The sequence below is a fragment of the Gossypium hirsutum genome, chromosome A12 (genome assembly GCF_007990345.1).
Source record: "Gossypium hirsutum isolate 1008001.06 chromosome A12, Gossypium_hirsutum_v2.1, whole genome shotgun sequence".
Taxonomy (NCBI): domain Eukaryota; kingdom Viridiplantae; phylum Streptophyta; class Magnoliopsida; order Malvales; family Malvaceae; genus Gossypium; species Gossypium hirsutum.
Window position 1 is genome coordinate 3624746 of NC_053435.1, and position 72089 is coordinate 3696834.

At 32.5% G+C, this 72089-nt stretch overlaps 6 protein-coding genes, 1 long non-coding RNA gene and 1 pseudogene across 10 annotated transcripts; 2 read left to right on the forward strand and 6 right to left on the reverse strand.

Annotated features, from left to right (window-relative positions):
* Positions 1-16529: 16529 nt before the first annotated feature.
* LOC107931817 (uncharacterized) lies at positions 16530-19510 on the reverse strand. Of its 2 annotated transcripts, XM_016863775.2 has the most exons (4): positions 19137-19510; positions 17726-18154; positions 17210-17407; positions 16530-16948 (listed from the first exon to the last, which is right to left on the reverse strand). In XM_016863775.2, exons 1-4 carry the CDS (start codon positions 19245-19247, stop codon positions 16931-16933), a joined length of 756 nt encoding a protein of 251 aa, XP_016719264.1. In that variant the 5' UTR covers positions 19248-19510; the 3' UTR covers positions 16530-16930. The 2 variants fall into 2 exon arrangements, with proteins under 2 accessions (XP_016719264.1, XP_016719255.1); XM_016863766.2 differs by lacking the exon at positions 16530-16948 and having other exon boundaries at positions 17164-17407.
* Positions 19511-20745: 1235 nt separating this feature from the next.
* Positions 20746-22287, reverse strand: LOC107931811 (methylesterase 3). The gene is made up of 3 exons (XM_016863751.2): positions 21706-22287; positions 21495-21626; positions 20746-21139 (listed from the first exon to the last, which is right to left on the reverse strand). The coding sequence occupies exons 1-3, from the start codon at positions 22144-22146 to the stop codon at positions 20861-20863; spliced, it is 852 nt and encodes a 283-aa protein (XP_016719240.1). The 5' UTR covers positions 22147-22287; the 3' UTR covers positions 20746-20860.
* Positions 22288-26905: 4618 nt separating this feature from the next.
* On the reverse strand, positions 26906-28846 carry LOC107931799 (salicylic acid-binding protein 2). Its single transcript, XM_016863741.2, has 3 exons — positions 28295-28846; positions 28084-28215; positions 26906-27324 (listed from the first exon to the last, which is right to left on the reverse strand). The coding sequence occupies exons 1-3, from the start codon at positions 28733-28735 to the stop codon at positions 27046-27048; spliced, it is 852 nt and encodes a 283-aa protein (XP_016719230.2). The 5' UTR covers positions 28736-28846; the 3' UTR covers positions 26906-27045.
* A 4806-nt stretch (positions 28847-33652) lies between these two features.
* Positions 33653-39219, reverse strand: LOC107931781 (uncharacterized). 3 transcript variants are annotated; one of them, XM_016863722.2, is made up of 11 exons: positions 38759-39219; positions 37250-37447; positions 36967-37064; positions 36224-36308; positions 35943-36146; positions 35618-35874; positions 34988-35078; positions 34663-34879; positions 34391-34565; positions 33981-34006; positions 33653-33889 (listed from the first exon to the last, which is right to left on the reverse strand). In XM_016863722.2, exons 1-11 carry the CDS (start codon positions 38975-38977, stop codon positions 33738-33740), a joined length of 1722 nt encoding a protein of 573 aa, XP_016719211.2. In that variant the 5' UTR covers positions 38978-39219; the 3' UTR covers positions 33653-33737. The 3 variants fall into 3 exon arrangements, with proteins under 3 accessions (XP_016719211.2, XP_016719203.2, XP_040938441.1); XM_016863714.2 differs by having other exon boundaries at positions 33975-34006; XM_041082507.1 differs by lacking the exon at positions 33981-34006.
* Positions 39220-40749: 1530 nt separating this feature from the next.
* On the reverse strand, positions 40750-42714 carry LOC107931764 (pollen-specific leucine-rich repeat extensin-like protein 3). The gene has a single exon (XM_016863698.2). The coding sequence runs from the start codon at positions 42660-42662 to the stop codon at positions 40935-40937; it is 1728 nt and encodes a 575-aa protein (XP_016719187.2). The 5' UTR covers positions 42663-42714; the 3' UTR covers positions 40750-40934.
* Positions 42715-43158: 444 nt separating this feature from the next.
* Positions 43159-44759, reverse strand: LOC107931754 (CCG-binding protein 1). Its single transcript, XM_016863687.2, has 3 exons — positions 44366-44759; positions 44211-44284; positions 43159-43693 (listed from the first exon to the last, which is right to left on the reverse strand). The coding sequence occupies exons 1-3, from the start codon at positions 44595-44597 to the stop codon at positions 43373-43375; spliced, it is 627 nt and encodes a 208-aa protein (XP_016719176.1). The 5' UTR covers positions 44598-44759; the 3' UTR covers positions 43159-43372.
* A 2421-nt stretch (positions 44760-47180) lies between these two features.
* On the forward strand, positions 47181-58146 carry LOC107939490 (uncharacterized). The gene is made up of 3 exons (XR_001695131.2): positions 47181-47192; positions 57442-57450; positions 57819-58146. It is a non-coding gene; the product is annotated as an uncharacterized lncRNA (long non-coding RNA).
* Positions 58147-61685: 3539 nt separating this feature from the next.
* Positions 61686-69290, forward strand: LOC107931743 (uncharacterized; annotated as a pseudogene).
* Positions 69291-72089: the final 2799 nt, after the last annotated feature.

Consider the following 72089-nt stretch of genomic DNA (forward strand, 5'->3'; position numbering starts at 1 on the left):
AAAAGAGATATTCTAGAATGAGATGCAAAGGTTTTCTCAAACGATGAAAGATGATGTTTTACCAGTATCCTACTTTTAGAGATTGAACTGTCTATATATTTTCAGTTCTTTAGAAGACAAAGGGGGAGGGGGAGGGGGACAGGTACCGGGACAGGAAGAATTTTATTTAATATTAATATAACATTTAAATTTATTATTATATTTTTTAAAAATATTTGTATTTTTATATATATTTTTTAAATTTTTTGAATTAGGATTAAATTGAGATAATTTGTAAATTTTGAGGGTTAATTTTTTTAAAATTATGACTAAATTGATATAATATGTAAAAGTTGAGGGCTAAATTTGTTATTATACTAAATTTTTAATTGTCACGTCAGCTTGCCATTTGTATTTTTAACGGAAGTGACCAAAATGACCGAACTATGTAACGCAGGTGGTTAAATTGTTTAATGAATCACAACCTACCATTATACATCTTATTCTTTAAGTCTTCTTAGGTAGGTCTATGAGGTGACTTGATGGAACATGGACACAAGATACATGAGTCACAGGTGACAATGATGTTGTCAAGTAATGTAACACTCCTAACCCATCTCCATTGTCGGATTAGAATTATGGAGTATTACGACACTTAACAAATCAGATGGCAACAAAAAACCATTCAAATATTAATTTAAATATAAATATTCAAAACAAATCGTCATTCATAGTATATATACAAATACTGGCATTATATCAAGCTTACAGAACCTAAACATCAATTTGGAAACAATTAGGGACTAATTCGAATTAAAATAAAAAAATGTAGAAACATCGAAAACAGGGATCACACAGCCATGTATAGAGCCCATGTCGTGTGGCTCAAGAACATGGTCATATGGCCAAACCGTATACAATTCAAAAATAGGGTCACACGGCCATGTCACCAGGTCGTGTGCAATTCAAAATAGGGTCACATGATCGTATAACAACATGTGACCATGTGGGGCAAACCTACACCAAAATTAAATAGGCCACATGGCTATGTGGTGTGGTCATGTGTGGCACACGGTAATGTGACAGCCCGTGTCCTAGGCCGTGCGCACCTAAAATGGCTTCTAAGTGATCAAGTAGCAAGGATAGTCAAATTGTATACCAAAATGATTAGTATTTTTCATACTTTTAAATGATCAAGGTAAGTATAGTATTTCCATTTGAACTTATTAAGCATTTGTATGCTTACTCTAGTTGTTTCTCTACTTGTAGAACATTACCTTACGAAACTTGCCAAGTCAACTTAACGTGAAGTATACACTATCAAAATACGGTAGATTATATTCATTTTGAGTCCAAATATTAGGACATGAATATAAGGGCACCTTAGTGAGCAAATGGTCATTTTGAGCTAATATTTATGTGGTAATTGTAATGATGGTTGAACTTGTATGTTTAACATGGCATATAACCTAATTGATGCATGATTTGGTCAAGTTTGATGTTATTAAGAATGATGATCTTAAACTTGTGTGGTTTGGCATGTTAAAGGTTACAAAAAAGCTAGTTGGAAAGCTAAGTGATAAATGGTTTGAGAATGGAATATTTCAATGTTAAGCATGAAATGTAAGTTTGTGCATGCCTTGTTTGATTCATGCTAGGGTTATTTAAGTGCTTGGCTCTTAAATTGCATAACGGTATGTTTGAATTATAAAATATAATAATTTGGTATAGCTAGTAGTTAAAAAAATGAATTTGTTTAAATGGTGAACAATTGTTTTTGTGCTATATTAAAGGGTTGGTTCAAATAATCATACCCTTGAATTGGGTTAGTTTGATATGAGATAATGGTATTTGGCTTGTGGAAGTTGAATGAAAGCATTTAGGTATTAGTTTGAAAGCATATGAATAGGTTGTGATTTTTACTTGTAAAAAATAGAATGACGATAATGGCAAGAAAAGAGAGAAAAATAGAACTCACAGATTTTGCATGGAAACCTTTTCGGGAAAAAAACCACTGTAGAGGAGAAGAAAATTAATTATGTTGAATTCGAATGACTACAAGGAGTATAGACTGCGTCTATTTATAGGTTTAGAAAACCTTATTCAAATCAACATTTAATAGAAATAATGTAGTAAAGTTGAAACACCTTATTCAAATCAATATCAAATAGAAGAACTAAACTTTTATACGAATTCTTCTTATGCAGCCTGTACCGTACCCCAAGGGCCTTCGGTTGCGACCCCAATCCAATATCTTATTAGGGATCCACGATGGGTTGCGGCCTTCGCCCTTGTGGATCCCCTTATCTTGCCACTTGCATTTTATTTTAATAAGAATTTGGGTCACAACTCTAACATTACCAAAACAATGCAACATCGCGACACAATTTAGTAGTAAGTGACATTCGACGTTGAAATACTTGAAGTCACGACGTAACTCACTGACTAGCAATGTCGAAAAGTGGAAGTTATGATGTCACAACATTGGCTTGAGATTTTAAAAACCTTACAATTTGGTCCTAATTCGGCTTTGGGTTAGTAAAGGGGCTTTTGTAAGCTCGTATGGGACCTGAGAATGATCTTGTAGCATAGTATGAATGTGTATAATACTTAAATGCATGCTTATATGTTTGTACAATGTAAAATTGATAGTAGTTACTCCAACAACAAATGTAGCATCCTATATCTCGGACCCGACGATTGAGTCGGGCAAGGGGTGTTACTGTTGGTTTAGATATAGTGCATAATATTTGAGTAGTGGGTAATTTGAATATGCATAATAGTATCAGTAATGAGGATCGTAGGGATTGTAAGGGTCATAAGGGCAATTTGCATACCATTTGTGAAGGTGTTGATGTTAGCCTTGACTTATCTGGGATGAAGGTTATTTGTTTGGTTCTTTTGCTCTCGACTCGAAGAGATATCAGAGTTGGGTTGATCTATGGAGGTTTATGCTCACCGCATCATCGTTGATGTATTGAAGTGTGTATGAAGGTTGTGGACAGTTTACTCTGTGGGCTAAGAGTAGTTTATGTTTACGATGGAAACCATTTGGTGTGTTTAAGCTTCAGGGTAGGTAGAGACTAAGAGAATTGTCCTTCGATAATTTCTTTTAAGGGTGTTTAAGAGAAGCTCTCCCTTAATACCTTAATAAACCACGTCTCCTCCAGTGATCCATGGATTTCCACTAGATGTCTTGTTCTTTAAATCTCCTTAGGTAGGTCTATGATGTCACCTAATAAAACATGATCATAGAATATAAGAGTGACAAGTGACAATAATCCTGCCGAGAGAGATATCCTACTTGGTGAAGTATATTGGGTGATGAGGCATACTTGGTGTTGAAGGCCAATTTTGGCCCAAATACAACCCAATATCTAACCCAAACCCGCATGGCCCACTACAACCCATTCCAACCTAATACCCACCCCAATTTCATCAGCCCAACATCATCAAAGCCCAATCACATTCAGCTAAACCCAATTACCCATTTGCCCATTTTTAAACCCTAAACCCGGGAGCCCAATTAACCTACCCCAAACCAATTTACAACCAGACCCAAACCCATCAGACCCACTAACCTAAACCTAGCCCACTTACAACCCCAAACCCAAACAGAAACCCTAATCAACCAAACCCCCCACTTGCCCTCTACTTGCGCCGCACGCCCCTCAACCTTGGCCACTACGCCCCCAAGCGTCTAACACTGCTCCACCTTGTCGGCCACCACGCCCCGCGCATGCTGAGCCATCACACACTCCACCGTCCATGCCCATGCCCTGCAAACAAGCAAAACAAAAACAAGAATAGAAAATAATAATAAAGTATGTAAAAATTAGGCTATATAAAGCCATCCAAACAACAAATGTAGGGTTCTGGATTCGGCAGTTGGAAAAACATAAGAAATAAGAAAATATTTCAAGTCCAAAGCAATAATAGCAATTGCATCAGTATTTTAGATACAAAAATAGCATCCAAGCAAAGAGAACATCACAGATCAAAAATCAGAAGTTAAAGGAACCAAGAAGGTGATTCTTTTTTTTTATTTCTATTTCGTTTAAAAAAAAACCTGTTTTAGTCTACCATACATATTAAAATACAGTAAAATAATAAAATAAAATAAAAATAATAAACAAAAACAAAAAATAGAATTTTTTACCTTTCCGGCCACCGCGCGTGGTGGCTGGCGCCGGCGCCGGCGACGGTCCGGCGATCGGACCGACGCCCTCCCCTTTGGCCGGAAATCGCTCCGGGCCCCCCCTCTTCCTCTTTTCTCTCCTTTTTTTTTCTTTCTTCCCCTTACAAATGAATTTTTTTTCTAAATTTAGGCCTATTTATAGCCCTCCAAAACGACGTCGTTTTGGGGGCTATACTTGAGCCCCAAAACGACGTCGTTTAAGCCTAACCCGACTCGATCCGACCCGCTCCGGACAAGGATCCGCGCGTTTTTTCTCTAAGGGGTTATTTGCGCAATAAGTCCTTCCGCATTTTTGATGTTTTAAATCAGGTTTATATGTATTTATGAATTGGCCCTGAACTTTGTCGCGCTTCTCCATTTAGTCCCTGGCCAAGCGCAGCGTTTTAAAGGCTTGAGGAAAATTACTTTTTTGGCCCCCACTGTTTGCAAGCGCATTCAAATAAATCCTCTGGTTTATCTTTTATTTTAAAATTTGCCCAAAACTTTGTTTTTAATTCGAATTTAGTCCTTTTTGTCATTCTTGCTCTCAAATTAAATTTTTAATATTAGTTTTATTTAACATTAATATTATGTTTACTATTATTATTATTTTTAAATATTAGTGTACTTTGTATGTATATATTATTATTATGTATATTTTTAATACGTATATATATTTATGAGGTATTATTACTAGTTGTTTATAGCATTATTACTCTTTAATATATTATGCATATATTCTAATACTATATTATATATATACATTTTTATTTTATATATATATACATACTTTTAATATTATATTCCACATGCATATTCTTAACATCATATTATTATATATATCATGTACAAATTTTTTAATACTTTATTACATATATATTCTTATATATTATATGTATATTTTAGTACCATGCTTTATATATCTATGTCTTATTTCATAACATACTATGTATATATTGTTTATATTCATTATTAATATTAGTACATATATTTCATTACACGTACATATATACTTTTTATTAGTATTATTTTTGTATATCGTATTATTCATTATTATGCATGTATATATATAGATATTTTTAGTACTTATTATAATATTTTTCTTATTATTTATATATGTTCTTTTAAAATATCATAGTATTCATGTATTTTATTATATATGTATATTGTATATGTTCATTTTAAATATATTATGTATATATATATATTTCTTATATACGCTATGTACATACATCTTTCAACATTTATTATTATGTATATACTTTAACATTACTAGTTATATATTTTTCATTTCATATATATAGTTCAAATAATATATATATATAATATATTTCTAACATTATTACTACTTATATATAGGTGTGTACAAAAATATATCACGTATATACTCTTAATATCATTTTTTATATATATGTATATTCATTGTTTTCTCGTATTTGATACTATTATTACATTTCATCTTGCATGCATTGTTATTGTTTTCTTATATTACTGTCATACTCGTTATTTGCTTCAATGTATTTCTGGTTCCTTTATTTATTTTCATTTCACATCAATTTGTTTAGCATTATTTCGAAAATCTTATTCTTGTTTTTTAATAAGTGAGGCAATGTATCGATTTAACATTAGGCCGTAAGTTTCATCGCTATGTTGGATGGAATTTTTAGGCTCGTATTTAAACGGTATATCCTTCTAAAAAAAACCAAAAAAAAACTAAGGTTTCTTGTCTTTTCAATTGAATCATGACTAAATATTAAATTGAACTAGCATTTTTGAAAATTAAGACAACACATGTTTAAAAGATACCAATTTTGGGCGTCGCGATGGTGCTAATACCTTCCTCGCGCGTAACTGACTCCCGAGCCCTACTTTGCCTCTGATTTTAACGTAGACCTAAACTCGGCCTTCTTTGGTTTTAAAAATAAATTTATTAGGTGTCCGATCACACCTATAAAAAGGATCGGTGGCGACTCCCCTCTTTATTTCCGTTTTTCAGTTTATGTTTTAAAAAAATCTAACTTCAATTTTCAAGTTTTCAAGTTTTTAATAAATTGCTATAATTAGCGACCAAGGGAAACTAAAATTTTTTACGTGGCTACACTTGAGAGCTGAGTTCCTCTTCATTTTCCCTCAGTCATAAGGCAGCTGACTTGGTGAGCCACGCGAGGTTCAATATAGGCGTATGGTTTATAAGAGGGAGCCAATCAAATTCAATTAAAATAATAACAAATATATTTTCAATAATGTTCTTCCACTGAGGTGGAAAGAATATATTGAAAAATAGGGTTCCTAAGTGCCAAAATGATAGGAGAACAGTGTGTTTGAGACGTATGATTAGATTTGAGTCTGAGATGGACGAATGGCACTCCATTCTCAAACACAATGCCATGCTTTGCTCCTCCTTTTTAAACATGCTTACTACACTAATTACTATACCATACAACTGTCACAAAATCATTTTAAACAATAATGACTTAAGTAGAAAACTGAGTTATAATTAGAAAATATCTTTAATTTTGTTTTTAATTATAACTTATATTTTTTAATCCCAAGAATGCATAACTATCATTAAAACTTGATCCATCTGCCATTGATTTTCTTTTCTTTTCCCCATTAACTAGTCATGAGAAATGGAGTCTTATTTAGGTCTAATTGGGTAATAGTAATCTTAAGAGTGAGCAAAATTCGATTCGATTCGAAAAATTTGATAAAAAATTTAAATTTTGAATTAAATAGTTCGAGTTATTTGAGTTAATGAAGTTATTTGGATCAACTTAAATAAAAATAAAATTTTTCGGTTTAACTCGAATATGAATTACACAATTTGAGTTATCCGAAAATCCGAATAAGAAAAGATAAAACTACGTCGTTTTGATAAATGTTTACTCATTAAGTTAAAAACTAAATCATTATATTGTTCATGTAGTTAAATAATCTTGTACTTCGTCTATTAGTTAAATAATCGGTCCATCTAAATGCAACATTAAGTATAAATAATAGGATTTGTTAACTCGACTCGATTTGACTCGAAATTTTTTGACTCGATTCGAAAAAAATTCAAATTGAGTTCGGTTGCTAAAATAGGATTTGTCAACTCGACTAACTCGAAAATTTTTTACTCAATTCTCGATATCGAATACTCCCCCCTAAATCATTTTGCAAGTTTAAATTTTGTAATAAGAAAATTAAATTAAAGATGTGTTTATAAGTCTGGTGGACATTAATGTTTACGTTTATTAAAAAAAAAGTGTTTATATTTTTTTTTTGAAAAATGAATCAAGAGTTTACATGGTCTGATTTTCCTCTACATTGAATTGCTAATAATTGAGCGTAAATTATACAAATAGTTATCCAACTATATTAATGTTGTTGTTTTTGTTGTCTAATTTTAAATTATTTTTTTTAAATTTAGGTATTAAAGTTTGAATTCGTTCATATTTTGATTATATGTACGGAAGTCTTTTTCTAATTGGTACAATAACACATTTAGTCCTCAATACTTACTTATTCTATCAGCTTGATATTAATTCTAAATAATTCAATAAATTTAACCCTTCACATTTACAAACCCTATCAATTTGATCTTCAAATTTTCTAATCAAGGCTTTCAACTTTTAAAACAAAGGTATTCCACATCTATTAATTATTTTATTTAAGGTTGAAATTATCCAATTCGATACATAACCCTATTTGTTTATATTTTTAAGAAGTTAGAGTTAGAAATTAACTAAATACCATTAAAAATAATAGAAAATACAAATTTTAAAACCATAATATTAAATAAAATTATATAAATAATTTAATATTTGTAAAAAAATGATTTTTCACTTTAACAAGCATAACTTTAGTTTTTAATTAATTTGGTAAATAATTTGATACTAAATCAGATTGTTAATTATATATATTGCTTATTATGGATTTAGAAAAAAAATAGAATCCCCGTGTGTTGGTCTGATGGTTAGGGTGTTCACTACCTTAGGTGTGGCCTAAGTTTGAGTTGCATTAGTCGCGTTGTTATTAGTGCTTTGCCCTCTTCTTGTACAAAAAAAAATAGATAGAACACATAATTACTGACAATTGGAATTTTCAAAGTCATAGTTTTTAACTCTAGATTTAATTTCCAATTTCAAGAATCAACTTGGAGGACTAATTCTATGCTCCTTGAAGGAAATATCATACAACTAACAACAAGAGTAAATTTAAAGTGTTTTTTTTTTTAATTTTTTTTCATTTTCTTTAGCCAAAACTTTATCAATCAAAGAGTTATAAAATATTACATTTTAAAAAAATAATGAAAAAAAATAAAGTTATACACATTCATTATTAATGTATTTACAATAAATTATATATATTAAAATTATTTTGATTTATAACAAAATTTAATAAAAAGTTAGAATAAAATTAATATGACAAATTTAGTGGGACCAAATATTTTATGAGTAAAATTGGATGTGAGGTGTATGAATAGGCTACTCAAAAGGTAGATGTAGAACATCATATTTATTAAGTTCCAGGAAAGGTTACAATCATAGAAATAGTAATAAATTTATTCTTCAATCTAAATGAATATTTGAGTGGTCAAAGCAGAATATGATTCCAATGCAAGTCATGATATCTAATTAAATGTTTCATTATTTTTATAATTTCCATTAATAGGATTTAATACTATGATATTTTATATTTATAATTACAGTAATTAAATTTTCAATTAATGATTGTAGTTATGAATTATATCTGTTTTTTTTTTACTAATGACACTATCTAATTGAAGTACTTATTTATATTTTGGGTAAATTATTCTTTTTACTCTTCGCCTTTTATTTTTTGAAGTTACTACATGCATTTTATTTTGGGTAAAATTTTCATTAAATTTTTTCATATGTCAAATATAAAGTTGATTTTAAATTGATTATCTATTTATTTTAAGATTTTACTTAATTTAATTAAAATTTAATTTTATAATATTAAAATGAATGAGTATTAAATTATTATGCTTAAAATATAATTTTTTTTAAAAAACACACGTATTGATAACATGTATTAAATTAAATTTATTTTTTTCAAATATAATAAGAGTTAATTACATTCATTCATTAAAGTAGAGTAAAGATAATTACAAAATTACAAAAAGTTGAATATTAATAATTTTAACATTAAAAATTAAATTTAAAAAATATAAAACAAATAATCTATAAAAATATTAATAATATTATTTAAATTATAATATATTAATATTATTATTCAGGACATGATATTTTTTTATATTATTTAAATATTAAATATTTTTAAAAATATTTTGTAATTACATCACATTTTTAATTTATTAATGATTTTTTGAAGAAATTATTTAAAAATTTTAAATAAAAAATATTATAAATTTAATATACACAATCAACCCTGTGCATCGCATGTGAATACAAACTAGTTAGCTTATTATGTATGATTTATGTCTTGTTTACATTTATTTGAGTTTTTATTTAGTTTATACTTTATTTTTATAGGATTTTGATATTTAATTAAGTATTTTGAGGCTTGAATTAGGATTATGGGAACTTAAGGTTGGAGTTTAAAGACTGTTAAAAAACTAAAACGAGGGGAACGGGGCACGGTAGAAAATGAGCGACTTTACCAAGTCGGGTGCCCTTGCCCCAACCCAGTGTAGAACTTGATTTTTGTCAACCATCCCCAACCTACAGTACATTCTCTTTAAGCTCACTAAACAAACAAAGGGTCATGACGTACGTCTCATAACTATATGTGCTTAAGTCTTCCACATTTTGGGTCTTTTACACTTCGGTTTTAACTTGTTTAAGAGTGAAATTACTCATGTTTTAGTGTTAAGTTGATGTTTTAATGTTTAGGGTATAATATAGTTTAGAAATGCATTTCTTTTTAGAATTTAAATAAGTAGGGGTTCTTAGAATTAATTTGGATGTAGGAGGTATTGAAGGAGCCCAGACTTCGGGGCCAATGTCGTGATGTAGTTTGATTTTGGTGAAGCAAGGATGCAAACTCCAAGTTGGACGTTGCAACGTGATAGAAGTGATGTCGGACCGTCAATTTTAAAAGGAAGCCAAGTCGGATAAATTACATGTTTAACGCTGCAACGTTGGAGGGCATGTTGAACCTTCGAGGCTACATCATGATGTTGAGGAGGCTAAGTCGTGACGTTTTGCAGGTAACTGCTGTGAACTTGATGGTTACTTAATGGTAACTTATGGAATTTTGCAGTAACGCCACAACATAGCTAAGCTTAAGTCACAACGTAGTGAACAAGTTAGAACTTTAATGAGGGGTTATTTCATCTTTTCCCCGCTCTGAAGCTTTTAGTATAAATAGTTTTGTTTTAAAAAAGTTGAGGGAGTTAGACTATTTCTTTTCCAAGCTAGGGACTTTTCTTTTAAACTCCTGCACAGAATTTGAACTTTTCCTTTGTAATTTTCTTTTTCTATCTTGTACTTTCTGATTCTTGATTAGATTTCTAGCTTGTTTTCTTTTATATTTGAATTGTAAACTCTCAAAAGTGATGGAATCTTCAAGTCTTTGCATGGATTTTGCTTCGGCTAGTTGAAACTGGAAGTTTTGGAAACGTATCATCTTTGAATTGAGTATTTCTTCTCCTTTAATTTTAATTTCTGTTTTGATTGTATAAACATGTTGAATGCTCTCGAGGTTTTAGGCTTGTAAGATCTTGGGCTCGTATGTGCTCAATTTGTAAGGTCATCCTCCAGGGGGTTGACTCGTGAGTTCATAGCCACACAAGGTATAAGTATATCAATTTCCACTTAGTTAAAAGGGAGGTTATAAAGTGAGCTCTCCTAAGACATTGAGCTTCTGGTATCTATCATTTGGGGTGGTGAAGATTTATTTGAATATAGCAATGTGACTTGTACTGTTGCAAGGTACTTGATGTTTTTAGGTATATTATACTTATACTTTGCGTGCTTGTGACATCGCGAATTAACTCATTTTTACGAAGGAGGACTGACTTGCAAATTGAGGTACTTGTGAGCTCAAGCCATCTGAACCACATACTTAATATGGATAAGACATAAGCCATTCACACGACACATATATTCGTTCCCTTAACATGATAGCCTAAACAACAACCTACAAAAACAATACATCAATGGATCAACTAACTTGCATAGAATCTAGAACCAATACTAAGCTAGTACCTTGGTAACTATTAGAGAACCCTCATAAAGGCTTTCGGGCAAATTTTTTTTAATCGGATCAATGATCAATTCGTTTAGACTTGTCCAGTCGATTTAAAGAAAATAAATTATTAAAAATATAAAAAAGTAAAATTCAATTCAATTAATCCGTACTAATTCACGAGTCAATAAATTTTATACCTCTCATCAAACCAATGAACAGTTTGAATTTTTGTCCAACCACTTTGATTCAAACAACATTGCTTTCCAGCAGAGACCAAGACTCTAAACTCTTATCTTCTTTTAACTAGACTTTCAACCTTCTCCCCTCTTCTCTAATCCTTTAACATCTGCATTCCAATCATCTTAATCTTTCCACGACTCTCCGTCCAATAAGTTAACTGTCACTATCTCTTCCTTATATCAACAATATATATTGAAGACTATACGTGTTGAACTTAATTTTTTTTTGGAACAATTTTAAGAAGTCGAGTGTATGATGTTAAGTTGGTATAGTCAAAATCTAGCTAGGCAACAATTGTGCTTATCCACGACAATTAAAAGCAAAGATAGAATCTTTTACTGTAATGAAAATGGTGGGTGTGTCTGCAAATTTTTCCACGAGATTCACTGAATTAATCCATTTCCTTTCACTCTCAAGAAAGTTAGAAAAAAAAATCCTACAAAATTGAATCCGAAGAACAATTTAAGATACCTTGTTTAAGAAGTTTTTTTTTTTTTTGGAAAAAGACTTAAATTCCTTATAAAAAATCCTTTCCTCTCAAAAGCATCTTTCACGTGAATGACAACAAGTTCCATTGTTTCATGGCATTTTTGTGACCCTTCTTCAGTAGGGTATCTTTTGTCCCCATTATTATCATTATTTTTTTTTGTTATTCTCCCACTTTAAAAAAAAAATTTCTTTTCCCCTTTGTCAAGATGGAATCTTTTCAAATAATGAAAAGATGTTGCAAAGACTGAACAACTTCTAGCCTTCTTTCTAAGCCTGGTTTTGTCATTTAGGGTTTTGGTGTCTTTGTCTAGTTTAAAAGGCGTTGTTGTGTGGCATTATTGGTTCTTCCTTTCTCCTTCATAGAATCCACTCACACACTATTACATCTGACATAATCATGTTTAAATATGTTTTATAAAATTTTCATACATTCTATTATTTAGATAGTATAATATCATATTTTTTACTTCTTCTTAGTAGGTGAATATTTTGCCCTCACCCCCCAAACATTCATTTTTATACTAGTAACCAAACCAGGTATTATGTATATACCAATTGAGTTTTAGTTTGATTAGTATCAACATTATTACTAATGTAGGAGCTTGTGGATTCGAGTGTGTTGAAATACATCAATTCTCCTATTTTAAGGACTAAAGAAGGATTATACTTAATTTTAAACATTGTAAAAAAAAACACATTTCATAATTATTTTAGTTATTTTTTTATTATATAATATTGTTTTCAAAATTATCAATTTATACTCAAGTTTTATGTTTATTAAAGCATCAATGTTTTAACCGAAGAGGATTCAATATAATTATAAAAAAATCTTTTAAAAACATAAAGAAAATCAAACATAATCTAATCCAACATATACTTATATTATATGTTGACACCTAAATTAAAATTTAGATAATAAAAAAAACCTAAACTAGCCATACATTTCCTAAGTAGTAAAATGATTAAGAGCAACAACAGTTGGTGATTAATGTTTTTCCCTTTGTGATCCACCAATCCATCACACAGACTGGACCACACTTCAATTTGAATCTCTTCCCCAAAAAAACTTAAATTTGGCTCTTCTTTTTCATGCCATCATTGTTAATTTCAGATAAACTTTGCCCATTTTAATCCCATAACATTATAAACAAGATTTACGCATCATCAGCCATATATTCACTGTTGGTATTTTAGTCATATATATTGCATATGGAAACTAATTTAGAATCAATGAGGAATGAGGAAGTGAATAGGCCCAAAACAAAGCTCGCCCCTACATAGAGTGCGTGGCAGATGATGGATGGAATCGGTTCGCCGCATTCTTTTTTAAACATTTCCACGGTGATGGCCCCCATTCTCCGCCATATTCTGTTCATTCTCCATCAAAAATTACAGACCGGGAATTTTCTACCAAATTAGAGGTTTTTATCAAAATAATAAAATAATTTCGAAAATGGTAGGGCTTCAAGATTAAATACAAATATAATGAGTTGTATACGATGTTCCATACATGTCAAGCAAGTAATTGTTACCTGAGTATTTCTTTCAAGTTGATACTTGAGTTTTTTTTATCTCAATTAATTACTTGAGTTTGACTTCAATGTTCAATTTTATACATGAGTTTTTAATGTCCCAATTTAGTGCTTATTTCTTTTACTAGAGCATACATATCAAACATTCATTAGGTCTTATGATATCATTTGGTGTGAACACCAAATTGAAAATTGAAGTCAAACACCCTACTTTTTTATTTTCCATGCGAAGAAGCTACTATAATACTAGAAAATGTAGTTTTAATGATCAGTCTTCAAATTAACAATCAATTGTTAACCACATACAATGCAATTTACCTGTTGCCATTATGTCATCAATTGTTCAATGTTATTCCGAACGAAGAAAACAAATTTAATGGGAATAAGGTGAAATTCACATAGTTGTTAACACTAAAATCAACCCGATGATAATGAAATTGTCAAGTAGAGCTTAGATGTTATACGTTATAGGAATGACGTTGTTGCTAGAGAACTCTAGCAACAAAGGTTCATTGCATGTATCCAAGTTTATTGTCAAATTTTCATTTGGCCAATACATTCAACTAGGGGCAGCAACTCTAGCATTCCTCTACAAGGCACTTTGCAGGGCCACTTGACATAATATCGGCAAAATAAATAATGGTTGTCTGCTTTTGCGAACATGAGAGTGGATATATATCTCAATTCCTTACTATTTGAAGGTAAAAATATAACTCTACTTAATAATTTTTTTTATGTATTAAATTATAAATATTTAACATTTCCCTTACATTTAATATTTAAATTTATTTAAATAATTTTTTAGTCACTTGAATCATGCCAATTATCTGACATACCATAACAGGGTGTAATGAGAAATCAATTGATTATACTAAAAAGGGTATATTATTAATATATTTGTGTTTATCCAATATAATTAATTGATTTTGCGACACAAGTCGAGATAAAATAGTTTTAAGGCAAAGAGTAGTACTGAGCAAAATAAAGAGAGAATCAACACATGATATTTATTAAGGCTGTTTAAATTCACCAATCCTACGTCTATGGCACATCATTCAAAGAATGATTTTACTCTACAATTTATTCGGTACAACTATTGACTTAAGCCTAAACTACCCTTCCACAATGAATAATTGTAACTCCAAAGTCAAACCCAAATTCTAACAAATTACAGTTCGATTTTTCTACATCTGCGGGGTCTTACCTAGAGAGATAATCAATTATCTGCGGGGTCTTAACCAAGTAATACACTTTAAAATTTTTACTCACTGCACTTAAAAGAAACGATCTTCAATGAACAAGAATAAGTGTTCTCAGTTGAGTACATTACATATACAAGTCTTTTCAGTTTATAAAGAATTGAGACTTGCTAACATACTATATTAATTACAATTAATCTTCCCATCAAACAAGCAAGATATTAAGTATAAAGAATATGCTCAATCAACTTAGGATAAGTGTTGAATCTCCAAGATATACTTCCAAATTTCACTCGATTCAATCTGATCCGCCAAACTTAGAAAGTCAATTAACTTTATCCAAATCCAAATCAATCTTCAAGGTATATTGCTAATGTATAGTTTAAATATCAAGTATGGTTGTTTGTCGTCCAATCAGCTAAAATAAAAACCAAAGACTTTTGTTATCAAAATTTATTAACTTAATCATGACAAGTTTTTGAACAGATCAATTGGTATTGATACATAACACTAATCAAAAACTGTCTCAACAATTCACCTTGTTTGTCCCTAAAAAACCTGAACAAAAAATAAATAATAAAACCGGCTTTCTAGATGCCCACATCTCATCTTTCCACTTTCTACTGCGTCTAAGAAAACATCGAGCGGTGCCCTCCGATGCGGACTATGTAAAGAAGGTAAACCCCGCACTCCCAACACCTTTTTCCCCCCCTCTTAAACCATAATGGCCCCCCAAGTCCTACCCAACCTAAAGGAGACAAAAAAGTAAACTTAAAACTCAAACCAAGAAATATGGTGAGGGTAAAACATAGGGGGAAAAGCCACAGGTATAGGCTATCATGAGGGATAATAGCGGAAAGTTTTTTAATCAACTTCCTCAAATATGCTGCTTCCATTTCTAGGACATGTTAATAAAGTAACAATTACCAGTTGACAACACTAATTTCATCATCAACCAGAATTGTCCACTTCTTATGGGCTTAAAAGAGAACTCACTGTTTTATTTTGATGAAATGAGTTTGTTAGAAGCTTCGGGATAGCAAAGCCATTGAAGGAGTCCAACTATTGTTCCTTGAGCCTAATAAAATATAAATTATGAAGCATCACAATTACAGTATCTTACTTTCTTATCTGCCACAGTTGTATGCATTTAGTGACGCATAGTTAAGAGGCTGAAAGAGAATCTTGTCATCCTTTTGAAACAATTGGAAATGATTCAAAAGAACGATGTCAAGATGAGGAGCAAAAATCCCGTGAAATACATTTATCATGTTGCCCAGGCTCAATTTCAGATTTTCAAAGAGTAGGGAAGAAATCAAACACAGTGCTGATAAGCCGATGGTTTTTCTAACTTCAAAATCATCATCAGAAAAGTAGGTATACATGTATGTATGGTATTCAATGCTAAGATTTTCAGCAGACCCTGTATTACACCAGCATAATATAAAGCCACTAATAGATAAGGCAAAACAATTAATGTCCTTAAGCTCCAACTTCCTAGAATAAGTACTCTTCAGAATCTAGACCATTCTCATGTTAAACCTGTTGTTAGTAGTCAATGATAGGTGATAATAACATAGAATGAGACATGCTCATATCATGTTTCAGACATCATAAAGTTGAAATTTAGTTTCATTGGATTAGAGGAATTAGTTGAAGAAATCAACACATCTGTAACATTTACAATTAGATCAACACATCTTTTATCCAATATTATCCCAACCTCACATGCAACATGATAGCGAAAACAAGTTTCAGAATACCAGCTGCTCGTATAGATAGAAGGGTCAAAGGTTCGCTTTCAAAAGAAAATTTACCAACTTTGCATTTATCACAAAATACTGAAAGCGTAATTTATGTATTTAAAAATTTTCACTACTGCCACTGTATGCAAGCTTTTAGCCACTGTTTGGACCAAATCCTCGTGATATTCTGTCCAGAAAAGAAGACTACACAGCCGCAAGTTCCCCAGTTTCTCTCCCAAAACTCAAGGTTAAATGAAACAAGACACGCACACAGAAAAAATAAAAGATTGGGGCATTTTTGGTGCTGAAAGTTTCAAGCTGAAAATCCCAAGCACCAGCCGGTTAGGTTTGTCGAAGCCTTCTCCAGTTCTGATATATTTTCCCAAGCAGCTTGTCCTGGCCGGTTTCTCAGACACAAAATGCAATCTGTTATAAGACGGGAGGCATTAGCTATGCTAAGAAGTGCATGTATGACTTCAGTAATTAGACATCATTACTCATAGTAATGGAAAATTATTAAAAAGAAAGGGCGTCTATGATAATAACCAACTTGACATAGATTATCATTACTAACAGCTAAAGACAACTGCACCAATTACCGATCATTTTCTATGTTACACACACTACCCAAAAACCTTTACCTCTTGAGATTACTGCTTATTCAATTTCAGAATCTCTGACATTTACCAGACTATTTGGCAACTCAGCTCCTGATATTTTGGATCTGCGATACCACAAAAACATAAACCATAGAGTCCTGAATAATGCTCCATTTGCAATGTGAGGAATGAAAATCCGCCCCCAGTATGGGTAATATGGGCCTGGCAGTTTGACCAATGTGAAGAATATTGCTATTGCAATCAGGTGCCATGGAACTTCTGCATCCTGAAAAACAAGCCAAAAGATTGACAGAATGTTATGTGCCAACATTTTATCCCACATGTACTGTGTCAATAACAACAATATTTGACATTTTGAATAATTCTACTAAGGGAAACAATAATAAACATGTCCAGGCATTCTCTTTGTGATAGATTCTGACTCAAAAGTTACAAGAAACACTAAGGAACAATGACATAAATAAGGCATTCTCATAGTGACTGTAAACAATTTCATAAATATTGACAAGGCATTTCAATAGTCTGCTCAACCAGCATGTTTAAGTTTCCAACATCCTTTATTCATGAGTAACAAAATACATACCTTGAGAAGAAGAGAAAGTTCCAAGGCAGTTTCTTTCAGAAACCCGGCGAGTACAAAGCCAAGGAGTAGGGGAACAGGGATGATGGTCAACTTCCTTTGATGCGCACAGTAGGACATCTCACTGAGGGATGAAACTGCCAGTACGGGTACACTTAGATATTTGACCACTGCTAGTGTAAGATCAAGTATGAGTTGAACAAAGTTCTCCAAAGCTCTGTTCCAAGGAAATCTCTTCACAGGTTGAGGAGAACTGTCCCACAGTCTTCTTGCCTTCTCTTTTATATTGTCAAAATTTACTTTTTCAGGATCACCAGACTCGCCTGTGGCCATATTTATAGCAGAACAGATACTTGGCTTAGTATTCAGAATCACTTGGTTTTGTTTCATGCTCAAACCACATTTGTGTGCTTCAAGATACTGAGTTGAATCCTGATACAACAAAGTAAGCACATAAAAAAGTATGATAAATAATCTTGTCTTTAAAGTAAAGTGAAAATAAGCAAAAGTAAATTAGTAAGCAACCATTGAACTTTAACAAAAAAACATCATTATTCCATGTGTCAAAATTAAATTGATAAAGTTGAATCCAGCATGAAGATTATTGGCCAAAGATAATCTTGTCCAGGAGAGATAGGATACAAGAATTAAAGCAGACATTCAAATGGGCAGTTTATTTTTAAAAGAACAGTACCTGCTTCTTACTATAGATTGTAGAACCAAAATTTTAAGCAAAGTCACCAAACAAATCCAGTAAAAAGAAATTCATATACCAATAAGTAATCATACCTCAAAGCAGAAACAAAAACATAGCACTATCACAAGGAAAATTTAAAGTGATAGGCGAAACAATTCAAGAACTGGAATACTTCTGTTATTTGAACAAAATAAAACATGTGCAAATGCAATAAACATATAACTTCCCATGCTCCTTTTGACAAACAAAGAACCCTAAAACAACCTATCAATTTAAAAGCTGTTAGCATCCGGTACCTTCATACTTTACAATGAACATAGTTAGGTAAGACACAACTCGCCCGGCCAAAGCTCAATACAAGCGGAATAACTTGAAGCACTAGCTAGAGCCATAGCTATTTTGGCAAGTATTACGACTAGTCGATATACAAAGTAATATGGGAATAAAGCTAGCTAGTTGAGCGAATGAACGTGAAGCAGCTGTAGAATATTGGATACAAGAAGACGCGTGATTTCACAAGTAAATGATGATGCATTCAATAAGATTATGCAATTCAAGAACCATTTCTAATATCTAATTTTACCCTAGACTGAGAAAGACACAGGACAAAAGCTCACAAAAAAAAAGGTCAACCCAATTAAAAGCAGGTATAAAACCCAATACTCAGTATGGAATTAATTGGTAACCAACCCAAAAGGAGAAAGAGAAAAGCTTTACCTTGAGCTTATGAAGAAAAGGGGAATGAATTTTTAGATAGGTTTTAGGGAAGCCATGGAAATGGGTAGAAGCAGATAACAAGTGAGAAGAACATGCAGCGATTGTTGCCATTTTCGATAATCACAAAGACCCTTTCTAGAGATTAATGAGTAAATGTTTTGCAGAGGGGAAATTTTTTTATGAAGGGCACAAAATCGCCATTGTTGCAGATATAGTGGGAGAATGGGTGTGGGAGGGATAAGATTGTATCTTTTGATAGTTGGGGCTTTGGGACTCTTCTCTTTACTTGGAGCTTATAGAGGAGAAAGAAACGTTCGTGTAGATGGAGGGTTTATAGGTAGAGCCAGGCTATGCTACTAGCGTGACTATTTTACGCATGGGTGAATCTATCTTTGAACGGTTTATGATATGCAAGTTCAAAAGCTGTGTTACTCAAAGCGGAACTGTATTCTATTTTATTTAATATATAATTATTTTAATTTTTTATTATGTAAATATTAAAAATATGAGTAAACTATACTTTAAAATAAGGTTTGTTTGGTCTTTCTAAATTTTTTCTCAATTTGATTATTCTAATTTAAATAATTATCCGAATCAATAATTATCGCTAAAAATTATGTTAATTCACTAACAAATTGCTGACATAACACATGAGCTCATAGGGTGATTGACAGGTGAATTTTTTTTTTTACAAAGTTAAGGACCTCTATAATTAACCCAAAATACTTTTTTTTTTTACTTTTGATTTCTATAATATGCTACAAGTCCTTCTACTATTTGAATAATTGAAATTTAGTTTCTATATTTTTACTTCTAAGGAATTTAGTCTCTCTACTTTTCATATTTCCAAATTTAGATCCAACTACTAATGTTGTTAAATTTTTTTATTAAATTTGTTGGTGTGGCATTTTGAAATTAAAGAAAAATAGAGTGAACAAAGTATGGCAAACAGTATTTTAAAGTGATCGTGGGTGTAGTTTACCCATTTTATATTTAAAATGATGAAAATAATTTAAAAGTTGTTGAAAATTATTGTTTTTTTTAATATTTACGAAAAAAAGTTAAAATTTTGTCAAATAATATTTAAAAATCATAAAACAAAACTCATTTTATCAAAATAAATTTAAAAATTCAAAACAAAAAAATAATATGAAAAAATCGAAAATCAAACCGAGTTAAACCGGATTATAATGAAAAGTTTAAGAAATTCAAAAGAAACTCGATCGAACCGAACTAATATCACCCTTGCGACTTTGAATGGGACATGATTTAAGTTTTTAAAAAAATATTTTTATAAAATAATAGTAGTATTTTAGGGGAACTTATATATTGATGTTGCTTTTTAAAAAAAAAATTAAAGATAACATTGAAAATTAATTACAAACCTATGTTGGTTTGCAATCCCACTAAATCACTTGTTGAATAAGTGATTAATTAAAAAGATGTGTTCATTCAAGAACCTAAATCGGCTACTACTAGTTAACTTATTAATCACGTCACAGTGTACGAATGTCGAGTAAAGAATTAGTAAAAAATATTATAAATTAAAGTGACTTGACTGCAAATGTGAAAGGTCAGTTGTACTATTTTAAATGTTACAATAGAACAGTTTAAGTATTTTATTGATTGAACCAATGACATTAAAATCTTATAATAAAAATATTATAAATAGATTATATCTTTTTAGCGTTGACTGTATTATCAGAGTCTCAAATTGAATGACTTTAGTATTTAGCTAAGCATAATAGCAGATTAGAAAGTTGGAAAGGCTTGGACATCATCACCATATGATCGGACCCTTTGACCACTTCAAATTCATGGGGTGGGTTTTCCCGAATCATCCACCCTACAAAATCCTTCTTGGAGACCAAATCCTTTTCTGAAATTATAAAAACCCGATTAACCGACCCGTATTTCTTCTGAGAGAGTACTATTTCTCTTGACATGTCTTCTGCACTATACAACTGTATTGGTCTCATCAACATACTTGCCAATGCAGAATCCTGCAATTAATTTTTTTTGTACATTTTTTAGATTCTACAAGTAGATTTAAGGTGTGACAAGTATTTTATATAATACAGAATTCTATTGAATTTATGTTCATTACAATGTCATTTTCTTAGTTACATGACTATCAAATTAGTTTCGTAATCTCACACCAACAAATTTAATAAAAAAATATAATTTTTTATTATTTTCTAATTTTTTACATATTTTTATTTTTATTTTCTATTTTTTAAAAAATTATTATCTCTAAATTCTAAAATTTTAAATAGCATATGAATTTTTACCCCAATTACAAACTCAGACCGAATAGACCGGACCAATGAAGCCGAAGCAGTAATGTGAGTATCGTACCTCAGGTGGGCTGAGCTGGTAGACTTTAGAAGAGAGGAACATTGGACCAAAAGTGAAGGTGGTTGGAGGGCTGCTAGGCCCATCATTATATGTATAATGGTTGTCCATTTGGGAATCTTGATCACGTAATGCCTTTCAACAAAAACAAATTCGTTTCTTTTCAATCATTTATTCAATAATAAAATGAATCATTGCATCATTGCATGCGTACCTTCTGAATGAGAATGGAAACGTTGAGTATTGGACCAGGCATGGAGGCTGTCACAAAAACTGCTACAGAGATTTTTTCCGGAAACATTTCCATTGCTTGAGAGATGGCCAAACCGCCTAAACTGTGACCAACAAGCACCACTTTTTCTTCATTGGGTAACGATGCCATGAATTCCCTCAAGGGCTTTATGTAATCAGAGATCGATCTCAGAGTGTTGACTTGCTGTGGATCAACCCCTGACCCACCCAGGTCTAAGGCGGTAACATTGTGGCCACCTGATTTTAGCAGTGGCACCACCTTGTACCATGACCAAGCGCCATGGCAAGACCCATGAACCAGCACAAAGTGCTTTGGTGGCTCCGATGATGTTCCCGGCACCTTGGATAGAAGGTGGCAAATTAAAAGTGAAACTAAGAGCATGAGCTTCCAAATCTGATACATGTTTTTAGGTTGGGTGTTGGGTATTATCTGGTTATGGACAAAGCTCTTCACTTGAAACTTTGGTTGAATGAAATATTATAAATCTTTCAGTTGGAACAACAAATTTACTAGAAAAAATAGTATATTAATATGGGTGGGTATATAAATAATTTGTGTCATTTATTTTTTTTCCCCACTGCCTCATGACACTGGATAATGACATTTTCAATGACGTGCACGGGACCAAAACAACGATATCAAGGATGGGTTTCTCTCTTTGGATTTGGCGGTTGACTCCAAACCAGAGAAATACATTCCAGATCGGGGTGTAATTAAACAGGAAATTCAATGAATTGTTTGTGAATTATTTGTATAATGTTCATTTATTAAGTTAAATAAGTATAAACAAAATTTTTATATTCATTTAATAAATGAACGAACACGAATTGAGGTGTGTTCGGTTCGTTTATATTCACAAACAAGCTCGTTTATTGGCTCATTTATAAGTTCATTTATTAACTACTTTATAAGTTCGTTTATTGACTCGTTCATTTATTAATGATATTTTCTTATAAAAATTCTATTAGTATATATTAATAAAATTATCTTAAAACTCGTTTATTGTTCTATTAATATATATTAATAAAATTATCTTGGTTTGTATTGTTTTTATTTATAATAAAATTATTAATATTTATATTTGACTATTTTATATCTAAACAATATATGTGTATGTATTTATTGTTTGTTTGTTTGTTTATTATTTATTAACACTGTTCGTGAACATGTTCAAATAAATTAAATAAACATATTCGTGAACAATAAATAAACGAACATGAACAGAAATAATTTTAAATAAACGAATATGAAAAAAATTTAAAATTCTTAACGAACACAAATTGAGCATGAACAAGTTTAAAAATAAACAAACAAGCATGGACAAATGTTTGTTCTGATTTACAGCCCTAATTCCGAAAATCACTTTGGTGGGGAAAACTATATATGTTAGACGAGGGCTAAAATCAGACCTGATTTTCTATACTCTTAAAAAAAGGCTGGCCGGTGGAGAACAGCCACAAGATGGGCATAAATCCATACATTTTTGCTTTAAATTTAAAAATACAAGATGAAATTAAAGTGTTTAAGCTGTGCCCCATGGTCAGCCCTTGACTAAAATTCTCATGGGAAAGATGTTGGGCAATTGTTCTCTGATGAGTCAGAGCACATGGTGTTGGATGTAAGCCATTGTATCGTGGGATGAGGCTTACTTAAGCCTAATACCATGGGGGAAGGGATTGGCTTTGATAATGCCCAAGCACTCACCGGACTGGAGAGAAATATTGGAGAAGTTGAGCATGGAGTTTTAGCTTTCCTGTTAAGGTAGACCCCAAATACAATATTTTCCCTTTTTTTTTGTTTTAGAATCCATTAGGCGTGGGAAAATTTGAACTTATTGATGAGGTAGAAGTTCAAGAGTATGGAAGAATAAAAGGGGCTTAAGACACTTCTCGAAATAAATAAATAAATAAAACAATCGAAATAAATAAATAAATAAAACAAAGTGAGTAGACAAAAAGGAAAATTGTCACACCCATGTATGCCGGATTTGAGATTAAAACGTGTAGCAGTGAAATTATTTGTTTGGAAAAGTGTAATCACTCATTTGTTTATTTTGGCGAATAGGAGTATGTTTATATTAACCGCCGTGTAAGTAAGTGAAGATTCTATTTTAGGTCATTCTACTATTTAAAGAGAAAAAATTTGTTAAGCGAAAATGTAATTATGGTATGAGTTCCACCAAATGTATAGTTCGCCTTGTTTGTTTGAGTAGTGTGCTTGTTGGGTTGTAAAATGATCTAATTAGAAATAGACCAGATTGACTAGTTTAATATCCATTATACAATATCTTCATTTATATTTCTCTCGGAGTTTGAAGTAGAGGTGTGCATGGGCCGGGTGACCCGGCCCAACCCTACCCGAAGACCCGTCCGAAATGTAGAAGGGTTTGGGCAAAAATATAGGCCCGAAAAATGGGCTTGAGCAAAAAAATAAAGCCCGTTTAAAAAACGGATTGAGCCTCGGGTAAGACATTTTTGGACTGGGCCCAGCCCGAATTCACTACATGACAAAAAATATTTTTTTAAATATTATTTTCTTATTGTTTTCTCCCTATTTTGCTACTATTTTACTATTATGTTGCTACTATTTTGTTGTTATTGTTGAGATATTGTATAAAACTTATTTTATTATTTATTTTATTATTATTTTAAAGACATTTGTTAATGTTGTTATTATTTTAGAAACATTTGCTTGTTAAGTTGCATCTATTTTAGTGTTGTTTAAGTATACATATTTTTTAAAATTTATTTTTAATTTGTTGAGAAGTATTTATTTTGATGTTTTTAGTATTTTTGATGGTTTATATATATTTTAAAATTATATAAAAAAATAAAATAAAAATTAATATGGATGGGCCGGGTCGGGCCTGGGTTTTAACATTTTTATTCGGGTCGGGCTTGGAAAAAAATTTTAGGCATATTATTTGGGAAACGGGCCTAAATTTTTAGTTGGGCGCGACTCGAACCCGGCTCGGCCCGACCCATACACACCTCTAGTTTGAAGGCCATTAAGAAGGACAAACTCTAAATTAAGTGACATTTGTTAAGTTCCATTAAGTAAAATTGGGTTATATATGTGACAAGGGCTCGTAAGAAAGGTTATTCTTCTTTCAATATTACTCTCTGATTCTTTTTTTTTTCAAATCTAATTGTATCTCTCCCTTATTAAGTTGGAAGCAAAGGTTCTGGGTTTAATCGGTGCTCATTCCATCTCCGAGTAAGTGTTACGGCTCTACATGTTAGGTTTTGAAAGAGTAAGTCTATAAGGGGTATATGAACAATAAGTTGTTAGTATAAGGTCTTGCATGGGGTTATCTACGATTTAGATGTCATGGAATTTGTATGCATAAGGTTTGTAATAGTGAATCTATGTTCTTTAAGCAGTTGTTATTGCTGGTTTGAGAAGGATGTCTGGGTTAGAGCTTCGAGCTACAATGGGTGAGTATCACATGGGTCTCTAATGTCGACTCCTACAAGTTCTTCTAGATAGATCTCTTGTGATCGATGTTCCAATAACGATGCAAAGTACTTAAATGACAGTTGAAAAAATATATATGTAATCTTAGTATAACGTTCTTGTGAGTTAAATATGTAATGATTTGTATGTGTGGGTGTAAGTGATTCTTTGAAGCAATTATGTGTGTGTGCCTGGGACGTATACTGTGATACATGTTTGTGTTTATGTGTGTGAAACTTGTATTGAAGTCTGATTTGATTAAGAAAATGAGTACAACCTACCTGAGTGTATACTTATGTTAGATATATGATTGAAAATGTTAAAGAAATGGGGTGTAAAAGAGTAATGGGAGATTATGTGATGTGAGCTTTGACACCATGGTGGTATTCAATATACATGAATTTCGGTATGATAATTCTAAAGAAGTCCATGGTCATGGCACATACTAGAAAGGGGCAGATGAGCTGCATTTATCTACTGAGGTTTTCTGTGTGTCCCAGGGCGACGACGGACAAACCTCACACGATGTGAGTTTAGGCAAATCTATATCGCAAACACAACAGTTCATGGAATGCCTGGGTGGAATTTTGATTGGCCTTTGTGGCAAATTTTGGTTAGCCTTTGTGGCGCATTTTGTTTGACATTTGTGGCAAATTCTGATTAGCCTTTGTGGCATATTCTTTATGCTACCTTTGTGGCATATTCTATATGTTACCTTTGTGGTATATTCTGTTTGGCCCTTGCTACGTCCTTTGCTAAGTCTATGTGGTAAATTATGTATCGCAATTGTGGTGAATTATGTATCATAATTGGGGTGAATTCTGGGTACACTCTGGGTGTTCTTTAATAATCAATTTTATGGTAAGAAATGATATGTCTGGAGTTATTTTGGTATGGTTAGCTCTGTGATGTATCGAAGGAGTCATAAGGGAAGTTTCCTGAAAGGAAGTATATATCTATAAGTTTAAAAATGGTATTCACCATGGTAATTCAAGAATAACATTGAAAATTAATTACAAAGCTATGTTGGTTTGCAAACCCGCTAAATCACTTGTTGAATAAGCGATTAATTAAAAAAATGCATTCATTCATAAGCCTAAATCGGCTACTCACTAGTTGACTTACTGATCGCGCCTAGTGTCACGATACAACACACCTAGTGTTACGACATCTTTGGCAGACTACTCCAAGTTGATTTTTCATTGAAGTTTTGCTCCTCTGAAGTGATGGAGGGTCGGTGTCACGACATCATTGCATCAATGTTGCAACACCCAAAGCAATTGATTATTTCCTTAAGGTTTGGCCATAGTCATTTCTTTACACACTCAAATAAACCATTAGACTTCAACATTCACAAGGTCAAGGATGTTATTCATAAAAGTGGTTGAAAAAGCATGTGCGATGATGGATACAAAGTGCATATATTGCCAGAAAGTAGCTAGAGTTATGGATGCAAATCATAGGAAATTTAATTCCATGACAGTGGAAATATAAAATATCAATTTTCATCACGTGGCACAACCTTCACGTATCGCATAGCAAAAACAACCTAAAAAAATGGTTGTCATTACTCTATAACGGTTGACCGTTAACTTTAACAATCTAATGGCTTAAGTGATTGAGATTAATTGAGTGAAAAAAGAATAAGGGTTTAATTAATTTTTTGAAAATATTCAAGGACTTAATTAATAAAGAGATAAATATATATCATAATTGTATTTAAAGTGTATAAAAAATATGAACGATATAAAATTATATTCTTAAAGGACATATTATAAATAGATTACAATACTTTAAATTTCTTTTAGCGTTGACTATATTATTAAAGTCTCAAATTCAATGACTCTAGTTTTTAGCTAAGCATAATAGCATATTAGAAAGTTGGATAGGCTTGGACATCATCACCATATGATCAGACCCTTTGATCACTTCAACTTGATGGGGTGGGTTTTCCCGGATCATCCACCCTACAATATCCTCCTTGATAGCCAAATCCTTTTCCGAAATTATAAAAACCCGATTAACCGACCCGTATATCTTCTGAGAGAGTACTATTACTCTTGATATGTCTTCTGCACTATACAACCGTATTGGTCTCATCAACATACTTGCCAATGCAGAATCCTGCAATTAATTTTTTATTCATACATTTTTTTAGATTCTATAACTAGATTTAAGGTGTGATAAGTATTTTATATAATGCAGAATTCTATTTCATTACGATATCATTTTTTTAATTATATTGCTATCAAATGAGTTTCGGAATCTTACACTAATAAATTTAATAAAAAAGTTTAACAGCGTTAACAATTAAACATGCATGCATTTTGAAATTGAAAAGTAAAGAGACTAAGGCGAGTTTGGTTTCACAAAATATTTTTTATTTTCATCTCTAGAGAATAGTTTTCATTTTCTGTTTTTTTTTTAAATTGAAAATATGTTTGGTAAATAAAAATAATATTTTTAATAATAAAAACATGAAAACAAACTTAGTAACTATTTTTTTTCTAATAAAAATAAAATATAATAACTACATTTATACGAATTCAAAACAGTGTACCAAATTTAATATTGAAAATACTTTTGTGTTTACATGAGTTTGAACTAAGGGCAGTTCATCTAAAGTTAATAGTCCTTGTTTTAATTATTTTCATTCTTACAAAATATTTTTAGTGAAAACAGTAAAAATAATTTTTTATTATTTTCTAATTTTCACATATTTTTATTTTTATTTCCTTTTTTTAAGAAAAAAGATTATTATCTCTAAATTCTAAAATTTTAAATAGCATATGAATTTTTACCCGAATTACCAAGTAATTTATTAAAAACTCAGCCCGAATAGACCGGACCTATGAAGCCGAAGCAGTAATGAGAGTATCGTACCTCAGGTGGGCTGAGCTGGTAGAGTTTAGAAGAGAGGAACATTGGCCGAAAAGTGAAGGTGGTTGGAGGGCTGCTAGGCCCATCATCATATGTATAATGGTTCTCCATTTGGGGATCTAGATCACGTAATACCTTTCAACAAAAACAAACCAGTTTCTTTTCAATAATTTATTCAATAATAAAATGGATCATTGCATCATTGCATACGTACCTTCTGAGTGAGAATGGAAGCGTTGAGTGTTGGACCAGGCATGAGGGCTGTCACAAAAACTGCTACAGAGATTTTTTCCGGAAACATTTCCATTGCTTGAGAGATGGCCAAACCGCCTAAACTGTGACCAACAAGCACCACTTTTTCTTCATCGGGTAACGATGCCATGAATTCTCTCAAGGGCTTTATGTAATCAGAGATCGATCTCAGAGTGTTGACTTGCTGTGGATCAACCCCTGACCCACCCAGGTCTAAGGCGGTAACATTGTGGCCACCTGATTTTAGCAGTGGCACCACCTTGTACCATGACCAAGCGCCATGGCAAGCCCCATGAACCAGCACAAAGTGCTTTGGTGGCTCCGATGATGTTCCCGGCACCTTGGATAGAAGGTGGCAAATTAAAAGTGAAACTAAGAGCATGAGCTTCCAAATCTGATACATGTTTTTAGGTTGGGTGTTGGGTATTATCTGGTTATGGACAAAGCTCTTCACTTGAAACTTTGGTTGAATGAAATATTATAAATCTTTCAGTTGGAACAACAAATTTACTAGAAAAAATAGTATATTAATATGGGTGGGTATATAAATAATTTGTGTCATTTATTTTTTTTTCCCACTGCCTCATGACACTGGATAATGACATTTTCAATGACGTGCACGGGACCAAAACAACGATATCAAGGATGGGTTTCTCTCTTGAATTTGGCGGTTGACTCCAAATCGTAGAAATACATTCACATTGGGGTGTAATTAATGTTGAATGAATTGTTTGTATAACGTTGATTTATGTTTGTTTATTAAGTTAAATAAGTGAGTATAAATAAAATTTTATATGCATTTAATAAACGAACGAACACGAACTGAGGTGTGTTCGGTTCGTTTATATTCACAAATAAACTCGTTTAAAAGTTTGTTTATTAACTCGTTTATTTATTAATGATATTTTCTTATAAAAATTTCATTAGTATATATTAATAAAATTATCTTGATTTGTATTATTTTTATTTATAATATAATTATTAATATTTATATTTGACTATTTTATATCTAAACAAATATATGTGTATGTATTTATTGTTTGTTTGTTTGTTTGTTATTCATTAACATTGTTCGTGAACATATTCGTTGAATGTTCGCGAACATGTTCGAATAAGTTAAATGAACGTGTTCGTGAATATTAAATAAACGAACATGAACACAAATAATTTTAAATAAACGAATGTGAACAAAAATTTAAAATTCTTAACGAACACAAGTTGAGCACGAACAAATTTAAAAATGAACAAACGAACATAAACAAATATTTATTCGTTTAAGCTCAATTCATTTACAGCCCTAATTCCGGAAATCACTTTAGTGGGAAAAACTATGTTAGACGGGGGGGCTAAAATCAGGACTGATATTCTATACTCTTAAAAAAAGGCTGGCCGATGGAGAACAGCCACAAGATGGGCATAAATCCATACATTTTAGCTTTAAATTTAAAAATACAAGATGAAAGTGTTTAAGTTGTGCCCCATAGTCAGTCCTTGACTAAAATTCTCATGGGAAAGATGTTGGGCAATTGTTCTCTGATGAGTCAGAGCACATGGTGTTGGATTTAAGCCATTGTGAATGCCCAACAAGAAAAAGGAAAAATCGTGGGATAAGGCTTACTTAGGCCTAATACTATTGGGGAAGGGATTGGCTTTGATAATGCCCAAGCACTCACCGGACTGGAGAGAAATATTGGGGGAAGCTCAAGAGTTTGGAAGAATAAAAGGGGCTTAAGACACTACTTGAAATAAATAAATAAATAAAACAAAGTGAGTAGGCAAAAAGGAAAATTGTCACACCCAAGTCTGACGGATTTGAGTTTAAAACGTGTAGTAGTGAAAATTTTTGTTTGGTGAAGTGTAATCCACCAATTTGTTTATGTTGGTGAATAGGAGTAGGTTTGTAGTAATCGCGGTGTAAGTATATGAAGATTCTATTTTAGGTCATTCTACTATTTAAAGAGAAAATTTTTGTTAAGCGAAAATGTAATTATGGTATGAGTTCCGCCAAATGTATAGTACGTCTTGTTTGTTTGAGTATTATGCTTGTTGGGTTGTAAAATGACTTAATTAAAAACCAACCGGATTGACTGGTCTAATATTCGTTATGCAATATCTTTATTCATATTTCTCTCGGAGTTTGTAGGCCATTAAGAAGGACAAACTCTAAATTAAGTGGCATTTGTTAAGTTCCATTAAGTAGAATTGAGTTATATATATGTGAGAATGGTTTGTGAGAAATGTTATTCTTTTTTCAATATTACTCTCTGATTCTTTTTTTTTTAAATCTAATTGTATCTCTCCCTTGCTAAGTTGGAAGTGAAGGTTCTAAGTTTAATTAGTGGTCATTCCATCTCCGGGTAAGTGTTACGACTCTGTATGTTAAGTTTTGGAAGAGTAAGTCTATAAGGGATATATGAACAATAAGTTGTTAGCACAAGGTCTTGCATGGGGTTATCTACGATTTAAATGTCATGGAATTTGTATGCATGAGGGTTGTAATAGTGAATCTATGTCCTTTAAGCAGTTGTTACTACTGGTTTGAGAAGGATATCTGGGTTGGTGCTTCGAGCTACAATGGATAAGTATCATGTAAGTCCCTAATGCCGACTCCTACAAGTTCTTCTAGATAGATCTCTTGTGATCGATGTTCCAATAACGATGCATGAGTACTTAAATGACTGTTGAAAAAATATATATATGTAATCTTTGTATAATGTTCTTGTAATTTAAGTATGTAATGATTTGTATGTGTGGGTGTAAGTGATTCTCTGAAGCAATTATGTGTGTGTGTGCCTGGGATGCATATTGTGATACATGTTTGTGTTTATGTGTGTGAAATGTGTATTGAAGTCTGATTTGATTAAGAAAATGAGTATAGCCTACCTGAGTATATACTTATGTTAGATATATGATTGAAAATGATAGAAAAATGGGTGTAGAAGAGTGATGGGAGATTATGTGATGTGAGCTTTGACACCACGATGGTATTAAAAGAAGTTTGTCAGAACAGTAAACATGAATTTCGGTATGATAATTTTGAAGAAGTCCATGGTCATGGCACATTCTAGAAAGGGGTGGATGAGCCGTATTCATCTACTGAGGTTTTCTGCATGTCCCAGGGCGATGATGGGCAAACCTCACACGATGTGAGTTTAGGCAAATCTATATTGCAAACAAGACAGTTTATGTGGCATTTTGATTGGCCTTTGTGGCGAATTCTGGTTAGCCTTTGTTGCGCATTCTATTTGACATTTGTGACGAATTCTGATTAGCCTTTGTGGCGTATTCTGTATGCTACCTTTGTGGCATATTCTATATGTTACCTTTGTGGCATATTTTGTTTGGCCCTTGCTACGTACTCTGCTAAGTCTATGTGGTGAATTATGTATCGCAATTGTGGTGAATTCTGGGTGCACTCTGGGTGTTCTTTGATAATCAATTTTATGATAAGAAATAATATGTTTGGAGTTATTTTATATGGTTAGTTCTGTGATGTATCGAATGAGTCATAAGGGATGTTTCCTGAAAGGAAGTATATATCTATATGTTTAAAAAGGGTATTCGCCATGATAATTTGTTAGTTAAAAATACGGGTGTATTCGCAATTATGAAAGATATAAGTATCCATATGTTATTTGGACTCTGCCATATTTGAATAGTATCATGCCTGGTTCTGGGTCCCTAAGGAATTGAAGTTGTTATCTTGAATGTCTGGTGTTTTGTAACAAAGATGTGCAGAATTCATTTGAATGATCTAAAGTGTACTTATCATGGTAATTCGCCAAAAGTAAGATTTGTAAATAGTATCCGCCAAGAGAATAGTACCTGTGGTTGACTGTTCTGGAATAACTATTTTATGGTTGTTGAAGGGAAGAGAAATGGCAGTATTAACTGGTAAAATCTTGAGTCAGCCTTTTAGTAAGATGAAAGATGATAAGTTAAGAACATAAGTGGTGTATAAGTACGAGGTTATCCAACGATGTGAAGGTATCCGCCAATAACAGAATTGAGTAATCTGATTTTACATGATGAAGAATTCAATAAGTAAGTTTAAAAAGGTAATTTATATTCAAGCTTAATAAGTTCTCCTGAACTTACAAGTGTTATGATTATGTTTCATATTTTTATATGAACGAGCTCGACAGGAGGGACAAGCAAGCAGTGTGCCAATGTAGCGGCGAAGCAGGTTGCTATGCATACGGTGGACCATTAGTAAATAAGGCGTATTGTAGAATTATGCTTTAAAGAGTCTATCTTTAGTACATGTTTGAAATGTCAAAGATATAGTGAGAAGTAATGGCAGAGCCTAAGTTTTTTTGGGCGGAATTAAATTGTATATTTTTGCGATAGTAAAAATGTAATTTCATCATTTTAATAGCCTATATCTTTATAATTTTTAAAGGGTTAAACCAAATTTTTATCATTTTTGAAAGGTTAAAGTACAATTTTACTATTACTAATTTAAAATTTTATAAATTATAAAGGGCTTAAATTAAAAATTTACCATTTTATAGGGGTCATGGCCACCCTGGGTCTTCATTATGCTCCACCACTGGTGACAAGTCTAATGTATTCTATTATGTCTAAATATTTTCAATTGCTTCTTTAAAAATAAGATTAAATATAGTAATTTTAAAAATGTTTAAAAGTCAAGTTGAAGAGAGCTGTTTTGAAAATTTTGTTAAATATTATGTGCAATAACACTCGAAATTTGGACTCGATGATTCGGGTCGCGTTAAAGGCATTACAAGTAAGACGAGATCTGTGGGGCATATAAAAAAGAAATCGAGTTAATGAAGCATCTGAGACATGATTATGGTCCAGAACTAATGGAATTGCCAACCGAAGAGATCAAAGGGAGTGAGGAGGCAATGACCTCCTCGGAGGAAAGGCTTAACTAAACTTGATAGCTTTATTTAAGGCGAGGAACAAGACCTTGAATAAAGCTACAATCTTTTGGCTTGATAACTTTATTGGTTGGGATGATCCAGGGGTCAGATTATGAGGTTGAGGTTCCTGTAACTTCGTAGGATCTAGTTTGTTTTGTTATTTAGTGTTGCAACAGTTATACAGGATGTTTCATCTTACTCTTAATCACATGCTAACATTGTTAACACAGCTATTTGTTTTAGGTGGCTGAACTTAGGATTGGCATTGACCTAAAGTTAGAATCTCGAGTTAACAGTCATGGAAAACTTGTATTATCGTTATCTACCTTAAGGAGGTTGCGCTTACAAACGTCACTCCATAGCCAGACCTTTTTCCTTATTCTTATTTGTTATTTGTGTACTTTGTATTTCTGAATTTTCTGGTCCAAAGGTTTTTGTAGTTGACGATGACATCCTGTTCTTTTAACTTTCTCATTTTCCTACATCGCCCCATAAAACAATGTTTTTGTTGCCTTCTCAACCATTGGCCACTATTCCAAATTCCAACTTTTTGCATTGGTTTCCAGCATCCGAAATAAGTTCTTTGATATCACTAGAATTACATACAGCATGGTCAATGAGTGGGGCTCCGTTAGGCTTCCCTGGTATCAAAGTTCGGCCAGTGGAACCTAGTTGGCAAGATTTAGATCAGTGTGTCAAATTGAGATCAAATGACTTGCGCGTTGCATTTTATGTTTGCATTATATGACTTACCCCCACCTTCACTCACTGTATGGTGCAGTTCACTGTTTCATGTAAAGCACAAAGGTCGCAGTTCAGTTTTCCAAAATAGTGACCATAAAATCAAGAACAAGAAAATTTTCTTAAAACATTTGAAATCCGTAAAAAAGAACATGATGTTTGAATTTCATTTCATCCTTAACGTGGAAATGGTTTGTTTAACATTCCAGATTAACATTCAAGTTTAACAATGAAATCTACACAAAAGAAACTGCTTTACCCCCTGCTTAAAAAATGAGTTCAGTTTCAATGGTGTAGAGCATAAAAAGTTTAGTAATACTGGGGGTTAAAACCCATCTAAGATGCAACTATTTACATTCGCACTAACAAGACATGCAGAGAATTCAGGTTTTCAAGCAGCTGGCATTGAGTTCGAAAGGACCACATACGAAAAATTTTGGAGTCCATCCTGGATTTTGCTCACTGCAATGTTCTGATCACTACGGAGATGTTCAGAGAAGGAATTAGCTTTCTCCTGGATAGATGCTTTTGTAAGTGCTTCATGTGAATCTGCATTAACACTCTTAATGGCCGCTAGATAAGCTCCAGCTACATCGGATATGCCTGAACACATTTAAAGATAATCACCCTCGGCTGAGATGCATACCAATGTTAAACATATATAATATAACTGATAACAAAGAAGTACAAGGAAATCAACCTGTGATAAAGCTGCTGGATACAGCTTCCACGTATCCTGTCATTGATTGTGCCTTCAATCTTATTAGTTTAGCCTTCTCAACAGAATCTTCTGGCCAGTCAATATTCATCATATCACCATCGGCATCTTCATCTTGAACTTTGTTAGAACCAGATATGACAGATTTACCCAGCATCAGGAGATGAGACATTGCTAAACAGCACATTTCTGAAAGCCTCTGCATAGAAGCGCATAATCTTTTAAGATCGCCAAGGTACAGGAAATGAAAATCATGTTCAAAAATAATTATCAAAATGTTGAAAAGAATTTGAAAACATCTCAATACATGAACCCCCTCTGAGTGCAGCGAATCTAGCCTTCCAGCAGTTCTTTGAATTACATCATTAACAGCTAATCCTGCCAATGCATTTGTGAACCTGGAAATGTTGTGGAATTAACAACAGACCAGCAACAATTATGAATATCACTATGCTTATGAGAAGAAGAAAAAAAGACGACAAATAAAAGTTTACAACACTATAATATGAGTTGATAGTTCAGAACAAGAGTTATATCACTATTGCTGTATACCCATTCTGAGTTCATACTGGATCCAGAAACCCTACAAACTTGCAAGTTGCACCCATGCTTACAATATAAAAAATGTTAGGTCAAAATCTATTATTGTGTATTCCAAAGCATGTCTAAGACTTAAATTCCAAAGGACAAAAATGGAATAGTTATCAAGCAAAGGCTACTTAGCATATAGAACCAAAACCAAAACCAACTCATTAAAAGAAAATTCCAATTTGATATTTAATGGATGAGCTCCTGAAAGAAAGCCCAAACAAAAGATGCCTATAAGTAGTGCAGACAATCAGAGAACCACAGTATATAGCCATTGGCCACTAATGCCATGGAGCAGACAATTTCTAAGCTAAGGTAAATGAAAAGCCATCTGTGTTCAGCAAATTACCCAACAGCCATATCAGCAGCCTTGCTGACACTTGAATCATGTAAAATTTTCATCTCATCATGACTGCCATCAATTCCAGTCTCTATTTTCTTTCCTTTGGCCGACTGTGGACCATTTCCATCAATTTCAGCATCTAAACTGAAAATTTGTTGGATTTGTTTAAGCTTTCCCTCATACACAGATTTCTGTTCAGAAGGCAATTTTGCTTTTCTCCGGTTAAACAGAAGGGCATAATGGCTGGATAATGCTTCCAGTTCCTGAGTTATGTAAAAAAAATTTAGTCATTTTAATCATCAAATATCAACTTCAAGTATAAGAAGCTAACCTCTAACTGCTCTGGACCTCCGTATATGTAGAAGCATCGATCAAAACTAACTTCCTCTACCGACTGATCCTCATCAGATAGATGCTCAGTGCCCTTAGAGTTCTTTTCAACTTCTATACCAGTTTCATTGATCAGTAAATCCATAGTCTCCTTTCCCACATATTCAAGCACTTGCATTCCCTTTGTCGTAAAGGCTTTTCCAGACTGCAATATAAATGTGAGAAACAAGAGATCATCATAACATTACCAAACAGGATAACAGGGACTGAACAATGACAAACCTCAATTAATGAGGGTGCAACTGAACCAGCGGGTAAACCTCCATGCTGAATGGAATCTGCAATGTTCACAGCAGAATGCTCAAGCCTATACAATAAAAGAGACAAACCTATTAGTGGAAAAATGCTTTCACAAGTACCCGTTTCTTGAGTTCTATGGCAACTATGAACTATGGAATGCTACTGCATCAGGAGAAAATTGAGGAAAATTATACAATGAAGCACAAAATAGAAAATAGAAGGAAATTAGACAATGGAAGCACAAAATCAAGCAGCAGCATATGGTACTCACTTGTTTATCTTAGCATAACAAATCCCATTTCTAGAAATAAGTCTATCCAAACATGACATCTGAATATTCTCAACGCCAGGAAAATTCTACAGAGTCCCAAGTGATACATGAGTGGTTAATGTCTTGAACATACAGTCACATCATGGCTTCTACAGAGGAAAGGTAAGATCCAATATATGGGAAAATATTCTATGATAGTAGAACTCTGAATCCACTAGTTAGAAATTAAATATTCACACTGAAGGACTTCCAAAGATTTGTTTTGAAGACGCATTGCAATTAACAAGCATCAATTCTTTTTTCTCTTTTTTTTTGTTTGTTAGCTCCTGGAAACCAACTAATTATTTTAAAACCAAACTCTATATAGCTTGCAATTTGAACAATCAATCTTCTGCCGTATGCAATCAATAACATGATGCAAATAAAATGACACATTGAAAGACATGAAACATACTTCTGAACAAAATTGGTACCCCCCTTCCATGCACTCCCTAGTGCCTGCCATGCACCAGAAGCAAAATTTTCAACAGAGTTGTCAAAAACCTTCAAACCCTGCAAACAATGAAAGTAGAATATAAAAGATAATAAACCAAAATATTGATTCTGGTCCATCACAACGATATGGTACAACTGAGTACACACCTTGGTGTGTCTGCAGAAACAAAGCTTAGAGAAAATTACCATCATTCCAGATTTGTGCAGCAAATACTAGTAAAAATAATATAAAAATGACTTGCCTGACCAAGGAAAGAATCGCCACTTGCTTTCTCTAACTTATCCAGAGCAGATTTTCGTAGCTTGTCATCCTCATCCTCATCCTCACTTTCCTTTTCACTTGGAGATTCTTCTGCTTCATCTGCCTTAGAAGATTCTGACTCTTCAGCAATTTGTATATCTGCAATGCTCTTTGCAGCCTTCTCTGCAACCACAGAAGCCTGCATCCAGAAAGCACTGCTTAACAAAATTGAAAACAACCTCCTATAACTAATTATTACATGAGAAGTTGCATAAATCTCCTATAATTATCAATTTATGTTATTCAGGATCTTTCTAGATCATAAAGATAATTCTCATTACTGGATACCATAAAGAGGATTCTCACAACTGGAATCAAGAAACTTTCAAGTAACCATTTGAAATGTTTAAAAGCGACATATTACTTCCCAAAGCCTAAAAACTCATACTGCACAAACTGAAATCTGAAAGTGTTAAGAGGACAGTGAAAATATGAAAATTATTGACCTTAAGGGGGCACTTGTTGATCTTAATATTATTATACCATTTTTCCTATTCAACATTTCCAAATTCACCAAGGATAAAATAGCAATAGTTTGCATAGGAAAAGCAAAATGCAAGTGATCCCTGAAACCAAATAGGAAAAGTATAAATTTAACTCAGATTCCTTAAGCAAAATGGCCTAGTTGCAAGTTTGACAAGACTCGTTTTCAAATAATGAGTCGGACAAATTTTCACCCAAAATAGTGAATAGAGTTCTTTGTAAGGAATGTAATTTCAGTAATAAATCACAACATCTAGTATCTATGTGAAACTTAAAGATATTTCTACAACCAGCAGGTCTAACGTAACGAATAAATGACTACAGTAGCAACTTCTTCGGTCCTCAAACAGCGAGCTGCATCTTTGAAAAAATGCATTTAAAAGCAAATCACAAAAGGCTCCACCTAGAATTGGGGAAAAAAATAGAAAAAGAGTTCATTATGGAAAAATAACACATATTTCCTTTGCCATAATCAAATTGATTACATACATTATAACCATTTTATGGATACGGGAGTTCATGAAAAGGGTGGGGCAAGTAAGGAATTCTACTGCAGTTAATTCTTTATTATGTAATGACCAAATTCAGACCATACAAATCCAACACCTAGGATATGAATTTTAATAAAAGATTAGGTTTTTGAACAGCGAACTTCATTTTTCTCTTCCTACAATGCTTCACGTATTAAACACAGAGTAAGGTTTAATTCATCAAAACCAAAAATCTCTAATAACTGAACCCATACTGAATAAGGTTTCCACAGTATCAAAAACCTGCTAAATTAAACAACAAAATGATGCACACTTCAAAATGGGTATTCGAAAAAACAGTCCCAAAAAAGAATGTTTCGGTCCAAGATCTAGATTCACTCAAACCCACATATCTAAACATAATAAAATAAACAATCTTTCATTAGAATAACAAATCCCGGAAATTGATTATAAAAAGGGAAAAAAATGAGGCGTACATTGCGAGAGATCTCCTCAGCGGCAACAGTGGCAGCCTTCTGAAGATCTGAGAGAACCGAGAAAGCAGAGAAACCCCAACCGCCCCATCCTCCTCCACTATTTGGCGCTGTAGTTGAAGCCGGTAATTGCTCCTCCGTTTTGGGTTCTTCTTCTTTTCCTAGCTCTTCCTTTTCTGAAGATACTAATTGTTGTGGTGGTGGGTTCTTGGCATCTTCCATTTCTTTTCTTTGCTTTCGTATAAAAGAACAAATTAAAAGTTGGTATATCAAACAAAGAACCTATTTAAGAAAAAAGTTATGTTTGGCTTCGATTTTCTGGTATTTTAGAGAAAAGGTTGAATGAGATCTGTGCAAGGATAGTTGGAGGTTCAAGTTGTTGAGAGTCGAGGGGGATAGCGGCTGTTTTCAGTCGATAATTGACCACGAAACCGTGACTCAACGTGCGACCAAAGGCAATCGACTTTCAAACCATAAGCAAACCTAACGCTGCCGTTTTATGATTGGTTGGGGCCACTGGGCCAGAACAAACCTATTCTATTCACATTCTCAACCCATTATCCACAGATTGGATTAAAGTTTTAAGGGTAAACTACCATTACTCCCTCAATTATGAGTAAATTTTCATTTTAATCAATTAATTAAAAGAGTTATACTTTGATTATAATATTTTTAAATTTACATTTTTTACTCTTTCGTTAACAAGAAATGATTATAATATTAATTTTAGTCCTCAACTTTTATAATTTTTATTAATTTAACCTTAATTTTGTATAAAACAATTGAAATATTTTTTAAACTTTTTAAAAATTCTAAAAAAATCTAAAAGTACATTAAAAATTCAAAAAATAAAAATTTTAAAAATAGATAAATTCTAAAAAAAATTAAAGTGGGAGAAAATAGGGAAAAATTATTTTTAAACCCTCCAAATTTTCTCTCTATATTATCTGTATAAAAACATACAATGTTGTTCTTTAAAAAATACAAAAAAAATATTGTAAAATTCTAAAATATTATTTAAAAAAATCTAAAAATCTTATAAAATTTTAAAAAATATATAAAAAAATTACAAAAATTTAAAATTCAACTATCCAAAACTTATCAAATAGATATAATTCTAAGTTGGTGGTAGTAGCCTTTGACTTTAAACAAGTTCATCATTAAAGTTCACTCTCTTAGTGTTAGTTTAGCATTACTTTTAAAAAGTGTTTAATATAGTATGTTAAAAAGTGCTTTTGAGAAATAAAATATTCATTTTAGACATGATATTATAAAGTAACAAATATGCATTTAAATAATGTTCAAATTAATTAATATTATGATATTTTAGTAAGAATATAAAAAATAATATATTATAACTTATTGTTAATATTTTAATATATGAAATATAAATTTTAAATATTTGTAAGTAATTAATATTAATTGTAGCATGCAATTTTTTTTATACTTATCATGTAAATTAATTTTTTTTATTTTTTAAATAAATATTTTTAAGTAATTAATATTAATTATATCAGCTCGCAACTGTCGACCACCTCGATATGTTACACATTCTGACCGAGAATTGGATTGATTTATTTTTTTATACTTACCATTTAAATTTTTAAATAAATATGAAACGTCTTTAAATAAATAACATTTTTACATCAAAATTGGTTGTTATTGTCATTTTATATTATTAAATCAAATTTGTCCGGGGATAATGGAATAAAGTTATATGTTTTATTGATTTGTATAGTATAATAAAAATGTGTGTTTGCAAATTACAATAAAATTTGAGTATGAATGAAAAAATCAACAAATATATTGTTTATTGTTATATTTTGAAGTTTTATTTTATAAATAAATACCAAAAAAAATATTTTTTATTTTTATTACAATATTAGTAAATAATTTTATATATTATATATTTTTAAAAAAAAATTGAACATAAACCCATGCATCGTAATATTCAAAAGAAAAATAATTGCTTTATATTTAAAGGTAATATGAAATTAAGGGTAAAATGGTGAAACATTTGATTTCATATTATTGTAATATGGCATACCCTAAGTATGGCATTAAATACATATAAGTGACCTCTCTACCAATTATGTTACAATTGTATTGGGAATGAAATGCATGCGCAATTTTCTTTTCTTTTCTTTCATTTTCTTATACATTATCAAGGTTGTAGTACTCAGTAGCCTGGGAACATTGGTGGAGGTGGCGATGAGTATTGGAATCCCAAGTTTGGAGGGAGGACTGCTTTTTTTGTAGGTGGCGGTGTCAAAGCAACAACTGGAGGTGAAGTTGGTGGTGGTTGTGATTGAACTGGTGGATGTGGAGAATAGACGGGTGGTGGTGATTGAACTGGTGGAGGTGGGAAGGAGACGGGTGGTGGAGGGGAGAGAACTGGTGGTGGTGGAGATTGAACTGGTGGAGGTGGAAAGGAGACGGGTGGTGGAGGGGAGAGAACTGGTGGAGGTGGAGTGTAGACGGGTGGTGGAGGGGAGCGAACTGGTGGTGGTGGTGATTGAACTGGTGGAGGTGGAGGGGAGCGAACTGGTGGTGGTGGAGATTGAACTGGTGGAGGTGGAGGGGAGCGAACAGGTTGTGGTGGTGGTGAGTAGACGGGTGGTGGAGTGGAGAGAACTTGTTGTGGTGGTGTGTGAACGGGAGGTTTTGGCTGTGGCTTTGGAGGAGCTTTGACGGGTGGCTTGGGTGAAGAGCCACCACCACATTTGTCTTTACTACAATCAATTGGATGGCTCAAAACGGCTTCGCATTCATTGCCTAACTTCTGGTTCGGCCTATCACCCAAACAATTGCCAGTGTCATCCAATACGATGTCTTTCCTCGAAGTTGGTACACAAGCATTGGCCGCTCCATTAAAGTAGTTTTGAGAGAATGAGAAATTAGACAAGCTTGGCAACTTACAAATATTCTCAGGCAAAACACCTGTCAACTTGTTATGGGAAATGTCCAAAACATTAACCCCTATCAAGTTTGAAAGCTCTTGTGGCAAAGCACCGACGAATGAGTTAAAGCTGGCGTCGAACACAGTCAGGTTCTTAAGCGAACCAACTTCCGGTGGGAAGCAACCGCCCAGGTCATTGTTCATGAAAATAATCTCATCCAAGTTCTCCATTTTGCCAATGCTATGTGGAATACAACCTTTGAATTTGTTGTTGGCAAATGTCACCACAGAGACTGTGGATTGGCCGATTGTTTCGGGAATGGTCGAAGTGAACCTATTGTTATTTAAGAACAATGCGTCGAGTTTCATTTCGAAAAGCTCAGGCGGTATTTGGCCTTCAAAATTGTTGAATCTGATGTCGATGTACCTGACACTCGACCAGGATAATGTAACATTCGGGAAAGAGCCGACGAACCGATTGTTGCTAACATCAAACTCATGCATAAGCGTAAGCTCAGAGAAGCTATTGGGTATAATCCCACAAAATCTGTTGGAATTTATGTGGAACAATGCAAGATCGGTCATCAACCCCAGCTCTGCCGGAAGGTATCCGGCAATGTCAGCATGATTAAGATCAACACCAGCAACAACTTTTATTTTTGGGTCATCCAATGCTTGAGCGCAAAAGACACCGGAGTAGCCACATACATTAGGACCAACCCAATTGTTGGTTATGTTCTTCGGATCAGAATACATTGCCTTTTTCCAGGCTTGGAGGGCAATGTAAGCCCTCCTCAGCCTAGAATTATCAAATTTTAAGTTTATTTGAACTTGAAACTCAAAACCATCAGGAAGTTCACCATTTTCAGGGAGGGTTAAGAGTTGACGTTGACTGAGGTATGATGCTTCAGCATCAGACAATGCGAAAGAAGATGTGGATAATGAAGAGAGAAAAGAAAAGAAAAGAAAAGATAACCCAAAAACCTGCGACCTTCGAGGTTTACCCATGCTACCCACCTTGATAGGCCTGAGGCTGCTTATAGTTGGCAAATTGGCAGTGCAAGAGGGTTAGATTATATTGAGGAAGGGGGGGGGGGGTGGGGGAAGGAAGGCATGGTTTAACACGGAAGGTGGCACCTGTTCTACTTTTAGAAAATTTGTTGCGCCAAGCATAGCTAAAAATAAAATGATTTTACCAAGTCTTGACCATTAACCTACTTCTCATTATGGATCAGCTAACTAACTCTTCCTATTTCAATATCAAACAATGCCTGGATTCAAGAATGTAAATCTTTTGTTGACGTAGACTACCAATTTTATGTAAGTTCAGTTTTGTAAATATAATGATAATTTTTAAATCATGAATCAATATTGATTTCGATAATTTCCCTGTAATATTAGGGATGCTTGAATTCATCCTCCTAAAGTCGAGACACTAACAATTAATTATGTTTTCAAATTTCGGTTGCAATAAACAAAATCATGGTGGTAGTACAAGTAAAACTTTGAAACAAAAACAGTGATTAATAGGTAATGGAATTACAGAGATTCAAAACACAAACTTGCAACACCGTCATTTTCAAAAATGGAATCAGGTAAACCCCACATTCAACAACAGTTTCTCCACAGCAATCCCACTTGAAAACCCATTTCTACAAACTCCCAAAACATTTTATGTACAAGGGGAGGCTAGTGTATGTATGATAATAACATTTATATCAATTGGTCTCGTGGTCAGGTGCAGGAGAGTACCAGGCAGGAAGTGTGCCTTTGGTTCTAAGCATTCTGGTAAATGGGGAATCCAGCATTCTTGCTCTCTCTTCTTCCTCTATTTCTTCTGCAGATTTTGGCAACCCATCTGGGATATGACTGAATCTTTTACCTTCATGTTCAGTCTGCAATGGCTTTGCCTTACTTGAAATTCCTTTGTTGTTTCCATTGTTGTGGATGGATGCGATTCCATGTAAGAAACCAATCAGTGACTTAACTCCCCCTGCTTGTATAATCAACTGCTCTACCTCTTCTTTCGCTACCTCTTTCTGTCATGCATTGCAAAGTTAACTACCGACTCTGTTTTCTTGAACTTAAAATATCTATGTCTATGTCTACCATCCATATAATCCTTCAAAAATCGTCCAAAAAATTTCGATATATATATTTATACCTGTTTTGAACATATATCATATCCCATAGTATCACCAAATTTCAAAAATTGACTGCTAGAGTCATAGTTGGATCCTCGTAATTATGGCATAAAAACACTAGAGACTAACTATTCTTTCCTACTTTGATTTATTTTCTACGAAATCAAACGAAAATGAACTAAACTAGGAAAACAATAATTTATGTAAATTTACCACAATAATCTAATCAATAAACTGGAATTATTATGGATTTTAAAACCTTCCCAGATTAGTTTAATTGAATTTAGAATTAAATGAATTCATAGAATCTACCTATAGATTCTAGACTTAACATATTTCACCTGTATTTTCTTACCATCCAAATAAGTGCAATATCTCAATTATTTAAAATTTAAATCTATCAAAAGCTTACCTCAAGATCTTTGAGTTCGAAATAAGCTCTCCAGCAACTATAAGATTCGTCTCCTTCAAGTGTCGAACAGTAATCTGAAAATAACGAAATTACCAAAATAAATACTAAATCACTATTGATTTCTTTTTTAAAAGTTATACAAGTAATTGACGTACCAGCGAGATCGTTCTCAGATTTCTCAATCAAGGGAGGGTCTTTAACAGCACGCTCGAATTTTGTTCTACTAAAAGGCTCAAGCTTCGGTATGTAGGCGTCGTTGCTCGAAGAACAGCGAATCGTGGAAGCAAATCTCGTTTTCGACAACGGTGATAATCCCGAACGGCGGATATCCTTAACCTCCACAAGGATAGGAGCAGAATAGGTACGTAAGAGGATGGACTTTATCATCGTGGCCCAAAATCACAGAAATTTTCTTGTTTAGCTGGTAAAGATGATAATGTGTGGCAATGCGTTTCAAAATTTATAGTGGAGTGGAACAAACTGGATAAGAATCTAATAAAGATATTTTATTTGAATGATTGGGATTAGGATATTTTGTATTGAGCTTTTGAATATTTGGATGACAGGCGAATCGTAGCCGTTGGATCTGGTTTGATCTTAAGCCGCCCACGGCTTTTGCACTTGTTGGGATTTTGGCCCTTCATCCGTTGTTTTTCTAGCCGATCCCTTGTTTTTGTAGATGGATAAGCTTAATTTTCTTCTTAAATTAATTTTGGCTTTTGCATAAGCTTAATTAAGAATCAAAGTAACCATTACATCAAAAATAAAATTTTACATTTCCAAATCAACATAACCTTTAATTTAATAATTTTGAACGACTTATTTAATATAAAAATACTTTAATATCTAATTAAGTAGAATCAACACAAAATGATAATATATTTCAATAATATTATAAGTAAATAATATTATATTTTGGATAAGTTACACTAACAGTCACTCAACTTTCAAAAAATGACAAACCAGTCACTACCATTACAAATGTAACAAAAATCCGAGGTGGCACGTTAACTTACCATGTTGGCATCCCACGTGGAAACGACATCCTCTACAACATTCCTGTTAACTTGCAGCAGTAGGAGAAGAAGAATAAAGAAAAAAAATCCCCTTTTTCCATTCAACAGAAATTGTTTCTCCCTTTCCCCCTTTCCCATTCTAAACCAACACCCCTCTTTTGTCATTGCTGCCTTACCCGACTCTACTGATGAACAAACCGTCATCTCCGAAGATAATTTTAATGATCTTGGGGTCATCGTTTTGGCTTGCTAGTAAAGCCATGCCATACACAAGTCATATATCCAACATACCGGCTATGGACTCATTCATCTTTAGAGCATAAGCCTCCACTTATATCAAAGCACATGAGTTGTATATGAATGGTTAATGACTAACTCAGGATTTAGGTAAATCACACCATGAACGTCACAAGTGAATTAATTCACAAATGGATTTTGAATTAATTCATCTTGGGTTAGTCCAATGTATCATTCTACCAATGAATACATCTATGCTACTACTCGTGGAGTCAAATGCTCCAATAGCCAAGACTAGCCATCTCTCCAATTAAAATTGTAGGCTACATAATAATCCTTCTCAGTATTTGAATTAAATATTCACTTCAATTCTTTTACAGGATTACAAATTTAGTTAGATTATCTACTGAAGTAAATTATCTTTCTTGTAATGTAAACGTTCTTACAATGCCACTTATCTTGAGTTTGAACTTAGACAATCAATAAGCTAATATTTGCTTGTCACATTTTCACTATACATGCAAAATATAAAAGACAAAAGTATAAATGACATAGTAGTGAAATATGAAATTAACTTTATTTATTTATCGTTCAAATAAATAGAAAATAGTTATATGTTTACTACAATATGGGCACATTTCCCAACAGTATGCAAGTATAGTTATGCTTGAAATGATGTTAAACTAATGTATATAAATTATTGAATGCCATTGAGATTTTGATTTTGAATGGTTGGATGAAATTGATTATTAGAATATCATATATGTGTGTTTAGGATGTATTAAAAGCTTGTAAATATTGTTCATTTGGTAAAAATATGATAGGAATATGACCTAGCCTGTGTTGTGTAAAAAATGTAGGTTTTTGGTAAGAAATTGTACAAATAGTATGTGACGTTGCGACATCACATATGTCATCGCGACGAGTTCTAGACGACGTGAATTTTGTTTTCATGACGAGGAGGCCATTTGGCTAAGTCAGTATGTTGTGTCGCGATGAGGAACCCCCTCATGTCGTGACATTAACTCAAAGTTTTTAAATCTTTTTGATTTGATCCTTGTTCGATCGCGAGTTAGCTTAGAGCTTCTGTAAGCTCGTATAAGACCCATGAATGTTTATTCATGGTACAGATCACTTATATATCTTGTGGTTATGTGATTGATTATGCAAATTCATATTTAAATTGATCGGAGTTACTCCAACAATGAATGTGACACACTGTGACCCAGACCCAACGATCGGGTCGGGTATAAGGTGTTACAATAGTGCTTTTTATCTTCTGGTCTAACTCATTAGTAACTTTTAGTGACCAATTTTTAGTTTTTGTAGGTTACTGTAACACCCATAACCCGTCTGTATCGCCAGATTAGAGTTATGGAGTATTACAGTACAATCGGAAAATTTTAAACATCATAACATTCAATAATTTAGATATATTATAAACCATTCATTATCATGCATTTTGTCCTTAAATTGAGCCCTCAAGGCCCTAAAAGTAACTTGGAAGCAATTTGGGATTAATTTGAAACAAATAAAAAATGTAGAAAAAAGTAACAAAAATTGAAAACAGGGGTCACATGGCCGTGTGAAATCACCCTAGGTCATGTAACTTTCGAACAAGGGATACACAGCCATGTCCTAGCCTGTACCCTCACCTGTGTAACTCTCTGAGTAGGGTCACACGCTCGTGTGCCAGGCTGTGTAACTCTCTGAGTTGCCCTACACGGTTGTGTGCCAAGCTATGTGTTAGACCGTGTAATTCACTGACTTGAACCCTAAGAAAATTCTCAGATGACACATGACCATGTCGTCAAGCCGTGTGCCTCACACGACCGTGTGACAGCCTATGTCTCAGGCCGTATAAACCCAAAATTCACCTAAAATCAAGCCATTTCATAACCTAACCATGCATAAACATTCAATCCATTTGTGCACACTTTAAAAGGACCTAAACATAATCCAAACATACATAAAGATGCCATTTTAAGACCCTAATTCAATTAACCAATATGCCATTCAAATGCACCACAATATACCAAAACTACAACTATCAAAACATGTCAATATTGCCCCATTTCATACATGATAAACTATTCCAACTACGTACCAAAACATACCACACATAACCATTTTCAAACCATTCAAAACATACCATAAGAACCTTATTTACAAGCATTAACAAGTGACTAAAATGACATAATTTGGCGAGGTATCAAAGTGCAACAAACTAACACAACTTCAATAACTTAACATACCAAAACATACATCATAAAGATCCTATACATGCCATTAATAACCTTGGCCAAAATGCACAAAAACTACCAAAATGATCACTCGATAGTGTGATAGGTCTCCGACGAGCTTCCAACCAAATCGAGCTTACGATAATCTATAAAACAATGAAAGTAAACTACATAAGCAACGAGTGCTTAGTAAGCTCGTATAAACTTAAAACATAACTTACCATTTCTATAATAAAATTCATAGAATAAGTACAAACCAATACCAATGCCATAAGCTTAGTGTAAGCCTATACAACATCACCAACTCACAAGTTAGTATGTCCATCCATAACATAAATGAAATCATTCATAAAATATGTAATTTTCCATATAAGTACAACATCATTTAGTTCATCAATCCTTTCGTTAAATCATGATTCAATCTATTTGCATACTTACCATTTCGTTCCATTTTCTTGCCCGTTGAACCATCTAGAATTACATCAGATACTCGAGAAAACTCACACACAGTGTGCCTTTACATATAACCGTAACATTTCCTTTACATCATTGCTCACACGAGTTGTGGGTCGGAATGTAAGCTACACGATGCTACTCATACGAGTTGTGGAGAATCCGCAATAAATGCAGGACCTCAACCATCGGTAGGACATTTAAGACCAACACCCAAAACATGAAATCTCTAATTACATGTCATTTGTATCCTAATGATTTCTAAGGTTCAACCGGGACTCAATATCCGTCAATTCATCATAGCATTTGTAACGACCCGTTTTTAGTGAAATCAGAACAGTGGTTTCGGGACCATAAATATGAGGTCATAAAATTTATTTTAATATTATTTTATGGTCTATAGCATGTTAGAATTATGGTATAAAAATTACGTTAAGAAATTTTACCGTTTGTATGCTCAATTTGTGAAAAAGGACTAAATCGCGTAAAGTGTAAAAATTGGGTTCTATTAGCTAAAAGGGTTAAATAGCTATAGAACTTTAAATTGGAAGTCCTTATATGGAAATTAAACCATTAAATGTGATAGTGGAAGTTGTTGGCTTGGCAATGGTGTAATTATTAAATGATGTAAAGGGTATTTTGGTCTTTAGGCATAATAAGACAAAAGTAATAAATGAAAGAAAAATTTTCATCCTTTCTTTCTTTCTTCAGCCGATTTTGAAGAGGAAAGAAGCCATATTTGGTTGAGCAACATTCGTCCAAGCTTTTATTGTCCAATTAGGTACGATTTTTAGTTCCGTTTTTAATGATTTTTATGTTTTTAAGATCGTTGCAACTAGATCTAGCTAGCCTGTGCATTTAATTTTGAAAATATGAAAGTATTTAAATTTTGCTATTGATGAATATGTTAAGGTTTTAAAGTCTAATGGGAGAAAAATAATGGTTGTTGTTAGATAAACAACATTTGTAAAGAAATTTTCTATGAAATTATCAATTAGAGATTAAATTGAGAAATATGAAAATTATATGTTATATATGTGAAATTATGAAATTTAAGGGCTGCTATAGGCTTATAAGATATTCGACTAGGTTGAGTGTGATGAAATTTAATGAATTTCATTTTACGAGCCTAGGAACTAAATTGCAAAGAATTAAAAGTATAGGGACAAAATGGTAATTTTTCCAAAATATGTGTTGGACTGAATTGAATTTGTTTAGTATTGAATTGAGTTAAATTCATTTGTTTAGATCCGGTTAGACCTCATACGGAGTTAGATCAAGACAAAGAGAAAATCTCGGGTTAATCGCCTTAGAATTTATGTAAACTCGTCGAGGTAAGTTTGTGTAATTAAATTTCGTATTTATATGCTTTAATTGAAATACATGAATGTGAATGGTTTAATTATTTCGTATAATTATTGAAACATAACCGATATTGTACGAAGAATACCAAGCCCCGTTGTAACCTTCAAAATTCGTGGGATATAAATGACAATGTAATTAGGGTTACCAATTTGGTCGAGATCTTGCATATGTTGTAGACCCACCACAGCTCATATGAGCTTATCGATATTCAGCTCGTATGAGCTTACCGATATTCAGCTCGGATGAGCTTACCGTTTGTCGCTTGTATGAGCATACATGTATAAGAATTGACAGATTACCGTTCAATACACTTCGTGTGTACTACCCGTGTATCCTACAATATTCTAAGTGGTTCAACGGGCATAGTATTATTACGAGATTTTACAAGTTTTATACAAACTAGTACAAGTATTTACATGGAAATGGTATATATATGATATACGGATATATGGTATATATGTTACATGTACATAGAATTTAATAATTATTAAATTCATACATAATTCTGTTACGAGTTTACATGAAATCGATACGAACTAGCACAGGTATATATGTAAATTACACGGAAATGGTTTATGAATGATATATGAATACATGGTATAGATGTTACATGTATATGGAATTTAAATAGTTAATGAATTCATACATGATTCTTGGTTTTTATATGAATACATGGCTAATTTGGTAAATGGTTCAACGGGCAATATTCTGATAGGATATGACAAGAGTTTGATACGAACTATTATTGGTATAGATATGAATTACAGGGAAAATGGTATTATATGCTATATTGGTATATGAAATGGATGCTACATGTTTATGCAACTTGACTAGTTGTTGAGTTCATCCGTGATTATTGATTCATAGGTGAATTTACATGACTAACATGGTTGATGTATATGTACTTAGGCTTTGGCTAAGTGTGGTTGGATTATACCATGTTAAACTTTTATGTTATGCATTGTAATGGTATATGCATAAACGAAAACATACTTGTGATCATGAAAATGTGATTTTTGGTTTATATATGTGTTTATATGGCTAACTTGGTTGATGATTATATGTTAAACTTTTGGGCTAAATTAAGTTGTGATATACATTGTTTCACTTACTTCATTTGTGATTAAATGGGTATGTGAAGAATAAAAGAACGATAAATTGCTTCAATTAAAATTGCTTGTAACAGCCTAATTTTCAGTGGTGTCAGAACAGTGATTTGAGATCACTAAATCCGACAAATGAGTAGGAAATATTATTAATATAGTGAGTATAAGTTAAATGTGAAGTTAGGAAAAAAAATTTAAAATAGTGAACAGCGTACTAAAAATAAATATTAAAATAATTAGAATCAAAAAACGAGGTATTAAGACCTCGGGAATTTTAAATCGAGCCATAAATATTTTTATAAATATTTATGGAGCGTTAATAAGTTAGTATTAAAGTTTCGTCAAGAAATTTTAAAGTTCTGATAGTTAATTGAACAAAAAAGACTAAATTGTATCAAATGCAAAATTGTGAGAAATGATTAAATAGCTTAAATAATAAAAGAAAGAGGGTTTAAAAGGAAAATAGACCCAAGGTCTCTTTGGGCTGGACGGCAAGGCATGAAATCAGCAAGAAAATAAGGAGAATTAAGGGCAAAATTGGAAAATTGTAAAATTTACTTAATAAAGCTAGGACTAAAGTGGAATTATCTAGATTTCTCTTTATTTTTCTGCATTCTCATCAGCAAAAACACCATGGAAGAGTTCCTTCAAGCTGGTTTTTCATATTTTTACTTCAATTAAGTTCAATTCTTGATTATTTCTTGAAATTTTTGTGTTTTTGTGACTTTTACAACTAGGTCCACTTGTTGAATTCATTAGTTTTTAATTCTATGAAAGAAATTGAAAGTTGCTATGAATATGTGCTGGAACTATATGATGATTTGGCATGGAATTAGAGCTTTAAATTGTTTATATGCTCATTTTATTGAAAGAATTGAATAGAAAGTGAATGTTTAGGACCTAATTGTAAAAGAGTTTGAAGTTAAAGTTTCATGTGGAAATTCTGAATTTCAATAGTTATGAAATAACTTCTAATGTCTAGGAAAAGTATTAATTGAGAAAATTATCTTAATTGAGGGGTTAATTGAGTAAGGACTGAATTGTATGAATTGTAAAATTTGGGGAAAAATGGAAATCAACACTTTGCACTAAAACTGTTTTGGACAGTAGCAGTAGTCTAACTTTGAAAAATCACCAAAAATTGTAGAAATGCAATTAGAGGATGAATAAAATATGAAATTAAAGCTTATTGAGTCTAGTTTCTTATAGAAGAAATTATGTAAGCAATGGAATTGTAAATCATGAGATATGATAAATTTTGTGAGACAAGGTCAGAATGATTTCGGGTTCCCCTGTTCTGAATTTGAAAAATCATCAAAAATTGGATAAAAACAATTAGGGGCTTAAATTTATATGTTTATAATCCTGAATGAGTCTATTTTCAAGAGAAACAAACGAGGAGATCATTTGAATTCTATACGAGAAGATAATTAATTTTTAGTGAAGAAGGGTCGGAACTGTCAGACAGCAGAACAGGGGAGACTTCAATGAATAAACTGTATTAATTGGCCCAACCAAAAATTATGAAATTTTTATGGAAAGAAAACATATGAGTCTAGTTTCTGGGAAAATTTATGGATCATAATTTCAAGTTCTGTAGCTCAAGATAAAAATGATTTAGTGACTATGACACGGATGGACAGTTTGAATATTCACATAAGTAAATAGTGAAAATTATGGATGATGTTACTTACAAGTGTGTTATTTATACTAAGGATGTGGATGGAGAGGAGGAGGAGGAAAAGTAAATATATATATATGAATGACTTGATCACATGCCCGATTATAATCGATAAATGTTGAATTAGAAATGATATAATGTTTTATTTGGAATATTTATTATGAAATTATGAATATCGTTATAATACAAAAATCGTACTTGTGAGTTTGTATAACCAAATTTTAGTGACCATTTGTTAATTTTATGGATTTCATGATGTGTTATTTTATATGTATTGATGATAAAATCGCGAATAATGTAAAAAGATGAAAATTGAATAAATGATCAAATTGAGCATTACAATTCAGTGACAAGATGAATTGAAGGAAAAGACCATGGTTGGACCATGGCAACAAGTGATAAGTGATAGCTTCGGCTACACTTATCTGATCAATGACAAGTGAAAGTGATAAGTGATAGCTTCGGCTACACTTATCTGATCAAGGACAAATGAAAGTGATAAGTGATAGCTTCGGTTACACTTATTTGATCAAGGAAAAGTGAAAGTGATAAGTGATAGCTTCGGCTACACTTATCTGATCAAAGACAAATGAAAGTGATAAGTGATAGCTTCAGCTACACTTATCTGATCAAGGACAAATGGCAAGTAAAAAGTGGTAGCTTCGACTACCTGATCAATGAAAAGTGGTAGCTTCGGCTACCTGATCATCGGCTACTTGATTAGTGAAAAATGGTAGCTCCGGCTACCTGATCAATGAATAGTGATAGCTTCGGCTACAAGTGACAAGTGATTTCTGTGTAAGACCATATCTAGGATAAGACATCGGTGTGATATGTGTATAAAATGTAAGACCATAGCTGAGCTATGGCATTCTAGTGAAAAGACCATAGCTATGCTATGGCATCAGTGATTGTCAGTGAAATTCAGTGCATACCGGTGCAGACCAATTCCGTAAGATGTTCACTAATTTGAAAAAGTTTGGTAAGTATTACATGGAATTATGTGACATAAAGAAATACGAATTGATGAGACATGGGCATAAAACCCGATTGATGAATAAGTTCATTTGTGATTATATATTTCTACGCCTTGAGTGTATTATCCGTATGAATTGGTATTCCAAATGAGTTAATGAGAAAACTTCTAGTATGAAATAATCTGAGTTCGAAATGAAATATCATGAAAACGTACCTGAAATACATTGGTATGTCTTGTATATGCTATTTGAATTCATGAATGTGGAAAGTAAATGTATGTGGAAATAAGAGATGATGATATCTGTACATGGAATTTATTGATGAATACGTACATCCAAATTTATATGATAGATTTTAGTGTACATTGAAATTGGGCTCAATAGGTGATTTGGCAATTTAAATCGTGATTGGCAGGAAGAGTTAGTGAATTGCATATTTATGAATTGTTACACGTATTTGTCTGAAATACGAGGAAGTGATGGTAATTGATACATGTAAATTTGAGACTATGATATATATATATAAAAACATGGAATATGTTTGATAAATGTGTTCATTTATAACTACGGAATTATGTACCTCATGTGTGTTATTTGCATAAAGATGATATTTCAAAGACTTTAGTGAATAAAGCTTAAATACGAAATAGTATGAAATCGAGACAAGTTGTTATGAAAATGTATTTAAATTATCTATAAGTGTTTCGTGCTTCTCGATAATGCCTCGTACTCTATTCCAGCGACAGATACGGGTAGGGTTGGAATTATAATTGCACGTAAGTAGTGGATACTTATGTTATGATGTTTTGAGGTAAATTGGGTTGATAATGTGTTATTTAACCTTGAGAGGTTATTGTTGTTTAGGCTAAGGCCAAGACACGTCGGATTGACTTAAATGGGTTGCACTTATAAATTGAAACGGTGAACTTTATTTTTAAGTTGCGAACTTATTAAGCTTAATTGCTTACTCTATTTATTTTTCCATGATTTTTAGATATCGAAAGCTCGTTCGAGTTGAAAGTTTTCGGAGATTTCATCATACCATCTATCGGCTATTTTTGGTACTGATGGTTTATAATTTTGGTCTTATTTGATTTGGTCAAGTATTTAGCCATTTGGTTTGATTTGTTTGATACATGTTGTTATGTATATATATAACTAAATGGTCTTGTCACATTGATATATGTATTATGATGATATGTGATATTATAACATGTTATAAGCTTGATATTGGTTGGCTTTGAATGCCTAATTATGTCATGATAATATGCAAATTGTCGTATTTAGGTTGGCACCACTTTGGGTGAGGAAAATGGCTTGGAAGATAGCCTATTTTTGTCGACACGGGCGTGTGTCTTGGCCGTGTATGACACATGGCTAGGTGACACGGCCGTGTGTCCTTTGATACTATTTAGAAATTAAGTCACTAGCTCCACATGGTCTAGCACACGGGCGTGTGGCTTGGCCGAGTGGCACAAGTTAGTATACCCTCCAATTTGCGCACGGCCTGGCACATGTGCGTGTGAGGCCATTTCGAAGGGTACATGGCTGGCACACGGGCGTGTGGTCTGGCCGTGTGACCCAACTCAGAGAGTTACACGGGGTCGGACAAGGCCTATAGCACGGGCGTGTCCCTTAGTCACACGGGCGTGTCCCCTGTCCACACGAGCGTGTGACCCCTGCACTTTGAAAAGTTTTCATATTTTCATAAAAATTCATTGAGTGCTCAGTGTAGTCCCGAACCACTTTCAACGACTATTTAGGGCCTTGAAGGCTCGTATTAGGGACTATATGAATGAATTAGAGTGGTTTTTTATTTGAATGAGAATTGTATATGACAAGTTTGAATGATTGAGTTATAAGTCCGATAATGTTCCTAACCTTGTTTCATTGTCGGAAACGGGTTAGGGGTGTTACAGCATTGATACATTGTATATTAATTCATTTACATCAAAACAACATAATAATCATTCAATTTAAAAAACATTAAAGCAATTACATTTCATACAAACTTACCTCGATAATCAGTGTAGCGAGGTAAAAATTTTAACTTGGTCGCTAATTGTGGCGATTTAGTGAAAACTTGAAAACTGAAGTTTGATTTTGAAATAAAGAGGGAGTCGCCACCGATCCTTTTTCCTAGGTGTGATCGGACACCTATTAGATTTCTTTTTTAAAAAAAACAAAAAGAAGGCCGAGTTTAGGTCTACATCAAAAGCCAGAGAAAAATTAGGGTTCAGGAGTTGGTTACGCGCGAAGAAGGTATTAGCACCCTCGCGACGCCCAAAATTGGTATCTTGTAAAACACGTGTTGTCTTGATTTTCAAAAATACGAGTTCAATATAAGATTTAACCGTGAACTGATTGAAAAGACGAGAAATTTTAGTTTTTTGGTTTTTTAGAAGGGTGTTCTGTCTTTAACACGAGCCGACAAATTCCATCCAACATAGCGATGAAATCTATGGCTTAATGTTAAATCGATGCATTGTCTTACTTATTAAAAACAAGAATAAGATTTTCGAAATAATGCAAAGCAAATTAATAAATAAAAATAAATAGAAGACAGATCTAGAAGTATATTGAAGCAAATATAGGTGTGACAATAATATTACAAACAATAAAGATGTATGCGATATTAAACGTAATACGAGAATTAAACATGAAATGGAAACGGTGAATGTATATGTATACGCGTATAATAATGATATTAAGAGTATGTGCGTGAAATATATATATATATATGAATGATAATAGTATTAGAAATTTACTATATAATATTTGAAATATACATAAAGTAAGTAAAAATATATATCACTAATAATGTTGAAGTATATACATAATAATATATATAAAAAGTTTTGAAAAATGTATGTATAAAAAAATATATATAAGTTTATAATGACAATAATAATAAAAGAACATATAAAAACAAATATAACTTAATACTTTTAAAAAATAAAACAATGGTTAATAATAGCATAAAGGGTAAACATATATAGTAAACATTAATGTTAAGACAATACTATAGACATGAAGAATTTATATATAATGAAGACACACAATAATGCTAATAATGATAATGATAGTAATAATGATACTAATAATGGTAAAAATAATATAATAATGATAGCATGAATATTATATACAAACAAAAAATAATAATAAAAATAATATTAATAACAATAATAGTAAAAGTATAAAGAAAGTATGACATTATTGTAAGGTAAGGGAAATAAAGTAATAAATAATAATATCTTAAAGATGGTAAATATAATAGTAAATATAATAATGTTACCACATATAAAGAGCATGTATATACATATATGATAAAAATATTCATTAATATTATATATAATAGTAATACTAAAAATAATGATGCAATATAAAAGGTAAATATAATACAATAATAATATTAAAATAAAATAATTAAGATAATACTATACATATACATACATGTATAATAAAACCTATACTAATATTACATATAATAATAATACTAAAAATAGTAATAATAATACATTAAAAATAATTATGTTAATAACCAGAATATTAATAATAACAATAATAATAGAAATAGTAGTATTAATAATATTAGGAATAATACTAACAATATTAAAAAAACGAAAATAAAATAAATAAATAAATAAATAAAATGAAAAGGGACGAAAATTGAATTAAAATCAAAGTTTTGGGCGAATTTTAAAAGAAAGTAAAGAGGAGAGGACTTATTAGAACACGCGAAAAACGTGAAGGGACCAAAACGACAATAATTCCTTCCCCTCAAAACGCAGCGTATCGGTGGGGGCTAAATTGAAAACCACGAAGGATTATGGGGCCAAATTAAAAACATGAAAGATTTAATTACAAAACATCAAAAAAGCGGAGGGGTTAAACGCGGAAATAACCCCTCCCTTAAAAAACACGCGGATCCTAGCTGGAGCGGGTCGGGTCGACCCGACCCAGGGCCAAAACGACGTAGTTTTTGTTTAAAAGAAGAGGGGACCAAAACGGTGCATTTTGGTCCCTATAAAAGCCAAATTTTTTTGAAAATTTTTCATTTTGTAGCAGGAGAAGAAAAAAAAAGAGGGGGGAGAGGAGAGAGGGGGGCTACCGGCCATAGGCCGGCCATCGTCCGGTCGACGGACCTTCGCAGGCCGGAAAGGTAAAATTTTCCCTTTTTTTGTTTTTTTATTTTTATATTTTTCATATTATACTCTTATATATTTGGTGATTTTTTTTATATATGTTTGTGCAAAAATAATCCTAAAACAGTAGCTAAAAGAAAATCGAATCACCTTAGGTTTTCCACTTTTTGATTCTTCGATTTTTGGTTTTTTGTTTGCCTGAACGCTATTCTTGCATTTGAATACTGATTGGATTGCTAGTTTTGCCCTGGGATCGAATGTTTTCTTATTTTTTTGTGTTTTAACTGCCGACCCATTTACATTTGTTTTCATGGCTTTTATAGCTTATAATTTTTACAAGTTGTTTCCTTCCTTTTGCTGTTGCGTGTTCTTTTTGTCCTTGCAGGGTGGTTGAACGGTGGCATGGGGCTGACAGCAGTGATGGGAAAGAAACGGTGGTCAGATGGCAGAGGCAAGTGGCCGGTCAAAAGGGTGGTTAGGGTTTCGGTTGAGAGCTGATTAAAGTTAGGGGTAATTGGGCTGTTGGGTTTTTGATGGGTTAGTGGGTTTAGGTATTGGGTTGTTGGGGTTTTGGGCTTCTGTAATTGGGTTTTGGGGTTTAATGATTGGGCCTCTCGGTTTGATTGTAATGGGTCTGGGTAATTTGTAAACGGCCCAAAATTGGCCTATAACAATCAGGGCGTAGAAATAAAGTCGAGTACCAATGCTTTAGCTTTTCCTCGATTTAGATCTGATTGTGGTTTATCTTGATCTATATAAATAATTTTATTGAGTTTAGTGCTTTTAGAATTCAATTCAATTCAATCCATAATTCATATTTATGAAAAACTATGAATTTACCCTTAACATTTTAACTTTTTATAATTTAGTCCTTAAGCTCATAATTTGGAATTTAACCATTTTAATCCTCCATATAGGCTAACCGAATTTCATAGGGACTTATACCAACTCATTTAAGCCAACATTTCATAATTTTAACATGAAATTTTACTAATTTCTTAAACAAATCCCTAAATGCAATTTCATAAAAAAATCACTTAACAAAACTTGTTTATTTTTCAACAAAGACAAATAATCCGTCAACAAATTCATGGCAAGTCCTTTAACCTTTAACATTTTTGCAAATTAACCCCCGGGCTAGCTAAATTAAGCTAAAACGGACTCAAAAACATAAAAATCATTAAAATTGAGACTTGAATTCACTTACATGCATCAAGGAAGCTTGACCAATTATCTCATCCTATTTAATGGCTATTTTAGGGTTTGAAAAAAATGAAGATGATACCATCTTTGTTTTATGTTTTATTATTTAGTTTTACTTTTATTTACCAAATTACTACTTTAACCTTTAAAAATTATCAAAATTTCATTTAAACCATGTTTATGCATATCCACTAACCATTTAATTGGTAAATTTACCAGCTTAGTCCATTAACATTCCTTTCCATAGCCATTTAGCCCTTTTAACAAATGGAACTCAACTTTTTTACCTTATATGATTTAGTCTTTTTTACTTAATTAATAATGTAAACTTCAAAATTTCTTAACGAAATTTTAATACGACCTTAATATAATCTTGTAAACATTAAAATAATAATAAAATAATAACTCACTCATCGAAATTATGGTCTCAAAATAACTGTTTCTAACACTGTTGAAAACGGGTTGTTACAACTCTCCTCCTTAAAGGAATTTTTTTCCTCGAAAATCTTACTAGAAAATAGGTTCGAGTGTTGCACTTTTTCCTAGGTAGCCTCTTTAGTTCCGTAACGTTGCCAGAGAACTTTAACTAAAGCTATTATTTTATTTCTTAACTCTTTAACTTCTCGAGTTAAATTTTTGATCGATTCTTCATTGTACGACATATCTGGCTGAATCTCAACATTTATAGGTGAAATTACGTGTGAAGGGTCTGATCGATACCGTTGTAACATCGACACATGAAACACGTTATAAATTTTCTCTAACTCTGACAGTAAAGCCAATCGATAAACCACTGGCCTAATCCTCTCGATGATCTTATACGGCCCGATGAATCGCGAACTAAGCTTTCCCTTTCGGCCAAATCAGAGAAATTTTCTCCAATGCGATACTTTCAGAAATACTCTATCACTGACTTGATACTCAATATCTTTTCTTTTCAAATCTACGTAGGATTTCTGACAGTTAGAAGCAGCTTTCAAACTGTCTCATATTACTTTAACATTTTCTTCGGTTCCTCTAATCAAATCAATACTTAATAACTTTTTCTCGCTCAGTTTAGTATAACGGAGTTCGACATTTTTGACCATACAAAGCTTCATACGACGCCATTTTAGTGCTCGTCTGATAACTATTATTGTAGGCAAATTCAACTAACAGTAGAAATTTCTCCCAATTACCTTTGAATTCTAAAACACATCGGAGCACATCCTCAAGTACCTGAATTACTCGCTTAAACTGACCATCGGTCTGTGGATGAAACGTTGTGCTGAAATATAGTTGAGTACCTAGAGCTTTGTGTAATTTACTCCAAAATCGAGAAGTAAACCGTGGATCCCTATCAGAGATAATAAATACCGGTACACTATGCAGTATAACAATCTCAAAAATGTACAATCCTGCCAACTTTTTAAGTGAATAATCTATTAGAATGAAATGCACGGATTTAGTCAACCAATCTACAATAACCCATACAATATCTTTCTTCCTTGGAGATAAGGGCAATCCCGATACAATATCCATTGTAATATGTTCCCATTTTCACTTTGGAATCATCACAGGTTATAATAAACCAAAAGGTACTTGATGCTCGGCTTTAACTTGCTGACAGATCAAACATTTCGATACAAACTCTGAAATCTCTCGCTTCATACCTGGCCACCAGTACATTTGTTTCAAATCACTATACATTTTATTGCTACCAAGATGTATCAATAAGCTACTACTGTGAGCTTCTTGTAAAATCTTCTGAATAATATTAGAGTTCGTCGGAACACAAATCCTGTTTCTAAATAATAGAGAATGTAACAAAAACTTATACAAAAAATGACTTTGATGAACTTGAAAGACAAAAGGAACAAGTTGGAAAATAAGAAGACTTGGAACAATAGAGAAACACTTAAGAAAATTGGAAGCAAGGTTCCTCTCAAAGAGCGTTAAAACCTTTATTTATAGAAAAAGAACCAAGTTAGTGAAACAACAGAAAAGAAATAAGTGATAAAGAGCCCCCGAAGCAATTTAATCGTTGGCCAATAAAGTGGTGCTATATCAAAAGATAGCAATCAAACCTATTAAAAGATGTTGTTTCAAAAATTTGAAATTATTGTCGAAGTAATCATTAAACTTCACCATCGATATTCTAAACGACAACAATTTCCATTTTCACCAAAAAAATGACATCCCATCACCCTAATATCATAGTCTTCGAGAAGCTCATTTTGTAAACTTTTTTTTAACTTAGGGATAATTGTTATCTCCTAATCCTAAGTACTTCCCATGCCTCTCGTACATGAGCACTTTACACCGTTATAAATACATTTATGAAAAGAGTATTGTTGCAATGCCACTAAGAACACATCAAATCTAATCTCATTAATGTTTCCAACTTCTTTGGCTCATCAACCTTGAAAGGGTATACTCTAATCTAAGCTTAAGTTAGACTCTACTAATGAGGAAATAATGGAATACAGGGATCACTCCAAGTGCTCTCCTATCTATAAATACCCTTTTTTCCAAGAAAAGAATGATCATGTCATCAAACATGATATTCATGTTTTGCTCGAGTGCAACCTTAACTCCCTCAAGTCACCATTTCTAACGACTTTTCGCATCACCTATGATATGAACTGCCTTCTTTCTAACAAATTTTCACACCTCTTATACCGTAAACCACTATCATTGTATTGTTGTACACCTCATATAACATAATTATTATAACAACAATTAAACTTTTATTTATAATATTATTTTATAATTCATTTTACACAAATATTTTCAAATGATTAAAATATAAAATATTAAGATTTTATATTTGGATCTGAAAAGTTTGTATTTAATCCACGACCGCGGATAAGACTGAGAGGTGGGAGTATTTTATCATGACGACGTAGACATAGAAAATATTACCCATGTCATGTGAAAAGTCATCCTTAGCCAGAGACATACGATAACATTTCGGATAAAAATAAAAGCAGTCAAGCTTCTTACGTGCCAACATTTTAGACGATCATAATCTCCTAAACCTTTGTTTCCTTTTCCCACGCATTTTATTGCTGTCTAACTAAACTACTAAACCATATTTCTATATAAATTAAACACAACCAAATTCCACATGCTCTGTTTTACCCTTCTCTATCTTTCTTTGAAATTTCAATTTCAACAACCGCTGAAGCTTAGATGATCCGACGATATATCCATATATGCATGAGAAGAAGATTGAATTTTATGATTTCTCTGTTTCCCTCTTCAATGTTTAAAAAGATTTAATAATTTGAATTCCTGAATCCTTCGGGAAGAAACAAACAAAAGCTGGATAATGAAGCCAATGGAGACAATACAGGATCTGATTGACGAAGCCAAAGGACGTACACTTTGGTTGGCCATGGTTATCTTTATCGTCACTTATTTCTTGTCTCGTAAGTTAATTGATAATATTCCAAAAAATAATTATTTGTTTTATGTTGTTTCTCTTTCAGATATTTAAATTGTATTTTTTTAATATATGATTCTTTGATTCTACATCATTTGGATACTTCTTGGAAGTTTTTCGGACGATTCCAACGTATTAGGAATCAATTAAACATTGTATTTTGCATTTCTGTTGATTGATCATGTTTTGGTTTTCCATTACTATTTTGTGTTTATGTAGTTTCATTTCTACATTTATGAATGGATTATAAGTAATTTTTTGAAGTTTCAGGAGTACTCTGTTTTATTAATCTTCTTCTTTTGTTAATTTGTGCAGATACAAGTACGTCAATCTGGATGAATTTACCTATAGCAATTATTATTGTTTCCACATTCAGAGCTATAGCTAATGAGGTTGAGTTCAAATGGAAAGTTAAATCAGTTCATCCCCGAACCTATTTATCTCATTTGGAGAGGAAACAGTTGTCTGTGAATGATTCCCGCCTTTCTAGCTCACCGCCTCCACCCAAGTCGAAGCAGAAGATTGATTCTCCTATAGTTGAGGCTGCTCTCAATGAATTTATTGATAAAATACTTAGGGATTTTGTCATTAATTTGTGGTATTCGGAGATAACTCAAGATAGAGAAGCCCCTGAGCTGATACGTGCATTGATTTTGGATGCTATTGCTGAAATAACTGAAAGGGTGAAAGAGATAAACCTTGTTGATTTGCTTACAAGGTGGGTTTTTAGTTTAAGAAGGTTTCCGCTCTAAACATATTTCACGCTTTTAAAGCTCAAGGCTTTCAAATGGTTGTCTAATGTCTCAGGGATATAGTTGATTTGATAGGAGATCACTTGGATCTTTTTAGAAGAAACCAAGCTGCAATAGGTGTTGATGTTATGGCAACATTATCATCTGAGGAGAGGGATGAAAGATTGAAACACCACCTTATGGTTTCTGGAGAGCTTCATCCTGCATTGCTTTCACCAGAGAGTGAGTACAAGGTGTGAGTGGAGTGTTCTGATCAAAACACATTTTGCCTTTGCATTTCAGGGGTTGCTTTTGTTTATTTTTATTTTTTTCAGGTTATTCAGCAGCTTTTTGGCGGAGTTTTAGCAGTAGTATTGAGACCTCGAGAAGCTCAATGTCCTTTGGTTCGAACTATTGCTCGTGAGATTGTAACTTGCTTGGTAGTGCTACCTCTTTTGAATTTGGCAAGCCCTCGGTAAGTTTTCAAGCTTTAACTTCTAGATAGCAAAAAACGGAATTCGTACCGTACTTAAAATTGCCATTCCGTTTAACTTAGTTAACCTAAACTTTTAGGTTAAGAATTTTGATGTTAATTGGAAATGCATTTTTTTAGTGTTTATTTGGTTCTTAAATAGAGTGGAATGATTTGTGTTTATACAACTCGATTAAATTCTTACCCTTGACCACTGTATGTAAACCAATGGGTGGAGAATGTTTAGAAGGTTACCCATGCTGAACTTCAAGCACTTTGTTTTAACTTAGTATATACTTTCCTCTGTTAATAAAGAATCCTTATTCTATCCCTTTTCCCTATATGTTTTGTTAGGTATATCAATGAAGTGATTGAATATGTTCTACTTGCCATTAAAGAAGATTTGAATAAGATCGTGGCAGGTTTTGATCAGTCTTCAGTGGGAGTACGTGATGATGGTTCTTTGTCATGCAAAACACCGTCCTTGAATAGACAAGAAACTGATTTAAATTTGGTTAGAATTGACAATCAGAAAGAAACATATCCAGTTTGTAACAGATATGAGGAAGAACCAGTGCACCATAGACCAGCTGATTGGGCTCGAAAATTAGAGGCAGCAACCAGAGAAGAACTGAAGTTCTTGCTCCTGAAAATCTTGAAAACATGTGGACAAAAGGAAGAAACTACAAAAAGAAGGAGAGAAAATATGTAAAAACAGGATATCAAGAATCTATCCCTAAAGGTTCTGAGACAAAGAGTAGTGTACTGATGGGGAATTCAGTAAATGATTTCTCAAGAAACAAGACCAGAACTTCTATGCGAAGCGAAGAGAAAACTAGGACGCAACTAGAACATGGCTTGAGCCTTGACACCCAGTCATGTGATGATAACATGATAGACACAAAGTTAGCTAAGTCATCATCATTTGAAGGAGATCGTCATGTTAATACATTTAATAATGTTAGTGAGAAAGCTGCTGATGGAAATAAAATTAGGCTTAAGAGATCCAGTAGTACCTCTGATTTGAAAGTTGGAACTGATACAAAGAAGGCACTTAGTGTAGATGTTGAAGGGCCTATTTTTTCAGAATGCTATGGCCCTGATTTTGACAGGCATAGTGAAGAATATGGGGGTAAGATTGCCTCAAATCTAGTACTTCGCAATGAGGGGCCACATATTCCCAAGCTTAGGTGTCGGGTAAAGATTCCTGTCAATAGTGCTGCTAGTTATGCAAATTTGAAAATTGCACTGCTAGATGAATCAAGGTGTGACATGGGATATAAATTAAAATAGTTCTTGAGCTTGGTCGTGTTGATTGTTTTCACAGTCACTCTCATTTCTCTTATCTAAAACTAGATTTGCTATTTTCTGTCTATCTCTGCAGGTTATTGGAGCATACTTTGAGAAACTTGCATCAAAATCATTTGCAGTTTATTCAATTTCTGTGACTGATGCGGAAAACAGAACTTGGTTTGTCAATAGAAGGTTTTATCTCGCCCAACTTAAAAAAAAAAAAAACTAAGAGAATTGAAAATGTTTTTTTTGAACGAGAAAAGAATTGAAAATGTTAAAATGCCGTTTAAGGGCCTTTACTTAGTTCAATGTCCCTCTTGATATTTTGAAGTCTTTAAAGTTTAAACCACAATGTATTGATCTCAAGAGAACAAAATGAAGCTCTGAGAATTTGATTTATTTCTTCTTTAATGGTTAATCTTGTCTCTCTCTTTTTAATCTGCAGATACAGAAATTTTGAACGGTTGCATCGACATCTGAAAGAAATTCCCAATTATTCATTACATTTGCCCCCCAAAAGGATATTTTCATCAAGCACTGAGGATGCTTTTGTTCATCAGCGGTGCATTCATCTTGACAAATATCTGCAAGTAATTGATGTCCTAGTCTTTCATTTTTTTTAGGATGGTTACTTTTGAACCTGTTTCTTCAACTCAGCCACCTCTTTACAGGAACTGTTGTCTATACCCAATGTGGCTGAACAGCATGAAGTGTGGGATTTTTTAAGTGTTTCCTCGAAGGTGCGTGTCTTATTGGAATTGGGTGCTCCCTTATTTTCTATGGATAAAATGAATGACATCCAACACTAATTGTGCTTGTAATTTTCTTTTGAAGAATTACTCTTTCGGAAAATCCTCATCAGTGATGGAAACCCTTGCAGGTATGTTGTTTCTGTTCTTGGTTATTATGCCATCCTTACTATTTATGCTCTGGTTTCTGGCTGTCAGTTGCACTTTGTGGTTTTACTACTTCAAAACACAAGATCTTCTAGAAATCTTCTTAAAAAAATCAATAAGCTAATGATACTCCAAGTGGGCATCAATAAGTTTGGGAACTCAATCATATGCTTTATCTTTCAGTCTGTCATTCAGTTGTCTGGTAGATGATGTTTAGCCATACGATTGATGTCACCTTTTACGCTAATGGATTTTACCCATACCAGCTTTCAGAGATTTACACATTTTATTGCTTGCTTAATATTAGTTGATCTCCAGATTTCTTATGAATACTTTATCATCCTTTCGCAGTTACATTGTGTTCAGTTCATTTGATTACTCTGGCCTTTTCCTTCTGCTATGATTTTGCTTTTCTGTAATACCGTGCAGTATCTTTATTTCCATCCTTTTTGGTTTATTTTGTTAATTTTACCATTTTCTTTTAATTGGGAATGAAGAAAGGAACCTGACTCTTTGAGCAGGTATTTTGCACCTACTTTTGAGCTAGTTGTCTGGTTCTCCATTTTACTTGTTAAGATGATTTATTTTTACTCTTAAGTGAATTCTAAACAAAAATAATCAATTTGTGTTTGTTTTTCTCCTTACACATTTTCTGTGCACTAGTGCTTAAGCTTGGTATTAGTTCTTTTTGTTGCCGTTCTTTTTTTTCTTTCTTTTTTTTCTATTTTCTCAATTATATTTAACAAACAGTTCTATATATTCCTGCATATATCTTCTAGGCTCAAACATCATTACGAACTCCTAAATATGTCATTAATATTGGAACATGTATTCTTATTGATAATCCTTCATATGTGTAAGCATCACATACTTTTTCGCCCTCATCTTAGAATGGTAAATGATGAGTATCTATCCTATATGCAGTTTTTTTAAAATCATGCATGGTTTGTTTACTTATCGGTTTGACTTGTCTGTTTTTTTTTTTTTTGTGCATAAACGGCATTTTTTATTCTATTAATTGCTGATACTTTGAATTCTCTTTTCTATTGACAGTCAATGTGGATGATGCTGTAGATGATATTGTACGCCAATTTAGGGGAGTATCAGACGGCTTAATGCGCAAAGTAGTTGGTTCATCCTCTCCCCCTAGTGAAGCCTCTTCTTCAGCCACTGGCAGGACGCTGTCATGGAATGCAGATGAGATTGCTAAAGACATTTCAAAGCATTATAACTTAGACACGGTACATAGTGCTTCTGACAATGAAGATGGTAACAAAGATGGGGACCATGGTTATGAGGATGATGGATCATATTCACAAGGTCTTGATATGCATTTGGACAATGAGTTGAACTCAAAGAATTTGCCGCCACTGGTAATAGAGTGTGGTCGGGAGTCTGTTAATTTAATTTATGAGAAACATAATTTAGGTGTGAAACCTGAACCGTTTGGCCAGGGTGGATCTCCTAAGGTAAAAATATCAGCAACCTCCAGCCATTTGGAGGATCCAGTTGGAATGCCCCCTGAGGTATTGTGCTTTATCTCTGTTTTATTTACTGTTAAGATTTTAGTGTTCCTTTGTCACCAATACTTAGTTTATGTTCCCTTGGAAGCACCTCCTCCAAATTGCTTTCATAAGAATCTCAACCAAAAGCGAGCATCATTATTAGAAAATCACTCTTGGTTTGTTGCACAAACTCTCTAGCTGCTGCAACCTTTTTCTTTGGTGTCCGCTTGGCTGTAATTCTGTAACCCACCCCTATTATCAGTGATCTTTTGTTTGAATAGTTAGTTTAGTTAGCACACTAATTTAATGTAGAACATTTTTTCTGTTTTGGAATTTTGAATGATTATTTAATTGATTTTTGTGCAGTGGACACCGCCTAACGTGAGCGTACCTTTGCTGAATCTAGTTGATAAGGTGTTTCAGCTTAAGAGAAGAGGCTGGCTAAGGTGAGTGAATTTTTCCGTAATTCCATATTGTGAAATTAATAAATTGCTAAAATGTTGTATTTTTCGTCAGGAATATAATCTGGAAAGATGAGAATGATATGGTACCTTGTACTTTGGTGTTACTAATATTTTTTGCCTGTCATTTCAATTACTTGGTTGTTTGAATGATCAATTACTGCTTCCAAGTTTTTTTGTTGTGACCTTTTAGAAGGTGGTACCTCTCTCGTCTTTCAGACTATGTCATCCTATTAACTTTATTAGCATATTATGGGGTTTTAAAATGACTTGTTTCCAGAATAAATTGGCATAAACAATGGAAATGTTTTCATTGATGCAGAAGACAGGTCTTTTGGATATCTAAGCAAATATTACAGCTAGTGATGGAGGATGCCATCGATGACTGGCTCTTGCGCCAGATATATTGGCTTCGGAAGGAGGAAACAATTACCCTAGGGATTCGATGGATTCAAGATGTAAGGGCTGAACACACTAGAAAATTGTAATTTAAGTTTGAGTTTAAGCGCGATAACTGGCTCAGCATCTGGTGCTGTAAAAGCACGAGTTTTTGTCATAAAGCAGTGTGTGCACTTACTAGATCTGGCTAAAATTGATGTCTTTAACCTGAAATCAATCTCTGAATGATAACTGTGTTAGGTTGAGGCTCAGTTCACAGCTGTAGCCCAATCTCGAGATCAATGAGCCACATTCACTATTTACCTAGTCAATGTGTTCTGTTTCTTCTAATTTTCCCTTCTTCTCCCAGCTCTTGTGGCCAGGTGGTAAATTCTTTAGAGCAATTGGGGACATTCACAGCAAATTTGATAATAGTAATCTCAACCAGACACCAATACCTCTGCTCAACTTCAGCCAATTTGGTGGAAGTAATGCCTCTAAACCTGGGTCCTTTGAGCAACAACTTGAGGCTACTCGTAGAGCAAGCGACATCAAAAAAATGCTTTTTGGTGAGTATGTGTTCTGTGTTATTAAAATCTTGTCTGATCAGCCATGACTTTTGGATCTATATTTTACGTGCCTGCAATTCATTGCTTTTGGTTTAATTTCTTGGTCCATAGTTCATTGATTATAATTCTAATTTTTTTCATTTTTTCTTTTCTTATATCTAGTTTATGATGTCGTAAGCATTGAACTTTGTTGATCATAAAAGTACTTGATGATCAATTTATTTATATGTCATGTATTTCCCCTGGATTCTGCCAGATGGACCCCCAGCAACATTAGTTGGCCTGATTGGATATAAGCAATACCGACGGTGTGCAAGAGACATTTACTATTTCACTCAGGTGGAAATTTTATCCTTTTTTTCCCCACGTACTAGAATAAGTGTATGATGTTGATATTATTCTCTTAGTTCCATTGTATTTCCGCTTTTCATACTTGTAATTATATGTACATGTCATTTTTGGGTTGCAGTCTGCTATATGTATCAAGCAACTTGCTTATGCAATCTTAGAACGACTACTTATATCAGTGTTCCCTGAGCTACGGGATCTTGTGATGGATCTTCATGGGAAGAACATATCAACATTGCATAGAAAGTAGAAACTTCTTGTTTCTGGTTCTGCTAAAGAATACCATGACAGGTAAGTGTTTCAAGGAACTTGAAGAGTCATGCCGCCATTTGTTTCAGTGATATTATTATTCACTACAGAAACTACCATTTGTTTAAGAAATAGATCGTCTGTATAGAATCGGATCTTATACTCTTTATCATTTTTTTAAACTCTAACATCAGCCACTCGGTAGGACATTAAAGAAACACAGTGAAGTGAAATTAGTTAGATGTCTGTATAAAACTGATTCCTCCATATTTCAATCTTCTTTTATCAATATTAGTTACATGAATGTAGGTTTCATGCTTCTTTACATTTTTTACTAATCATCTTTAATTTAATTTTAGAATTTATTCATATACATAATTTTAACATATAATTCTCTACATACCTATAAAATATATTAGTTCTAATGATAGGCTGTGTGTGTAATTTTATCAAATCACAATATTGTAAATTAATTTATTTTTTATAAAAATGTAATTAAAATCATTTTTATTATTTTATATTAATATAAAATTTTCAAAATTTTATTCCAAAATATAAAAAGAATATTCCAAAAAAATTAAAGCATAATATCAATAAAAAATTAATATATATTTTTTTTCTATTTAATTTTTTATTTGCATTTGCAAGTTAATTAATTAAGATATGAATATTATAACATTTTATATTGCCATAAATTTAAAAACATATAATTGTAAGCTAATTTTTTAACATTGTAAATTTTAATATAAATATATTCTCAACTAACTATTACAAAGAAAATAGTAATATTTATAAATTATATGATTTTTTTTCTTAATTAATAAGTTTTTTCCCGTAATTAATAAGTTATATAAGCTTTCATAATTGTAATTATAAAGTTTACTGGGATATCATATTATCAATTATTTATTTTTATGTTATATACCGTTTACTATTATTTTATGAATAATATATTTAATTATATTATATATTATTATCATATTTATCTTTATTTCATTAATTAATTGCAAAATATTATTATTATTATTTATAACCTTTCTTTAATCCTTAAATAAGAAGAAAAACATGTTCGAATCTATATTCTTTTTACTAATAACAAAATTAATACCGATCGAGTTAAGACATAACCAATTACAAAATATTATTATTAAATATTAACTAATTTGTTCTGACGACATACTAGTTCATAAAATTATTAAAATAAGTCATATGTTATCTTTACTAAATATCTAACTTTTGTGCGAACTTTAATAAAATTTTCAAAATATAAAAGCAAATAAGCTGAAAATTTATTATGAATTAATATATTAATAAATTTTTATCTTGATGAATTAAATATTAAGTATTATATTACAACGTTTAAAGGACAATTACACATTTGTATTATATAAATATTAAGACAGATAAAAAGCAATATTTAATCTTTAAATTTAATAAAATTTTGTGTGTTAGCCTAATGATTAAGATGTTCACTACTTCAAGTGTGGTTTAGATTCGAGTCATACTAGTTATGTTACTGTTAGGATTTTCCCTCCTCGTATAATTCACTAAAAAAAAATTATGAATAACAACTTTTTTCAACAAACAATTTAGTCTATTTTTATAACATTGTAATGAGGTGATGATGTGATTATGAGATTATGTCATATCATCACTTATTTTTCTTTAAAAATTTATATAAAATTTTAAAAATCTAAAATATATATATAATTAAAAACTATAAAAAAATTTAGGAAAAATATAAAAAAATAAAAAAAAAATTCTCATGGAAGTAACAAACATACCCATCCTGTAGTGAGGAAATGGGTCCTAGTTTGGCCTGCTGAACTAGTGAGATACATATAAATAATGCATACTGGACAGCAAAAATATAAAGGCATAAAATGTAACCAAAATATATATAAAGGCTTAAAGTATCTCATCTAATAAAATCCTACAACCACTTCATATCAAATGACTAAAGTTAAGACCTCCGAAAATATGCTTAAAGCGCCACGAACATCCTTGCTATCCAATCCCTGGGTCAGTATAGCATCGTCTATAAACTGATACTAGTTTAGGGTGTAAATTAATTCCTATTCCTAGTAATACCATCACCATGCGATCTGAAAATAAATTTAAATTTTTAAATATATTAATTCAACTTTATTTAATATCTACTACTTATTTAACCGATGATCGATATCTTAAATTTATATTTTACATTGAAAAATAATTGATTTGATTTTTTTTTAAATCAAATGGTTAGTTCCTTTGTTTCTTTACTTGTACCAAATCTATATTTTTTGCATTCAAGACATCAATTATACTTTAAACTCTAATATCATATGCTTTTCATTTCACATCTAATATTAATTATTATTATTTTATAATTTTTCAAATATTATAACAAACTATTAGAACTGAATTTCTGAATAAATTTATTTTAATAATCAAAATTGTTTCAAGTGAATCAATTTATGTACAATTGATGGTGTACAAGTAAATTTAAGAAAAAATGTAATCAAGTGAATTATATAATTAATTGTAAAATCATTATTGAATCAGTAAATATATGAATGTAAGGATATTGTGGAGGTGTACAAGTAATTTTAAGAGTATTTATTAAGGTTGTTGGAATCGGATTAAGACACAACTGGGGTTTTAGTTCGGAGAAAGGGATTAGATCAGTTGACTTGTCAATCAGTATGAATTGAGCTAAAATAATCAATTGAACCAATGGTCGAATTGATTTTCACTATTTTTAAATATATTTTTATTTTTTGAGTTTTAAATAATTTGTTTAATTGAATCGGACGAACCTGTCGAATTGAGAACCGATGGTTAGATCGGTTTGATCATTGGTTCAGATTGAAAATCTTGGTATTTATCAGTTGTACATTTTTTTCTAATGATGAATGTAATCTTGTAAATTCTGCTAATTACAACTTGAATCAGATAATTGAATTGATTAAATCATAAAATTAATAGATTAATTTTTTTATTTAATTAAATTGGTCTAAACACAAAAAATCATACACACGTCTCTAATTACAAACACAGTCTATTGAATTATCAAATTATCAATTAATCACTGATTTAATTGAATAGGTTTATGGACAAATGTAAGCCCATTTACTCGTAT

Coding starts and splice junctions, on each gene's coding strand:
- LOC107931817 (XM_016863766.2), bottom strand. CDS start 19,247: ATGGCAACAATCGCTGCATGTTCTTCTCACTTGTTATCTGCTTCTACC. Junction 18,155..19,136: donor CTTTTCTTCATAAGCTCAAG/GTAAAGCTTTTC, acceptor TTGTTGTATCAG/GATTCAACTCAGTATCTTGA. Junction 17,408..17,725: donor AACTTTCTCTTCTTCTCAAG/GTATGTATTTTG, acceptor CTTGTTTTTCAG/GATGCAGAAGTTCCATGGCA.
- LOC107931811 (XM_016863751.2), bottom strand. CDS start 22,146: ATGTATCAGATTTGGAAGCTCATGCTCTTAGTTTCACTTTTAATTTGC. Junction 21,627..21,705: donor TTTCCATTCTCATTCAGAAG/GTACGCATGCAA, acceptor TTTTGTTGAAAG/GCATTACGTGATCAAGATTC. Junction 21,140..21,494: donor ACCAGCTCAGCCCACCTGAG/GTACGATACTCA, acceptor AATTAATTGCAG/GATTCTGCATTGGCAAGTAT.
- LOC107931799 (XM_016863741.2), bottom strand. CDS start 28,735: ATGTATCAGATTTGGAAGCTCATGCTCTTAGTTTCACTTTTAATTTGC. Junction 28,216..28,294: donor CTTCCATTCTCACTCAGAAG/GTACGTATGCAA, acceptor TTTTGTTGAAAG/GTATTACGTGATCTAGATCC. Junction 27,325..28,083: donor ACCAGCTCAGCCCACCTGAG/GTACGATACTCT, acceptor AATTAATTGCAG/GATTCTGCATTGGCAAGTAT.
- LOC107931781 (XM_016863714.2), bottom strand. CDS start 38,977: ATGGAAGATGCCAAGAACCCACCACCACAACAATTAGTATCTTCAGAA. Junction 34,007..34,390: donor GATGGACTCCAAAATTTTTC/GTATGTGGTCCT, acceptor TACATGAAACAG/TGAACTGCACCATACAGTGA. Junction 33,890..33,974: donor TACAGTGAGTGAAGGTGGGG/GTAAGTCATATA, acceptor CTTGCCAACTAG/GTTCCACTGGCCGAACTTTG.
- LOC107931764 (XM_016863698.2), bottom strand. CDS start 42,662: ATGGGTAAACCTCGAAGGTCGCAGGTTTTTGGGTTATCTTTTCTTTTC.
- LOC107931754 (XM_016863687.2), bottom strand. CDS start 44,597: ATGATAAAGTCCATCCTCTTACGTACCTATTCTGCTCCTATCCTTGTG. Junction 44,285..44,365: donor ATCTGAGAACGATCTCGCTG/GTACGTCAATTA, acceptor CGTTATTTTCAG/ATTACTGTTCGACACTTGAA. Junction 43,694..44,210: donor TCGAACTCAAAGATCTTGAG/GTAAGCTTTTGA, acceptor AATGCATGACAG/AAAGAGGTAGCGAAAGAAGA.